Source organism: Lygodium microphyllum, chromosome 15 (genome assembly GCF_053477565.2).
Source record: "Lygodium microphyllum isolate KBCC chromosome 15, Lygodium_microphyllum_v1.1.10, whole genome shotgun sequence".
NCBI lineage: Eukaryota > Viridiplantae > Streptophyta > Polypodiopsida > Schizaeales > Lygodiaceae > Lygodium > Lygodium microphyllum.
The window spans coordinates 63,245,041-63,317,129 of record NC_141149.1 but is presented as its reverse complement, the minus strand read 5'-3'; positions in this window follow the sequence as shown (position 1 = coordinate 63,317,129).

Below are 72,089 nucleotides of genomic sequence, written 5' to 3'. Positions count from 1 at the left end.
GGTCATTCCGGTAGTCCGTTCTCGATGATGTGGACTATGTCATCCACCCAATATGGTGTGAGGTCTGCTCTAGATAAATCTTATTCATTGGACATTCTAAAAAGATGTGGATTTGGTAGGTCATCACACTGATTCCCTATCCACCAATAGCTTCTCCTGTGGGTATGCAAAACATATGATCTACCATATAATGTTGTTTTCCCTTGCCTATGACCGCAGAGAAGTCAAATTCCAAAAGTAAAAGTAACCATCAAGCAATGCATCTTGATGCACAAGATTTGTTTACAAGATAAAGAAATTCTTGATGATCCTCAAAGAAAGTAAAGGGTGTCACTAGAAGATAATGTCTAAACTTCTTTACGGTGAATACCATGGCTAACCCTTTCCTCTAGTTCATTTCTATCTCAGTAAGTTGTTTGCTAGCAAAGCTCACTAGATAGTCTAGGTTACGTTCACCAGGTTGGCACAATATTGTCCCCATGGCAAATTTTGATGCATCAATGTGCACGTGAAAGGTAATGGACCAATCTAGGGCTCTTAAGATAGAAGTTGAACTTAGAGCCTATTTAAGCCTTTCATAGGCCTATTGAAAACAAACCGCCAATAGTATCCTATGTGGCCTAAGAAACATTGAGAGACTGTATTACAGACACCATTCAAAGACTATTCACAACTTTTCAAAGTGCTCTTCCTAGTTTTTGTGGATGCACAGGTTGTTGACAAAGACTTCCAACCATTTTCTAATGAACATGTCCTTGAAGACAGCACACATGAGGTGTTGGAAGGTGAAAGGAGCGTAGTTCAATCCAAATGGCATGATTATGCATGCAAACACCCCCCATTCATTGGAAAATGTTGTCTTGTGCCTATCATCAGGATGGACTTGCACTTGGTTATAGCCTGAGAAGCCATTCAAAAAATTGTAGTCTTCCTTTCCTGCCACTCTCTCTAGCATGTGCTCAATATATGGTAATGAGTAGTTGTCTCTCACTATAGCTACATTGACCTTCTTATAGTTTATGCACACTCAAATATTCTCATTCTTTTTCATGATTATGACTATGGGTGATACCTAGTCTATGAGCTCTATTTTGTAAATGAATCCTACCTTCAATAGCTTATCAACCTCTTCCTTTACTACGTGTGCATGCTTAGGATTCATCGCGTATGGTTGTTGCTTGACTGGTACTACTTCAGAGGTCATGGGAATATTGTGAGTCACTATACTTGGATCTATTCCCTTTAGCTCGTCTAAGGACCTTACAAACACATTGGCAAATTCCCTTAAGAGATTTATAAGATCATTCTCTTCCTCCTCAGTTAGGTCATTTGCTATGTACATGGATTGAGGCTTGTCCTCCTCTCTCACCAAGTTGACCTCCTTAACCTTGGTTGGTCCTCCAATGGGTTCATGTGGGAGCTCTTGCTCAACCGCCAAGACCCATGGACCGCTTATTGTTTCAAGCGTTCCAAGCCGAGCACTAATGGCTACCTCTCACATAGCCGATGTGCCATCCATATCAACGGGTGTAGTGAGCTTACCTCCATGCTGTTCGAGTTACCTCCTCTCCTGCACGCTCCGGTAGCTCCACGATCCAAGTGCAAGCTTCAAGCAAGCTCCATCCTCAAGCCCCACGCTCCAGGCTCCACCACCGCAAGCAAGAGAAGAGAAGAGAAGAGAAGAGAGGAGAAGATGGAGAGCTTCTCCACCCCATGGTCCCTCACCCTCACACACTCACTCCCTCACACTCTCACACTCCCTCTCTCAAGCACAAGCTCAAGCAAGCAAGCAAGAAGAAGAAGAAGAAGAAGAAGAAGAAGAAGAAGAAGAAGAAGAAGAAGAAGAGGAGGAGGAAGAGAGCTACTTTTGGCCACACACAAGAATGAGCTTCTCATTCACTTTTCAACTTTATATACAAAACCCTAAATCCCTTTTGGGCGGTCATCCCCTTTTCCCCTTTTTTACATGGCCGGTCGTAGCCTAGGCCATTTTTCCCATTGTCCTTCTATCTTCCTAGCTTCCTTTCCACCGCCCGTCTACATTTACAAATGTTGGAGCTCTCGCTCAACTGCCAAGACCCATGGACCGCTTATTGTTTCAAGCGTTCCAAGCGAGCTCTAATGGCTATCTCTCACCTAGCCAATGCGGTGTCAATCCTATGAGTGTAGTGAGATTACCTTGATGCCGATACGAGTTGCCTCCTCTCTCACACACACCGGTAGCTCCACGATCCTTGATGCGAGCTCAAGCATCCTCAAGCCTCCTCCATCTCCAAGCTCCATCCTCCATAGCCGCACGCGCAAGAAAAGACAAGAGAAGAGAAGAAGATAAGAGGAGATGGTGAAGAGCTTCACCCTCTTAATCCCTCACTCTCACACACTCACTCCCTCTCACTCTCACACTCCCTCTCTCAAGAGCACACACAAGCAAGAAGAGGAGGAGAAGAGAAGAAGAAGAAGACTCTTGTTGCCACACACCAAAGAATGAGCTCTCATTCACTTTTTGAACTTTATGTATACAAACCCTAAAATCCCATGGGCACCCATCCCTTTTTTACATGACCGGCCCTTGTGGCAAGGTCTTTTTTTTCCATGTCCCTCTTCTAGTCTTATGCCTCTAGCCTACACCCGTCTAGTATTTTACAATTGGCACAGGAGGGAGCCTGGCGCTTTTTTACAAGAGTTTTTCAAGTTTTTTGAGGTGCCCTTCATTTAAAATTGTGCTTTTTGCCCTGGCTTGGTTTTGGAGGTCACCTGCATGTCTTTGCTCTTTTTCCATGTTTTTTCTTCTTTTTTCTTCCTTTTTCTGCCATCTCGACCTGGGGCCATCTCGATTTGGGGTTAACATTACCCCCCTCCGAGACGGGTGTCAGTCCCATGGCACTTCTGTGTTGTTGTAGGTTGGCAGGAAATTGGCCAAGTGGTGCAATGGTGAGGGCCACTTGGAGACTTAGGTGCTTGTAGGAGCTGTGACATTGTTTTTTGGAGGAGTCAAATGGGCATTGCGTGGTTGAAGGGGCCTCCGAAGTCGGTGGGTTGTTGCTTTCTGATATGTGGAAGGAGAAGGTGCGGTGCTGTTCCTAAGGGGAGTGCTTACCTCAGCGTGTTAGTGCATTGTGCTCGTACTAGTGGAATGGGGAGGTGGGTCTAACCGCAGGCAAGCCTGGGCGATGTCTCACACTTGAGGATCCCATTTATGCCAAGGGGGTGCGGTGCAAGTGACTAAGGGTGATAGGTCTAACCATAGGTGAGGGTTACCTCCCTAAGTATGTCCTTCCCTTGATGTGCCCTAAGCGTGAAGTGGGGGAGCAAAAGGGCTAGGGGGTTGGGAGTGGAGCCAGCCGACTGAAGCCACCGGACACGCCTAACTTAAGAACCCCTAGGTGCAGTGATCGTGCTTTATGTAGTGGTAAGTGCTTCTACAAGTGGGTGATGTTGACCAGTCAGTTTTTTTTATTTTGGTAGTGGAGTGAATGACAGCCAAGCCTAATCCTCTTCATCTGAATGAGGGGGGGAAGGAGGGCGAATGGATTTGCGTAAAAATTGGTGGCTTTGCATGTACCCTTTCAGGTCCATGCGAACGTGGAGAGAGGTGATGGAGAGAAAGGGGTGATTACACCTAGTAAATTGGTTTTCACTCATGTCCTCTAGGAGAGCTAGGCAAAAGGAGGGGAGGAGGCTAGCCCTCATCATAAGACGAGCCATGGCGCAGCTATCAATGGCATTAGGGTCGAAGAAGAGGGGAGGCAGGCCGCACTCTTGTGGAGTCGGGTCCTGCTTAAGTAATAGCTTAAGTAATCTAAGGTAGTTACATGTAGTTACAAAAGCCGGGTCGGGACATGAGGAGAAATCTGCGAGGAAGCGCATCATAGAGTTATCTAGGCTTTCTAGGTTAAAGAGGAGGGCATGTTCAAAGGATATTACATTGGAGTTATAGATAATGGAAAAGTCATAACGCCCGTGGAGGGTGGCATCAAAATCCACACCTACCCTTCGAGGGTATGCCATGTACGTGGGGTTGTTCCTTTCGAAGGGTAGCGTGTTACAAAACGCCATCCAGGCGAGCATACTAATGTCGCATACTCGCCTCCTCCACATGGGTTGGCTTTTATAGGCCGGTACCATGTGTGGAACTTCAAAAACTTTGTTTTGCCAGTAGTTGGCCGCTTCAGTTCCCCAAGAGGTGGGGGTGTTCTCTCTCTCTTCTAGCCACTTTTGCCCTAGTCGGCCACCGATCGCGATCATCTCCTCCATCACCTTTAGCAGCAAGACCCTCTGCAAGCTGTTGGGCAGGAGGAAGCTAAAGGTGAATGGATCCTTTTCTCTTTTTGGTCCCTCACAAACCACTAGCTCTGCGTGGAATCCAGCTGGGATGTCATCAGGGCAAGGTGGGAGGGGTACGAATGGTTGCAGTACTGGCTTGGCCCTTAACTGCTTCCTGGCTTCTTCGACTAGCTTCCTGCGTCTCTCTTTAAGTGCGGCTTGTCTCTCCACAGATGGGTCCTCCTGTTTGTTGCTCTTGAGACTGCGGCGAGGGGGGTTGTGGGATCACATCCTCTCTGAATCTGCCCATGTCAAATTCAAGTTCTGCTTCCTTCCCTTGTCGGTCTCCCTTTGGTGCTCTCTCTTCAAATCCTATGGCATCCACTTCCTAGGGGGTTAGGCTGACTAGCAGTAGGTATTTCCTTTGCTCTTCCAGGTTTAGTCTAACCTCCACAGGGTGGGGTGGCATTTGCAGTCCTGCATGCAGGACTCTGCCTACAATGTTAAGCTTCTTTTATGCCACCTCCAATGATTCTCCCTCCTCTGGGCAGGTGGTGTCCATGATTGTGTTGAGGAAGGCCTTCTGTTGGGCACCGAAGGCCACCTGGGCGGCTTCTTCCTTGCTCTCTACGAAGATATTCTCTTTTTCCACCAGAGTGAGGCATTGTGCCAGTGTCTTCACCCTTCTTTCATTCTGCGTAGCCCACTCCTCTGCCCTCTTGTTCATCTCTTCTAGGCTCTCTCATTGCCTTAGGACCAGGGTCGTGAGCCTTTGTTCTTGGTCTTCGCATTCTCTGACCAGTTTTTCTTGTTCTTCTTTTTTGGAGTTCAATTGATTGGTCAGGGACTCGATCTCGTTCTGCTGTTACTACTCCATGTTCTGTTTTCTTTCCTCGTCCCTAGCATTGAGCTCAGCTATAAGCGCTTTGACTCTAGTGGTTTTTGCAATGAGTTCCTCATATTGCATGATCAGGAGCTTGTGTTCTCTCTGCATTTTCACAAGTTCCTGTGTTTCATTGTCTAGTAGCTGCCTCCAGTGCTCTTCCTCCCTATCATCCCTAGCCTTCACTTCTTGCTTGAGATATGAGATCTCCCTTTGCTGCATGGCTATCATTCTAGTTTTGTCGAGTTGGAAGGCAGCTACCGACTCCTTTTCAGCTCTGCCAACTCAGCCACAACTATCTTTCATTCCTCCTTAGCTTTCTCCAATTGGGAGAGTAGCTCAGCGACGTACTTGTCGTAGTTAGCTAATGGCGTCATTGTTGTGTGGGTTGGTGATGTCGAGGCTTCCACCTTCTACCATTTGGGGTCTTGCCTTGATTTTGCATCCGTGGCTGGACTCTTTCACCCTGTGGTAGTAGTTTCAGTGCTTTGTCCCTGGCCCATTTCCTTGTTGATGAAGTATTGTATTCATGCCACGAAATTTGAAACATTGGCACTAGTTGGGATGCTGGGGGTGATGGTGGTTGGTTCGGTGGGAGGCACCATGAGGGGAGGAATCGAGTGAATTGGGGCTTTGCCCTTGCCCTCTATGACAGTGGGTGGCATGATTTCTGGTGCATGTGTGCTAGAACCCGGTTCTCCTTCTCTTTGCGGGCTCTAATTCCCCAATTCATCTTCCTTGCTTTGTTGTTCGATAGACCGGCGTGTAGCCTCAGCCAAGTCTTCTTTCTCCTTTATTCTTAGCTCCTCTTCCTCCTCCGCAACTCTTCTTTTCCTTTCCTTTTCAGCCTTTTTGTATTCTTCCTCTAGTTTCTCTTTTTCCTCCTGCTCTTCTCTTCTTCTCCTTTTAGCCTCTTGCTTTGACACCTTTTTAGCCCGCCTAACTTGCTCTGTTGTTTCTTCTTCTTCCTGCTTCCTCTTCCTTTCTCTCTCCTCGGCCTCCCTGAGGGATTGTCTTTTCGCTTTCTCCAAGTCTTCCTTCTCCTTTCTGCAGCCTTCATCCTGTTTCTTTTTCTTTTGCGCTGCCTTCTTCTTGGCCTCCTTGACCTACTTTTCGCTTTTCTGTTCTTCCCCTTCTTCCTCGATCTCAGTCCTATCACTGGACCTCTCTTGGTGTTGATGAGGGGGTGACCTGTCAGGTGTTTCCCCCTCCCCCTCTTCTGCCTCCTGCATCTCTTTCACAGCCTCCTGGATGAGTGCCGTTAGGATGATCCCGTAAGCGATGAATGAGGCTTTGGAGGAGGCCTTCTTTCTTTCTGCGGCTTGAGCACAGTAGCAGAAGGAGAAATGAAAGAAAACTTTGTAGGAAGATGAGTGATGATAAGGTGCCACTTGTCTCACAAGGATAAACTCTTATCCTTAGTTTTTTGTGACAATGAATATTTGTGTGAGTAGCCATTCCCACATCATAAACAAGAGTCACAATGTATTCATATCCGAGCATATATGGTTAGAAGCATGCAATTATACTCACCCATGGTATGAGGGTACTCTGCTTGAGCCCACCTAGAGGCTTAGAATGAATGTATCTACATGCATGTGTGTCTCAATAGGGTCTATTTGAGACGAGGTTGCACAAGAATTGGCTTGTGTGGGTTCTCTACCCAAGATTGAGATTTCCAAAAGAACTTGCAAGTGCATGGTGTGTACACATGATTGTTGCACATTGGGTTTGTCATACCTTTCTTGAACATCTAGGATTGTTCAAAAAGGATGGGTTAGGTTCACCCGAGCAAGTGGTGCTCAAAAGAACATTGTACATGCACATGAAACATGCATATGGTGGACTAGATGTGTCTAGTCATGTAAACACTCCAATATAGCATTGATGGGGAGTGTTGAGAGAAGGTAGTGATTGTGGTCATGCAATGCTACATGGGATGGGAGATAAGGTAAAGTAAACACCTCACTTAAGAGGGGGTGTTGAGAATGTAAGCCTCGGTGTTTCTGGGTGTGTATATGTGAAAGCACTCTTATGTGCTTAAGATTGTATGGTGCATGAATATGGATGAGAGATGTGGACTAAAAGCATGCCACATAGGGCACACATGTAAAGTGTGGGTTGTATAGTGTCACATGGGGACACACATGGAAAGTGTGAGGGACCATTGATGGAGCATCTCCTCCTTTATATATGCAAGCAATTTATGCAATGAATTGTAAGAGAACATTTGTTGAGTGTGCATATTGTGCACCTTTTGTCTGTAGCCATGGAGTCCATTGTCTATTACAATCCACCATAATTATGCGTCAATCATTTTGTATACACCATGATCAACCCCAAATTGGGATTATTGACAGCATTGAGATTAAAAAATAGCGACGGGAGTGGTATTCTTGCGAAGTAGGATCATTACTTTAATACTACTCTAAGGAGCCTAAGGTAATTACAAGTTGTGAGAAAAGTGAGGTTTGGACAAGAACTAAACTCATTAAGGAAATGGTCAATCGAGGCATATAAGTCATGCTCAGAAAAGATGAGCTTTTCCTTGGGCTTAGTGGCATTGACATTATAGAATTTTGGAAAGACATATCAACCATGGATGTCTGGATTGAAATCCACTCCTACCCTTCTAGGATATGGCATGTAAGTGGGGTTATTGCTCTCGAAGGGTAGGGTGTTGCAAAACAACATCCAAGCGTCTATGTTGCCATCCTAGATTCTCCTTCTCCACCTGGATTGGCACTGGTAGCCTTTCATAGTTCTGGGCACTTCCATGATCTTGTTCTCCCAGTAGTCAGGATCCTCTGTTCCCCATAAAGTGGAACTCTTCTCTCTTTCAACAACCCACCTATCTCCCAAACTTCTTCCTACATTAATCACCTCTTTCACCACCTTGATTGATAGCACTCTGCTCAATGTGGTGGGGAATTGGAAAGTAAAATCGAAGGGTTCACAATCACTCTCTTTTTGCTCCCATACTATGAGCTCTATATTCCAATCTACTGGGAAATAGTCTTCTTGTGGAGGGATGGGCACTTTTTGGGCCACTATTGGTTGAGCTCTCAGACTCCTCCATGTGTGGTCCAGTATGTTCATTCTCTTCTTCTTGATTTCTTTTTTTCTTTCAGTAGTGGGGTCTACCTCTTGCTGTATTTCTGGTCGTGTAGAGGGAGGCTGTGGGACTAGATCCTCGTCTTGCTGCCCCATTTCAAAGCTTGATCCTTTTGAGAATGGAAGTTTGCTACTCTTCTCTTGACCTGCCATTGTGGGTCCTTGTCATAACACCATAGCTCACCATTAGTTTTCTTATGATAATGAGTAGAGAGTGATTATGTGCTTATAGAAAATGAACATCTTAAGTACAGAAAGAGAATATTTCCTCAATAATTTGCACAATCCAATGAGAATCCATGGGAATTTTCTCAAAGTATGTTTTTCCACCTTACACCCTCTCCCTTTGGAAATGAGAAGAATCCTTCCTGGGATTAGAGGGTGAAGGATTAAGGGTAGTCAACATGCATTCACAGTGTGTTACTTTTGCATAAGCCAAGTGTAGAATTGTGGGTTGTATTCCAAATGGGAATGGCAATCCGTGTCAAAAGGTCGAATTGCTGACGTGAGTTATGTATGTCAGGGCATTTGTTAGAAGGTCACTAGAGGCGATTTGGCTAGCAATATGTAATTCCTCCTTAGTCAGGACACGGTCTAGGTAGGGGTGGGAAAGTTTGTGGCCGTCTAAAGTCATCTAAAGTCTGACTGTGAGTGAGGGCTAAGACTTTGAATGAGGTAGGAGCTGGGTATGTTGGATCATATTATGAGTGTTTGATTAGCCATCTTTGCTTGGCATCGGTCATGATGCGGCAGCCCTCTACCTCCCATTGAATTCAAAGAGCATACCATTTTTGCAAGAAAGAGGAGTCATTGTCAGTAAGAAGCTGTTTCAACTCTTGAATTTCTTGGTCTATGGTAGGGGCCATGCTCTTGTCGTATGATGTGATGAGTCGTCATTTATGTGCTTGCTCACAAAAAATCTCGATGAAAATTAGCTCTTTAGCTGCTTGGGGAGACTTAATGAATATGAATTCTAATTCTTTCCAAGAGCAAGGTAGCATGCGTACCTTTGTTGTTGCTAAAGGCTCTTCTAAGGCCTAGGTCTACTCGGTCATAGCTTTTAGTAAGTGTTGTAAATGTAGCATCCAAACATCGAAGGTAAGTAACCAAGTCATGCCCCGTATTTTCAGCTAAGTTTGAGGCCGATGTAAGAATTGATCGTTGCTCTCATAAGAGGGTTTTAGGCCTATGTGAGGTTGAGGTTTAACTAGACTAGATAGGTTTGTAGTTGAGGTTTGCAATTTTGGCCTCTCCTGAGAGAGCGGTTCAGTCACTTGCACACCAGGCATGGCTTGTGATGTAGATGTTGTGCCGTAGATGCTTGTGAGGCCTTAGGGGCACTAGCAATGCTACTAAGTTGAGGCGGTTTGGAGGCATCAAGTTGTAGTCTTGGTTGATAGACTTGTTGAGGCTCTACAAGCTTAGTGAGTTTGGGCCCTATGGGCTCTGCAGTTTAAGGCATTCAAGATTTTGATTTCTCATCTATCATGCGTGCTTATGTGGACAAGGTTGAGGGCTGCGCTTGAGTAGTGCACTTGGTAGTCTTAGCTTTAGGCACCTATATCCAGGTGTTTCCCTCATAAAAGCCTTGCACTTGCAACAAGGCATATAGTTTCTTTTCTGCCTCCTAGGTTAAGTATGAATTTCTAGCCTTGCAAGGTCGTATTTGGTTGCTTTTAGGTGGCGGTCCTTGATGTTTAGGTACCTATTTGAACTTGGATTCATGGGCTTTGGCTTTCATCTCAGTGATTTGTTGGCGTTGAGGCTTGGCGGGTTATAATAACAAGTCACAACCCCCTACCTTAGACTTAGCTATGGATTTCTCTATAGGCGGCTTTACGGGCTTTGATGGAGCCGCGTTGCCCTTGCTGAAAGTTGTCACTATGAGTACATTGCCGATGGCAAGGTGAATGCACTATGATTCATAGTCGACATTGTAATGGGCCTATTTTTTAAACGTGCATCCTAATAATGATTCCTTATCAGCATCTTTTGTATTCGGCAATACATAAAAGATCGTGGGTATGCTCTCAGACTCAATAGAGGTTGCAACTGTGCACTTTCCCAAAGTGCATATGATTGGCCCCCAAAAGGGCTGAGTTTAGTGCTCATGGGCTATAGTTGTGGTCGACCGATTTGAGTCCAATGATTGTGAGTTAAGTTATTAAAATCAGCTCCCTCATCGATCAATGCATTGAAAGTATGTGTTCACTGGGCAATGATTATTATGCAGAGGTAATCAGGTTCCACTGCTTCTTCATCCTCATCTTTAATTTCTGTACTTGTGGCAACTCAGAATGCCACAGGGCACTCTCGCATGGGAGGCTCATGTAGTGGATGTGTGGGAGGGTAGTACTTCTTTATGCGCCTACCATTGAAGAAGCCTATGCCCTCTCCATCTAGGGTCTTGAGCTCCACATTGTCGGTTCGGCTAATGGTGCGAACTCAAAAGGGCCCTAATCCCCTAAACTTCATCTTCTACTTGTGGCCTTTCACTAAGTATAATAGCACAAGGTTGCCCTTATCAAAGTCTCGCTGCTTGACATGCTTGTCAAACCAGCTCTTATGTCATGTCTTTTCTCAAATCAGTGCACATGGTAGCTAGAAGTCGAGTCTCTGATAGGCGTTCTAGCTCAACTAGGCATTTTTCCCATGCCTCCTTCCAATCCCATGTCTCTTAAACGACTACTCTTAGGCTAAGGACAAAGAATTCCACTAGTAAAATAGCTTTAGTTTTGTAGGTCAACCTACAGGGAGTCTATCCTATAGCCATTTTATAGACTGTTTGATAGGACCGTAAGGCTGCCATTAGCTTATTCTCCTAGTTTTTGTGTGAAGTAGAGACTACTTTGGTCAGGACATTCACTAAGATCTTATTTGTAGATTCTGCCTAGCCGTTTGCTTGAGGGTAGTAAGGCACGGATTTTTGATGGACGATCAGAAAGGTATACATGAGGTGAGCAATCGCTTCATTGATGAAATGCGTGCCTTGATCACTAACTAGTTCAATGGGGCAATGGAATCGTGAGATCACCTGCTCCCAAAGGAACTTAGCTGTGGTTCTAGCATTGTTCTTTCTAGTGGCTCGTGCTTCTGCCCACTTTGTGAGGTAGTCTGTGGAAATTATGATGTACTTGGCCTACGAGTATTGTGCTACGGGAGTAATTGGCCCAATGAAGTCAATTCCCCATTTTTTGAAAGGTTGTCTTGCAATGATTGGGGTTAGCTCCATCTTGTCCTTGCGAATAGGTAACTTGGTTTATTGGTACTCATCACAGTGCTTTACAAATAATGCTGCATCTAAAAAAGGTATAGGTCGCCATAGTTGAGATTGCAGCACCGTGCAGTCTGTTGTGTCTCTACTGAAGTGTCCTCCAACAATTCCATTGTGTGCTTCTCCTAGTACATCATGCATTTCATTCTCGCACACACACCTACATAGCAAGCTGTCCTGCCCTAGCCTATATAGAGTTGACCTACTATCAACTGATAGGTTGTATCTTGAGGATGAGTTGCATAAGTCGGGCCTTCTCAATGAGTCTTTCGGGTAGTTTGTGTTCAAGCACTTGGACTATGTCATCTGCCCAATATGGCATCAAGTTAGCTCTAAACAAATCCTTCTCACTAGATAGGTTAAAGAGATGCGCATCTGGCAAATCTTTGGCTATACCTTGTCCAACAACTTCTCTTGTGGGTATGTGAGACATGTGGTGAGCCATGTAATGTTGTTTTCCCTTGCGCACAACCACAAGGAAGTCAAATTCTAAACACAAAAGTAACCATCCAACAATGCATCATGTAGCGAAAGGTTTATTAACAAGATAGAGCAAGGCTTCATTGTCAACAAAGAAAGTAAAAGGCATAGCCAAAAGATAATGCCAAAATTTCTTTACAGCAAACACTATGGCTAAACCTTCTCTCTTAGTCATGGAATAGTTCATTTCGGTATCCGTGAGTTGTCTGCTAGCAAAACTCACTGGATAGTCTAAATTGTGTTCACTAGGCTAGCAAAACACAACTCCCACAGCAAACTTTGAGGCGTCAATGTGAACATGGAAGGTTATGGTCCAATTTGGGGCTTGTAGTATTGGCACAATTATTAGAGCCTTTTTCAACTCTTCATATGCATGTTGGCATTCCTCGGTACATTTGAATATTATCAACAGTTTGTAGAGTGGTCTAGCAATCAGCACATAGTTCACCACAATTTGCCGATAGTATCATGTATGCCCTAGGAAGAAGTGAACTCCCTTGTAATCGATTGGTGGTGGAAGGTCAACAATAACCCCAAATTTTGAGAAGTTAGTGGCAATGCTGTTTTTGGACACCACATGCCCTAGGATGCATCCATGCTTCACCCAAAACTAGAATTTAAGGGGGTTCAAGGAGAGACGATACAGTTTGTATTGTTCAAAGATTGCACGGAGTTTGCCTAGGTGTTCTTTCTAGCTTGAGGGAACACATAGGTCATTAAAAAACACTTCTATCTCCCACCAAAGAATGTCCTTGAAGATGGCACACATGAGCCATTGAAATATGGCTGGTGCGTTTGTCAGCCCAAAGGGCATGACTATGTAGGCAAAGACGCCCCACTTGGTAGCAAATGTGGTCTTATGCCTATCATGGGGATGGAATTGCACCTGATTGTAACCTAAGAAACCATTTAGGAAACTGTAGGCTTCTTTGCTAGCCACTTTCTTGAGCATATGCTCAATGTACAGTAGTGGGTAGTTGTCTCGCTTCGTAGCAGCATTGACTTTCTTATAATTAATGCACACTCTAATTTTTTTCGTTCTTCATGAGGACAATTGCAATGGGTGAAACCTAGTCCTCCATGTGCTCAATTTCATAGATGAATCCTACTCTTAACAATTTGTTTATCTCCTCCTTGACTGCATGAGCATGATTGGGATTCATTGGATACGGTTGTTGCTTGATTAGTGTTGCATCAGATATCATGGGAATGTTATGAGCCACTACACTCGGATCCACTCCTTTCAGCTCATCGAGTGACCTAGCAAAGACATCTATGTACTCTCATAGGAGAGCAATGAGTCTTGTTTCTTCCTACTCACTCAAGTCATTAGCTATAAAGACAAGTCAGGGCGTCTCCCCTTCCTTAGCCAAATTTACCTCTTTCACTTTGGCAAGTCCTTCTATCAGCTTGCTCACTTGCCCTTGTTGTTTGGCTCCTAGCAAGATCACTACCCTATCGCCTTTCTTGAACTTTGTGAATCTTTTCGGTAGGTCTTGTGGTTTTTCCTATTCTCTAGCTCTTTTGACTCCCTAGACTTTGGAAAGTTGTAGGTGCATTAGTCAACCCAAATTGTAAGAATGTATGCAAAGACCCCCCCTTAGTGGCAAATATAGTCTTTGGTCAGTCATTTGGGTGGACTTGTACTTGATTATACCCTGAAAATATGTCTAAGAAGCTAAAATCATCATTCCCTATCACTCACTCAATCATATGATTTGTATAGGGTAGAGGATAACGGTCTCACAAAGTTGCAGCATTTAGTTTCTTGTAGTTGATGCATACTTAGATTTTGTCATTCTTCTTAGATACCACAACAATTGGTGAGATCCAGTTAGTATGCTCAATTTTATATATGAATCCTCATTTTTGTAGTTTCTCAATCTCTTCCTTGACATGATGGGCATAGGAGGATTCATGGGGTTTGGTTGTTGCTTCATGGGTTTGGCACCAGGCTTGAGTGGAATCATCTGTGAGGACTTGCAATTGTATACCCTTAAGGTCAAAGGAGTTCCACCTAAATATTTCTTCATGTTCCTTTATCAATTCTACAAGCCATGATTCATCCTCTTCACTGAGGTCTTTAGCAATATATACCATCTTCGGGGATTCCCCTAGCTTGGTGATATTTACTTCCTTGACCTTTGCTTGTCCCTCAATAGGATAATTGGATGTGCCATCATGTGTAGCCCCAAGAAATATGACTACTCGATTGCTTTCTTAAACTTAGTGAAGTAAGCTGGTATATCACATGGTTTCTTCTAACTCCAAGATTCTAACTCAACATTGCATGCATCATGTCTCAAGTATTGTCTCCTCACATGGATTGAAAGTTTAGTTTTGGACTCTAGAGATTGAGATAATTGGAAAATTTGTGGGTTAGAATCATATTCTTCTTTTGTATTCAAGTCAAAGCTTGTTGTAGTGTCCTCCCAGACATTGTCTTGGTCATTCTTGTCTAAGAATAACCCTGAGTCATGTCATAAATCATCGGTTTGATACTCAATTTGTTGACGATCAAGGACTTTGAGATATTCAAGCCAATCCAATTCTGACATGACTTTGACAAGTCCAACATCAATGAGTAGACTCAAATTGTGAGGGTTTTGGATTCAAGTATATTTTCTCATTGGTGTGGCCATCAATCTCATAGTCCACTGAATTTGAATCAAAATTTTATAATAATAAATTGACAGATAGTGCTCAGAGTCACCCATCTCCTCAGCATCCATGCCGTGCTATTGCATCAGCAAGGTGAAGAGGTTATTATCCATTTCCATGTGGGGATGTTCAAGAGTTCTTCAAAGCCAATTATACTAGTATTTGTTTAATTGCAAAAACATGGCCTCTGCTGGCTCAAGATTTTATGCAACTCAAGCCTACCCATTGGGGTTGGATAACCTTGGAATGTAGTGGGTGCTGAGTTAGGGGGGGCCATCGTCAAAAGAGACATTGAAATGGAAAGTTTAAGGATGAGAGAAATGGCATCCAATGCATCTTTCTGACTCATGTGTTCAAGGGCAGATTAATACTCTAACTCCTCAGTGAATGGAAAATCTAAGGTTGCAAAAATGTGCATCTAATCTTGCTCATCCTTAGGGGAGGGAATATATCTAACTAATGGTTGAGTGGTTTGAGAGTTGCTAGATTCACCTTTTAATAATGCCAAGATAGCATCTAGGTCAACATAAGTTGTTTTCTAGGATTCCATCTAGATGTGCATTGCCTCCTTTCAATTCCCTAAGAAGTGTAGATCATTGCCCTAGTCTTCAATGAGACATGCATTGCATATCCGAGATCAGTTAAGTAGTAAGTCATCGTAATCAAATCTTGCAACTGGACATCTCCAATACCAACAATATCCAAGGCCAAGTCATTACCCAATCTGAAAAATCTTGTTATACTGCGATGGAAGTGGAACCACTCTCAATGAGGGGTCACATGAAATGAAGCCCTTGTACCAAGTAGCCCACATTGAGAATACATAGACAAGGTATCAAACAATTGCAAAGCATCAAGAGAAGAAGTTGCAAGTATTTAGTCATCATTAGAATAGTTTGCACAACATTAATCTCTTCAATCTTGATACTAGACTTGCTAGGGACAATGTTGTGATCATCATTCTTTTCTTGCACTTTATCATTTTTCTTTTCTTTACACTTGTTGTCATGCATTTTATGGTAATGTGGCCGAATTTGGCCTTGTTTCTCACAATAGTGACAAGTCAATGTGTACTTACGTCCATAAGACTTACTACGAGATTATCCATGTGACTGAGAACAAGACTTCTGAGAATCTCTCCCACGATGATCATTACCACTCCTACCATTATTGCCTCTGACTATCAAAGCATGAGAGGTGTGGGAAGCATCGACATTGTTTCTATGAACCTCTTCATTCAAGAGCACACCCTCTACATCTTGCAATTTTAGCCCATCAATAGGCATATTTGCATACATAGTAGTACGGAATGTATCCCATGACTCATGTGTTGAGATGGCAAGCTCAACACATGCGGACATTGATGATGGACCACCTAGCTAGATGAGTCCGCACGTCTACACTTAGCACGTTGATGGTCATTATGATACTCACATGGCCATTGACTTATCACTTATTATATTTAGTTTGTTACACCTACCTACAACTAGCAAAGATATAACGCCTTAGTGTAGTCGGTTATGCATTGTTTGACTTAGAAGGTCACTTTCCTTTATGTTGTATCTTATCTATACTTTGTGTGTATTGTATAGTAGGTGAAGAAGAAGAAAAAATCAACAAGAAAACGTTTTGGCCTCCATCTCTCTTCTTGTGTGTTCTTGAGTGAGCTTCCCCTTGTGTATACAATGTGTGTTTGGTGCAGCACCTCAAGCAAGTCCCCCCACCATGCGATTCTTGACATGGTATCAGAGACGCACCACAGAGAGAGGCTGATTTTGAAGGTTGAAGTGAAGGAGAAGAAGCAAGGTTCGAGCAAGCAAGCAACGGGTAAGAAGCTCTCCCATTCTTCCACTCTCTCTCTTGGATAGTGCCTGTGGAGGCAGTGGAAGCAGGATAGAGCAAAAATCTCAGATTGCTGCGAGATTTGTTGTGCGAGCAGAGCACTGCATAATCGGTAGATAAGCCCTTCAGGTTTTTCCCGCAATTACTTTGGGCATCTGAGGCCGTTTCAGGCCCCGTTTTAGAGCTGCAAGATTGCGGATAATAGTTTCAGGGTACACTGTGATTTCGGCTGTTTTGACCGGAAGTGGGTGCATAGGTTACAGATTTCTAATCTGTAATTTTTGAGGTGTTTGCAGGAAGAAAACATAAGGTTTATTTGCATAAACAGGTTATAGATTACATGTACTATTGAGCAATTACAATGAAAAAGGTTGCTTGGTGTATTGTTGTGCATGTGTTGTGAAAGGTTGTAGAAGACTAGCTTGCTGTGTTGTATACTTGTTTGTGATAATGACAGAGAATAGTGGAAATCCCATTATTCAGAAGCTTGATAAGAACAACTACCCTTCATGGAAGTTCCATGTGATGAACTTCGTCATTGGAAAGGGCCTTTATGAGCTTGTTTCAGGTGAAGAAAAGGAGCCAGAGCTGGGTATCCCTCCGACTACATATGAATTAAAAGCATGGAAAGAATGGAATGCGAAAGACAAAAATGTGATGTACTGGTTATCTGCAGTCATTGATAATACAATGTTGGGGCATATCAAGAATGCAGAAACTTCACATGCAGCTTGGACAATTTTTAAAAATATGTTTTCAGTAAATATAAAGATACGAAAGATTCAACTCAAGCAAGAGTTGAATGCCTTGAAGAAAGGAAAAATGTCTGTCAATGAGTAAGTGTTAAAGGTGAGGAGCATTGCAGATGCTTTAGCAGTGATTGATGCAATGCCTGATGATGATGATTTGGTTTCATCCACTTTGAGTGGCCTTAACAGTGAGAAGGCATGAAAATCATTTGTTACTTCAATATATGTATGGAAGCCATTTCCAGATTTTGATGAGTTGATCTCTCTCATGATTACTAAAGAGATCAATATGCAGGGTGACTCATCTGAAAAAAATGGTGAATAGGTTTAAGCATTTTACTCAAGTTCAGGAAGAGAACGTGGTAGATCCTCTTTAAGAGGCCGTGGTATGGGACATGCTGGCGATAACCAGCAAAACAGGTCCAATCAGCAATTTGGTGAAATGTGCACATTTCAGGAGGTTGAGGAAACTTTACAGGTAGGGGGAGCTCTAGAGAAAGAGGAGGATGGCAGAATAGAGGTTCTGAAAATTCTGCTATTATTTGCCATTATTGTGGCAAAACAGGCCATATTACAACCCATTGCTATGCAAAGAAGGATGATACTCGCAACGGTGAATTGCAGTAAGGAAATTATGCATCATCTTCACGACAGAATAAAGACAAAAATGAGCGTCTGTTTGTTATGCAGTATATGATGAATGCAGTTACAAGAAAGGGGACACATGATGATGTATGGTATGTTGATTCAGGTGCATCTAATCATATGACCAGTCATGTTGAATGGTTTGGAGAGATGTAGGACCTAAAAAATCCAGGTTATGTGCAGATGGGTGATGATTCATGCCACCTAATTTCACACATTGGAAAGGTTCCCTTGTCCTTGTATGATGGCCAGACAAAGAGTCTGACAGATGTATTACATGTGCCATCAATCACAAAGAATCTAATGTCTGCTAGCCAAATAATAGAGTAGGGGTTGCAGGTCCAATTCAATGCAAAAGGTTGTTTTGTAGAAGACTTTAATGATAAGTGCAGGTTGGTTGCAAAAAGGAAGTAGAGTTGGCCGAATGTTCACTTTAGATGTTGGAATTCCTACAATGGATGCTGCTATGTAGGCTAAAGAAAAAGTAGTTGCAGATATTAAAATATGGCATAAATGTATTGGACATGCAAATGTGCAAAGGCTGAAATTAATGCAGTCCAGAGGATTGGTTACATGGTTGCCTTCTTTTAGAGTTGCAGAATTGCATAAAGTTTGTGAAGCATGCCAGTTTGGTAAGCAGGCAAGACAACCCTTCTCGCATGACAAAGAAGTGAGTAGAAAAATACTTGATGTAGTGCATATCGATGTTTGGGGGCCTACACAGAATGTATCTCTTGGTGGCAGCAAATACTTTGTCACATTTATTGATGAATGTTCAAGGAAGTTATGGGTATACTTCATGAAGGAAAAGAGTGATGTGTTTGGGCACTTCAAATCTTTTAAGGTTTGAAATAGAAACATGCTTAAAAGTGAAGTGCATGAGATCAAATGGAGGGGGATAGTATCTCTCTAATGAGTTTATTGGCTTCTTGAGGACTCATGGGATAAAGAGACAATTTACTTGCAGGTATACCCCACAGCAAAATGGGGTTGCATAAAGAAAAAATAGGCATATTGCAAAAGTCGCACGGGCATTAATGGCTGAAAAGAATATTCCCAAAAAATTTTGGTCGAGGCTATCCATATACTGCTGTCTACGTTATGAACAGAACTCCCAAAGCTGTAGTTCATGGGATGACTCCTGAAAAGTGCTTTACTGGAAAGAAGCCCGATATATCGCACTTGAAGGTATTTGTATGTGTTGCATATGTTCATGAGCCAGATGAGCTACGCAAGAAGCTTGATCCAAAGTGAAAAAAATGTATTTTTATTGGGTACTCTTTAGAGTAGAAAGGGTATCACTGTTATAACCCTATCACAGGTGAGTTCAGAGTGAGCAGGGATGTTATCTTCAATGAGATGAGCACTTGGTATGCACCTATTGGTGATGTATTAGATTATAATAATGATCAAGACAGCTATGTGCAGAAAGAAATACAAGAATCACAGAGTCTTAGTGGACCAAAAACATCATCTAATACTATACCTATAGTGAGCCCTTAGTCTGGGAGACTAAGAACTAGCCCCACATCTTCAGGTGAATCTATAAGTGTTGAAGGGAATGACAAAGGAAAGAAGAAAGCACTGGATGGTAATGATGCATCTACCAATCATTTGGGATTTGACGGAGATTCCAGTGGTTCAGAGAGTTTGGATGATGAGCTTGGTATTCCTTCAGTGTGGACACCAAGTGTACAGAGAGCTCAGAGTAATGTAAAGGCTTCATTTAGTGATCCGGTGGTACGTAGATCTAGCAGGGTTAGATACCCTATTAAAAGATTTGGTTTTGAAGGTTATGCAGCTCACCATTATGCTTATATGGTGAAACTAGCTAAGGATGTTGAGCCCACTTATTTTGAGGATGCTGTTGGTCATGCTCATTGGGATGCAACAATGGATGAGGAGATGGCTGCATTAGAAGCCAATAAGACTTGGGATTTGGTACCCTTACCTAAGGGTAAGAAAGCTATTGGCTGTAAGTGGGTTTACAAAGTCAAGAATAATGCAGATGGTTCAGTTAATAGGTATAAAGCTAGGCTGGTTGCAAAAGGCTATGCTCAAACATATGGCATATATTATGAAAATACATTTAGTCAAGTTGCTAGGATGGCAACTGTTAGATGTGTGATTGCCGTGGCAGTAGCCAAAGGTTGGAGTTTGCAGCAAATGGATGTTAAGAATGTCTCCTTGCATGGTGAATTGCAAGAAGAAGTGTATATGGAGCAGCCAACAGTTTATGAGGATTTAGAGCATCCCACGTATGTGTGCAGGTTAAAGAAGGCACTCTATGGGCTGAAGCAAGCACCTAGAGCATGGTCTGACAAGATTGGAGAGAATCTTGTCAATATTAGATTTTGTATTTCTGATGCTGATCACTCACTTTATGTGAGAAAGGGAGATGTAGGTTTGGTCATCATAGTCATCTATGTGGATGACTTGATTATTACAGGTGACAGTAACAATGGGATTGCCGAAGTTAAGGACTTCTCGAAGAAGAAGTTTGAGATGAAAGATTTGGGTGAGCTGAGATACTTTCTTGGTATTGAGGTGATTAGATGTGATGATGGTATATGGTTGTCCCAAACGCATTATGGCTTGGATATGTTATCCAAGTATGGTATGATAGCATGTAAGCCTCTTTCAGTACCATTGGAGCAAAATGTGAAGTTGAGTGCTGACGTTGGGGATGAGATAGAAGACCCTACTATGTTCAAGAGGATAGTAGGGAGTTTGATTTACATGACTATCACAAGGCCAGACTTGAGCTATGTTGTTGGCCTTGTCAGTCAGTTTATACAGATGCCTAGAAAGCCTCATTTGGATATAGGTATATTGAGGTATGTGAAGTCCACTTTACATTATGGAATTTTTTATGAGGAAGGTAAGGACGTATAGGTCTTTGGATACACAGATGCAGATTGGGATGGTAGCATGTCAGACAGAAGATCTACAAGTGGATTCATGTTTTCCCTTGGTAGTGCAGCAGTTACATGGAGTAGCAAAAAGCAACCTAGAGTTGCTTTATCGAGTACAGAGGCTGAGTGTAGACGTGCTGCTATGGCACCATGTGAGGTGATATGGCTGCAAAAGTTATTAGGTGATTTGGACAAGTAGGGAGATGGTCCAGTTGTCATTCATTGTGACAACATGAGCAGCATACAGCTAGCTAGGAAGCTAGTGTTCCATGCTAGGACAAAACACATTGAGGTGCACTACCATTTTGTGAGAGAAGGTACTTACATGAGAGATTGACTTGGTATATGTTAGCACATCGGATCAGATATCTGACATTTTTACGAAGACATTGGGTGTAGAGAAGCTTCGAAAGTTCCGAAGCTTACTTGGAGTTACAGAGATAGAATTGAGCTTGAGGGGGAGTGTTGAGATGGCAAGCTCAACACGTGTGGACATTGACGATGGACCGCCTGGCTAGATGAGTCCACATGTCTACACTTAGCACGTTGGTGGTCATTATGATACTCACATGGCCATTGACTTATCACTTATTATATTTAGTTTGTTACACCTACCTACAACTAGCAAAGATATAACACCTTAGTGTAGTCGGTTATGCATTGTTTGACTTAGAAGGTCACTTTCCTTTATGTTGTATCTTATCTATACTTTGTGTGTATTGTATAGTAGGTGAAGAAGAAGAAAAAATCAGCAAGAAAACGTTTTGGCCTCCATCTCTCTTCTTGTGTGTTCTTGAGTGAGCTTCCTCTTATGTATACAATGTGTGTTTGGTGCAGCACCTCAAGCAAGTCCCCCCACCTTGCGATTCTTGACATCATGCAATGTAACTACCAAGAAAAAGGGAGGAAGATTGTCCTTAAAGTCAATTCCCTGTGAAGACAAGTGGCTAAAAATAGAATGAAACTCATTTCAATGGAGAGACATGAAAGTCCCCTCCTTCATACAAAGGTCCATGAGTTGCTTCAGCCAATACATTTGAGAGATAGGGCTGTACTTATCGTAAGCATTACGAATCTTATCCAATAACTACAAGGTGTTCTATCCATCAGAGACAATATTATATTAGACCTACTTAAAGAGTGATAAAATGATTGTAGATTTACATAACTCATCCAGCTCAGCCCAATCCTCTACATCAAAGCATTTGGGCTTTACACCCTCATGTCTCAATGGCTTAATCTACAATATCTACACTAGAACCTACTAGAATTGTGCTTTCCAATAGGTGTAATTTATGCCATCCAACTTCTCAATGTTAAAGATAGCACTATCATTCAACCCACTAGCATAATGCAAGGGATGAAAGCACAATCCAAGATAAATAGGTTGCTGTAAATGATAGCAAACTAGTCCCAAAATCATAACCAAATAAAGGGTTGAGTAAGAGAAACTACCAAAATGGTGAGCTATCCACAAACTATAATCAACCAAGTATCAAATCCAAGTGATTGTCCTTAGATAGAATTTATTAAACTAAAATGATAGGCTATTGTAATAAATTGTAGTAATATACCAACAACCACATGTGAATAACTAAGAAAGAAAGGCTAGGAACAACCAGCACTAAAAGCTATCACAATTGTAGTGTGTCTGTAAACATACATGCGATAAGCATAGCCATTATACACATAGGAGATCTTAGGATAAAGAGAAGAGAACTATTAAATGCATAACCCACTAAGAAAAGATCAATACATAACCCAGAAGCATATAAATATCACTGAGAACACACTGACAAACATAAGTGACAGGTCCAAAGTAAGTGATCAAATGTATCCATTGTAGGGTAATTGTATCCAATACATCTCAAGAGAGCATGTACATAAAGTATCCCACGATTTGAGTGAAAGTAAGTTCAAGCTCAATTGTATAAATCCAAAGCTCTATGTAACATCCAAAGTAGTGCAAATAACTCCCACTAGAACAAAATCAAATGCCAAATGAATAATACATCAAGTACATGGCATCTGAGTATCCAAGACACATGAAGCATAAGACGAAAGCATAAAAGCTAATAGATTCTTTAAGCTTCTAATTGCCTAAGCCACTAAAGTAACCAAGGTATGCAACCACATCCAAGATCAATGTAAGGGAGCCCAAATCTCAACTCAAAAGCATGCATATCATATTGGGAAGTATACATAACAATTGAAGTAGCATGCACATCTACTAAGTATCTTGTAAAGCATCAATGAGCATTAGGCATAAGCTTTTCATCGATAAATTCTTGCTATCTTGTTATTACAACATTAAAATGACAATGAACTATGAGCTATTTCAAGCTCAAATTAGTCCTAAAAGCATAACCATACCATCCGAGCACCAAAATAGCATCGTTCAAGTGTCAAACATGCATTATGGAATTTACTATTTCCTATTCAAACCAAACTATTCTATTATGTATGAATTAGAGAAAAAAAGCTACATATAATCAACTCTATGAGTATCCAAATCTGTAGCTCTCATTGAACTCTTTGTTTCTAGCTATAGAACACCTAAATATGATATCGTATGCAAAAGTTATGGCCAAAATACGACAGTGTTGTCAAGTTGCCATAGCTATTCACCACTTCTCTAGTATACTCTGTATCCACTCAAAATAGATAAAATGGTTGCTCCTCAGCTCAATAAGCACTCAACAAGGCTCAACTAAGCCTTGGGAAGCTCCTCAATAAGCACGGAGCAAGTGAAAACAAGTTGGAAGAAGGAAAGACTCAATGCATACCTTGAGAGGAAGAAACAATGGTTGCCATGAAACCTTGAGTTAAAGCTTTAAATCTGGGATGAGGCAAATGATGAAGAAGATCCTCGAATGGTTTGCTATGATACTAGTTGAAAGATAGAGCCCGGCATGAAAGCACACAAGCAGAAACAAGAGCAAAGTAAGAGCTACGGCGGACGGAGAGAGAGAGAGAGAGAGAGAGAGAGAGAGAGAGAGAGAGAGAGAGAGAGAGAACTCCAACAGTCATAATGTGTGACCAATCTTCCCTTACTCAAATATCATTGAAAGAATAAAAAATGAAGTGACACCAATGGATACCCAACACCTACCGTATACAAGTACTATCAATGTAATGAATACACGGGTGGTTAGGCATAGGTGCCTTTATGCCCAATAGTGTATTGAGCCAAGACTTTGGAATGGAGTGAGATCAAATAGGATTCATGCCTTCCACTCACACTTTTAATCCTTGTCAAATCATAAGGTTACGTTTTAGTAGAATTCTGAGTGAAATGTTGACTTGGGTTGATGCAAGTGTTGCAATTATAGAAGATTAAATGTTCTCATAGATGTATTGCAAGTGACTTGCATCTAAAACAAGAGAAACCTCTTGTTTCATAGGTTGTGGACTGATTGTTGGCTTAGTTGTGACCTCATTTATTATTGTGTCCCCACTAACATGGATGCATTAAGTATCTGAGACATGCTAGGGAGGTTGATCACCTCATCGTCTTGTTCTTTGTGCAACTCATCTTGTATTGCTTTCATCCATTCTTTGAACTTGTCAATTGCAGTTAGTTACTGCACTGGGTTGGGTTAATCATTGTCATTGCAATAATCTCTTTTGTAGTTTATGGTGCTATCATGCCACTTTCTATGCTAAATATTGGAGTGGTTTGTGGGATCGAAGAGAGTCCTTCACTCTTAAGTTTGAGTCCAACTCTCTTTCTCCTTTTCTTAGCACTCTTTTTACCAATCATTGAACAGTTCATTGTCATAGGACCTGGGATGCTAACTCCCCCATTTGCTTTGTACACGAGTGATAGCATGTACTAGAATGGAAATGATATGTTCATCATTAATCATATCTACTGCAAATAGGCTTAAGGGTATTGAAGGCACAATGGCCTTGCTAGTTCTTGCCTTGTGCTGTGGATAGCCACAATTACATATGTGTGATTCCACATTTTGTGTAGTGTTGATCCATTTCATTTTCCTTAGCGTGCTCCAAATTCTATGGGCATCGTGAAGATATGTGTCCTAGTTTCCCACAAATCCAACAAGGGATAGGGCTCCTAGGGGATGGTACTCCTCACCCATAGCCTCATCCTAACATAATGATCAAAATGGAACTGTAATCCATAAGGATTAGGCACTTATCTTCCTCATAGTAAAAGAAGAGTTCATGTATTCATCCTCTTTAGTGGGTTCCTCAATGAAGTGGATAGAGGCATCCCTAGGTAGATGTGTGATGATGGGGGGTTTAGGTGTTCCTAAATGGTTTATTTCCTCTCTATGCATGGGCACTCAATGTTTAGGAGGGCCATCAATGCCAAGTATTGACCAAGTGGGGGTTGTCTAGGATGATTGGCACCTTGGTTATAGTGTTGATAGGGGAAAAATTTGAACCAGGAAGCTTTGTGGGGCTTTGTAATATGTAGCTTCATGACTAAGATGTCCACCATTTGTGCACATCCTTGGTGGTTTGGAGAATTCCAAAGGGAGATGGTCTTCACCACAATGTATACACTACATGTTTTGGCAATACGACTTTGAGACTTTTAGAGACTCTACCATCTTGAGTAACTCTTGATGTTGCTTATTGATATCAACAATTAATTCTAGCATCTCTTTACTCTCTGTCTGAGTTTTTCCTATATAGCTTTCTTGGTGGGATTCCATTGTTCGTTTTGTCCCTACCATGTTCTTTATGAAGGTTATCCACATAGATAGCCTCGTCGAGGATATCCTTGATGATGGAGCGATTTAGCTCACAATTTTTGGCTAAGGTCTTATAAATCTTTTCATTGTGGATGCCCTTGATAAAGGCTTTTGTGATTGCCTTGGGTGTGGGTCTCTCTGTAAGGGGTATGTGTTTAAACAAGCTCCTGACCTTAGAGAGGCAGTCTCTCATGCTCTCTTCTTCTTATTGTTCGACATTGATTAGTCGTCACACAATGAGGTCGTCCCCATAACTAGCTTCAACAAAATGCTTGATGAACATGTCTTTTAGCAATATAAAGGAGGCCTTCTCAATCACATCTAGGCCTTGAACTAGGTACACCATTTTTCACCTAGGTAAAGCCCAAATGCTTGTGCCTAGTTAGCATCTTCCACAAGGTTACTTGCCACACAAATTTGTTAAATTGTTCTATGAAATTGTAAGGGTCATAATTGACTCTCTATTTATCTAATTGTTTCACCATTATTGATTGGTCTCTATGGGTCAGTGTGCTTCCTATCCTAGTCAGAATGGTTTGAGCAATGTGTGTTTTGACTTGGAGCATGTCTAACGGGTCAAAAAGTCATCTTTGCACAAGATTAGAGAGGGAATCTTGTGATGAGCTAGTTGCTCCTTACATTGAACAACATCCTATGGATGCTATCCATTTTTGCTTGCATTGTGGCAAGTTGCAGCTTGATGTCATTGTTGAGGTCAACCACGCAGTTGATGGTAAGCGCTCCTTGTCCTTTTAGCTCTACTCGCTTCCTTTGTAATGCTTCAGGAGTTATGCTTGAAACATCAAGCTTGTAGCTTGCTAAAAGCTATCGATTGTGGCTTGGAAATCATTAAAATTACCTCCTGAGTATCCATAGTGCTTACTGAGGTCCCTATGGTCTCTAAGTTAACTAGGTTGATAATGTTATTTATGAGGTCATGTACATGTGTATTTTCTAGGTCAAGAGTGCGACTAGGACTTGGATCCCTACTATTAGGCAGAGTATGAAGCTCATGACCACTTCTTAAGCACATGCAAGTCTTATGCTGATCTTAGTCCATAAGTCAGAAAGGTGTCGTGGCGATCACTTTGATCGTATGTGTGAGATGTATGAGTTCTCTTTTGTGCATTGTTTGGTTTTGTTGTTTCCATTTTATTTTATTTGTTGGTGTGGTTTATCTTTTTTATTGGTTTCATTATTTTGAAATAAAATTTTAAAATAAAACTTTCTTATGGAATACACCTTGATTATGATGTGCAATGTGTAAGAGTGTATGTGTTGTGCAATGAATGATTGTGGGCTAATGTGGTGCCATGCATGGAATTGTAACGTGATTAGGATGCAATGAGTTTACAATGTTCAGGAATCCATATGCATGCACATGGGGCATAGGTAGGCACACTCACACAAGCATAAATGCTCACAAGAATACATGAATGTACACACATAACTAGTATACAATGATGCTCACTCATATTCACTTTGTGCTAATGAATGCACCTAAGTGCATGTATGAGTGCAATGAACTAGGTGAATGTGTAATTGTATGTGCTCAGACTTCAGTTATGCAAGGTGAATGCATAATGTTCGTGGTGGGTAATTAATGAATTATGCAAGTGTACATATGTGTGTGGCATGATATCTTTATGTGTAGAATAAGAACTCTAAAAGTTATGAATGCTAGGGTGAATGTTGGCTATCTGCATAGTAGTGTTCACAAGCACACACGAGTTTCCACAAGCATGCATAGATGCATACTAGTGTACATGGTGGCCAACACATGGTTACTAGTGTTTACTTGTACTCAAGGGTGTATTTTAGGTGTATGTTAGTGTGCAATGTGTCTTTTTGTATTACTCTTGGGTGCCTTGATGCATGGTGAAATGTGGATGGTTTATGAATGTGCAAGTGTATGTTGCGAGATGCACTATGTGTATGCAGTCGGATGCACTATAGGTGCAAATGGGCTCACTATGTGCAAGAGGATGCACTAGGATGTAGATGGATGCACAATGTGTGGTGAAGATGTAGTATGTGTAGGCGGATGCACTATGGATGTAGGTGGATGCAAAGTGTGTGGTGTATAAAGATGGATACACTATGTGCTATATGGATGTGGTGTGTGTTCTCAATGTGTGCCTATAGGTGGAGGCACAATTTAGGCAAATGCACACCATAGGGGAGTGGATGCACTGTAGGTATATGGATGACTAATGAGTCTGTCGGTGCATAATGGGTTTGTGTGTTTCTTAGGTATGTGTTGATGGTTGCACAGTACATAGTGGGAACGCTATAAAGTGGATAAAAAGTGGGTGCTTAGTGTGGATGCACTACGTGTTGCTATAGGTGCACTAAATAGTTTGGGTGGATGCACGCATGTAGACAAATGCATGTGTGCCACACCAATGAATCATCAAAGCACCCTACTCTTTGCACTTCTTGCTATCCTTCCTTTTAGTAGGTTGGATCTAGGTAGTGGAGAAGGAGAGGGGGTTATTGATATGTATAAGTATGAGAGCTGCTTAGGTGTGTTAATGTAGTTGTGGGAGTAGAGTATGTGTCATCACTATGTATGTGCAGGGTGTGTGCAAGTGGATGCACTATGCAAATGGGTTGGATACACAATGCTATGTATATGTGCTACTATGCGGAGTGAGTGCATTGTGTGTGCAATGGGATGCACTATGTGGTGTAGGTGGATACACTATGCATGTAGATCGATGCATGGTACACTATGAAAATAAGGAAGTGAGTGCATAGTGTGTGTGTGTGTGTGCCCGTAAGGATGCACACACACCCATGTGTCTCCAAGGTTCCTTCCTCCTGCCTCACTTCCTATTGTCCTCCCTTCCTAGTAGGTTGGATTTGGGTTGTGAAGAGGGAGAAGGCTCCTACAGATGCATAGTGTGTGTGAGGCAATGGGCCCCTTAAGAGAATAGATAGATACATAGTGTATTAGTGGGTGGATGCAGTGTGTGGGTAGATGCACACAATGGATAAATGCATACTACAGTGAACCTATGGTGTGTGTCACACAAATGCCTCACTAGTTACCCTCTCCCTGCCTCACTCCCCTATGATCCTTCCAATTGGCTGGATATTGATTTTTAGAGGAGAAAGGTCTCTAGATGCACTTGGTTGCCCATGTTCTTTTTATTAGAGCATAGTGTATATAAAACAATTGTTTGGATGTGCGTGGTAATATATATGCATCACAATGGGATGAATCCATTACAATGTGTGGGGTGTGTCATGGTATGTGTGTCTGTGCAGCTAGTGTACACAAGTTATTTAATGTGTTATGTGCAATCATCAACCTAGGAATCAAAACACACCAGTGTAATGCATGTATGTCCACATGTACCTATGTGTAGCATTGGTGCATCAAAGATTCAGCCTATCTTGCTACTCCTACCAATCCTCCATCCCAGTAGGTTGGATGGTTGTGTATGAGAAGGTGGGTTCTATGCTTACATGGCTACACTTGCGTGCATGTGGATTCACACAAATAGTGCTACACCAAAAAGAGAAAATACTTCTCTTCTAATTTACACAAAAATATTGAAAATTTTTCTTTTAGTACAGAGAATTCTACTAGCAATAACTACACCACACAAGGTAGATTCAAACGACCACACATGCTGCATCTAATGAATACCATGTGCAATGCACAAGCTATTAGGGGCCTTCCTTTCTTCCTGTTGTGCACTCCCTTTCCCTACCAGGAGGGGATTGAGCCACATGTGTTTGTTGGGGGTGCTCTTTGCTAGCATGTGGACTTAATAAAATTAATGCTCTGCATAAGAGGTTTTGGTGAATATTTGTAGTAGTGTGGTAGCCATGGTGGTGGTGACAAGGTAGCTCTTCTCATTCTTGAAGGTAGCTCCTCCCTCTCTATGGCAGTGAAGAGGAAGAAGGTGATGGCGGTGTTAGAGACGAAGGTGATGCATGTGATAGTAGTGATGGAGGGGAATGAAGAGAGGTGAAGGCAATAGGGTAAGAGAAAAAGCATAAATGGACTAGATAAAGTAGATTAATATTCTTGCCAATGTAGATGGTAATTCCGAAGAAGCTTAAGCTGGTGAAGATTACTCTGATGGAGATGAGAAGAGAAAGGATATGAAGATAGACACAAAGCTTTTAGAAAAAAGTAAGGGATACAAATTGACATGGATGGAGGTGACTCTTCTATCCATGATTCAATAGTTGAAGGCATGAATGATGAGGTTTATGCTGCCCAGAATATTCAACAATCAAGAGGAGAAATCATGCTGCCCACGAAAATCAGGAGGTGGAACTCTAATGAAGATTATTGACAATTATGGGGTGATGATACAGCCTATGAATCAATAGATGCAATGTGCAAATTTGAAGGAGATGATGACGGATTTCTTGCTGATCTGGAGGGTCATGAGGAGATCATGGTGCAAATAGGCCACAATTGGGAGTAGAGAGTGAGAGACGATGGTTGGCTACCCATGATTGGCAGAAAGGGAGTAACAATACTCAACAAATTTAGGGTGTAATTTTGCCACAGCTATTGATGCTTTTTATGATATTCTTGCTGCCCTCAATCACCAAGAAAATAGGGCACAATATGCTATAGATGAGGAAGACTTGTACGCTACTCAAGTTGCCCACAATGATCAAGAAACATGTCATAATTTGGTAGGAGATGATGATGACACGACTGCAGCGAACATGGTGCAAATTTGAAGAAGATGGCTGCTCCTAGGATAATCACGATAGTAGTAGGAGAGTACAAGAATTACTATCCATGCTTGGCAATAGGAAAAAAAGCATGACACGATTAGCAGGAGGCATACAGGCAAAAGATGGTGATGATTATGATGAGGAGATACACAATGCTTCTTATGCTGAACGGGAAGTGGAGTTGCTAAAAGCAAAAGTTTGCTTTTTCCTATTTTGATTTTCTCTACCTTTGTTGAATATTCTTACCCCAAATGCAATAGCAATCCTACAAAAGTAAGTAACCCAAGCTCCTCAATCTCCACTACATGCAAGGCACTTCTATCTCAATGCACGATGATAATTTACTACTATTGCTATCACTTAAAGTTTAAAATCAGACATCCTTACTACCATTCTATCATAATTTTAATCATATTCTATGAAACCAAAATTTCAATCATAAAATCCAAATAGAAAAAATCTAAATACATGGTTAAACCAGTAAACACCAATCTAATTACTTGGAAGCATTTTGGGGTTGGCATGGGCATCCCCTCCTATTCCGCAACCATGAAGCATGCAAGCGACTTTGCGATCAATGTATCCTCAGTCTCGGCAACACAACCAAAATGTTGGGCAACATGCACTCAACATATTTGGGATGTTTGGATGCACTCTTATTATTTTAGGAGCCTTGACCACTTAATTGAAGATTACCTCTCGCATAGCCTCTTGCACACGATCACAAGATCCGCTTGTAGTGAATGCATAATACATAGCTTTACCAATCAAGAACACTCCTTGGACACTCCATGATCCAAGATGCACCTCTTAGGTTCTCGAACCCTCTACAACCTTTGAATGCATGAGAGAATGGTGAGGTATGAGAGAATGCAAGAAAAGATGGAGGCTTCACCCTCATTCTCACTCTCTTACTCTCAACTCACCTCTCTCTATCTCTCTCTCTCTCTCTCTCTCTCTCTCTCATTGAAAAAGTAAGAAGGCACAAACCAAAAGATGTCACACACATGAATAGCCTTTTCTATTAGTTTTAAATCTTTTTATCATCATTTGGGCCAAAAATCAATCTTCTCCCCTTGTATGTACTTAAATTCACATTCCTATGCTGAGCGCTACCAATTTTGATTACAACTTGCACGAGAGGGAGCTCGGGGGGTGGAGTGGGGGGGGGGGGGGGGGGTTCACTATATGTGAATCCTCTATATCATGTGTATTCAAAGGATATTAGAAAATACCCTTTCCTTACATGATGTAAGGTAATCAAATGACCCTTTTTTCTTTAAAAAACTTACAAATTATAGTTAAAAAATCCATTGCATAAACATAACCTTGTAAGTTTTACTAAATAAAATAGCCCTTCTATTGATCACATGAGGTATGCATACATTTTTTTCGATGAATCCCCCTTCCCTCCCTTCTGCCCTCCCCCCTTTCCCCAAGCTCATTTACAACAACAATGTTTTTTTCTCAAGTCATAATATTTTTCAAAAAATTTAGGCTTTCATGTTGTTCTCTTTCTTTAGGTCTTTATATCTTCTAATTGGTTGCTCTATTGATGCAAAAGATGGAACCTGAGTATATTTTTTAAAGCACACGGCCTTATCTTCCAACTCACAGAATATTGGCATATTTTGTTTAGATATCTCCACATAGAAAAGGGTATTCACATGTAAGCTAAAATAAGTAGGCATTAGAGTCTATTCACATGTGAAAGCTCCAAATTAACCTGGTACCCCTTCTCAAAACATTATTGTACATCTCATTTTTTGGTGAATAATTTGGCTTTAATTTTGGTGAAGATTTTCCTCAAAGGGATTTAACTATCAAACAAAAATCATTACTTTGATTTTGTTGAGGACTTTGCTCAAAGGGTCTTGACTACCAACAAAAATCATTTTATTAGGTGCATTTAAGGCATATTCTAAAAGCAACCATGTAGCATTTTTAATTTGTGAAATGACTCCTCTTTCTCATGAACTTCCAAAACTTTTTTGAAAATGAACTTTCAAAATCCCTCTTATTAATGTATATTCATACAATATGCATAAAAATTTGTCTTGAAGAACTCGTATGCTTCACTACTAATATTGAACTCAATGAGACACATTGCATTCAAAAGTACCACATTAGAGGTGTGTGAACGTGTACATAATTGCTATTGCATATCTATGTAACCATATAAAATAGTTCTAGGGGAGGTGCATCTCAAAAATCTAAGTATACCATGCATAATCCACATAAAGGTTATTGTAAAATTGAAAGAAACTTACAAAATCATATTTACAAAAGGAGTTTCTTGATACAATTTGGAAACATATTATAAGTTTCTCAAGGAAAAGGGCTCACTTGATTGCCTTATAACATGTGAATAAAGGGGATCTTTTAAAGCCCTTTGAATGCTAGTGACATGGATGGTTTCCTATAGATGTACCCCTTGAGACCTAGTGCTATCACAAGAAGTAGCATAGGGTAATTAGCCCCAATATGACCCCGAGTAGCACGACGCTCATGAGGGAGTACAATATGAATGAAGCCCCTTGTTTGAGAGAGTTCAAGTAATCATTATTGCTATTATTGCCATTGTTGTTGATGACATTGATGCTATTGTCACTAATGCCATTGATGTTGTTATTGTTGTTGTTATTATCACTATTCAGAGTTTGAGCTTTCACTTGACATGCATCAAGGAGATGCAATATCAAAACAAAGCTAACGACAAGGACTACTGCAAAGGAGGCCATTATGAGAAATGTTTGTACGACTTTAGGGAGTGTAGAATTTTGTTGGAAAACCACCTGCAAGATGGTGAGTCCAACAAAAATCACTAATCCAAGCACAAATTTGGTGCTTTTGATATGAGGTGGGGAACATTTGAGGATGTCACATAACCACCTCTTGCAATCGCCAATCACTCTTGTAAGGCTAGTTTGTTCACCAACATCTGGAAGAACATTGGAAGTTGATGCAGGTTTAAGTCCCTCCTCAATACTAGGCAAGCTTTGTAAAGATTTGTCTCCCTTCTGTATTAGAAACTGTGAGGTGAGAGAAACTACATAATTGTAGGAATTCAAATACATAGGGAGCATTTAACTTCATCAATGTACAAGTCTCTCAAGTGACGAGTTCAAATCATGTGATGAATATATTAGTGATGCGATTAAATGTACAATATGAGAACGTAGAATAAAAAATATCAAAGTATTGATGGAAATTATATAAATAAGATTGAAATCAACACAAAGAAGGAACACACACACACACATGTACATTTATCCGAAATATCATTGGCAAGACTAGTGTGGCAATCGCTAGTGATTCAGCCAGTTAAACATATAGTATGAGAACATAGAATCAAAAAAATCAAGGTATTGATGGAAATTGTGTGTAAGTATGTTCAACCGAGAGAGAGAGAGAGATATATATATATATATCCCCTATTTACCCTTCAAGAAAAAACCTTTTTTATTTCTTAAATATCAAATTCCTTCTCTTTATACTACATAGACTTTCGAGCCTTGTGGTTGATTTAAGATTCCCAAAGTAAATCTCAAAATAACATATTAAAATATAAAATTAAAATACATATTAAAATCAACACTAATAAGAAGAAAAAAAGCACAGGCACACACACACACACACACAATCTCTCTATGTCTACAACACACGCAAACACATGCTAATAATTCAGCAAGCTAAACTTATAGTATGAGAACATAGAATCACAAAACTCAAGGTATCGATGGAAATTGTGTTGGTCCTGCCGTGTGCTGCGCCGAACGTAAGAGAAACGCTGTCGAGAGAGAGAGAGAGAGAGAGAGAGAGAGAGAGAGAGAGAGAGAGAGAACCTGAATCTTAGACGGTAGGACTGACATTGCAGCTTGAATCTTAGCCAGTACACACACACACACACACACACTCTCTCTCTCTCTCTCTCTCTCTCTCTCTCTCTCTCTCTCTCTCTCTCGTGGGCAATTAAGGGGGGCCAGCTGTTCTTACAACTTAGAGAAACTCTGCTTTTCTTTTATACGAAAAACATTCAGCTTCTTCAGCCAACCATACATCCATCCTCAGGACGGGCCATACACCAAGGGTCCCATTCTTTGAAGAAGCTGAATGTTTTTGTTCACGGAAGCATCAACGAAGCAAAAACATTTTTTGTCTATGACTTGTCCTTTAAAGATAATAAATTTATTAATCATTTGGAAAAATGAGCAAAGGAAGCTTGACTTGACTAATGGACATGCCAGCTTGCTAGTTGGCATTCCCAACTCTACTTTTGTGCAAAATTATGGGTGAAATCGTAAAAAGTTGGAAAAGAAATAATTGTAGCAAAGTTCTCTATAATGAGCACTAACTTCACATTATAAAGCAAGAAAATCGCTTACTTGTATTGCCCTATATACAAGCTTCTTGTGTCCTTGAATAATAAGGCCTAGAATTTAACACAACTTCCTTATGTGTTATACAATGATATTCCTTGTGCCAAATTTAAAGTCCATTTCTTAGATGGAGCTTTTTGAAGTTTAACAATGGTGAATACTATGCCCTAGAACTTAACCAAACTTTATTATTGTACACAATGATATTCATTGTGCCAAACTTAAAGTGCATGGTTATGATGGAGCCTCCATGAAAGCCTTCTAGTTCACAAATTAAGCCTTCTAGTTCACAAATTACCATGTATAAGAACTTGCATTAGGTGATACTTGGGGCTTGATGCATTTCATTAGGTGACACAAAATATTATTTTTTAAAGTAATAACTTGATGTTCTAACTCAATTTTCTATGTAAATAATAGAAGTTTTAACACATAATTGATGGATCATGTCAAAAGACATAGAATATTGTATCTTTGCTATGCTACAAATTTTGACACCAACTTGATGCATTGCATCAAACTACATAAAATTCGACTTGCCTTGTACATCATATAGGTTATGGCACTAACTTGATGCTATTAAGTTGTATATAAAGCAATATGTTTTTATAGTAGTTTAATGTAGTGCATCAAGTTGCCATGTATTCGTGCATTGGTGCTATGTTATTGACACATGTGATTTTAGACATCAAGTGGTTGTGTGTTTTATGCATTACTTGATGCCATCAAGTTAAATTGTAAAACGTACAAACTTTGATACCAACTTGATGCATTGCATAGAGCTATATAAAATTCTATATGTTTTTCATATTGGTTTGATGCAATGCATCAAGTTGCCTTGTACATCATACATGTTTTGTGTTACACCCTCTTGAAAGACCAAGATGAAAAACCCGAAAAATCAGAAATGGAAGATAGTCCCAAGGCGAGAGGAAAATGGAGGAGAAAGGCACACATAGAAAAAATCCGAAGACATGAAATGCAGGAAAAAGTATCGAATGTAAAAGGAAGCACACAATAATAAGTGCATCATGATATGCTAGCAAGAAAAGCGCCAGGCACATTGCAATTCATTTTGTAAAAGAGTGCCGATCTTTCTCCCTTGCAAATTTTTCGGGATAAAAAATGGGTCTGACACTGGCTATAGGCACTAGCCGGGCCTCTAACACTAACAAAGACAATCCCACACGGCCTCGCAGCTAGGAGCATCCAAGGGACACACTGCCCTAATTGCTAATGTAGATATTACGTTTGAAGTGGAACGTAATCCAATGATTGCCCTTCCTTACTCCTCAGAGGGAGATCCCACACATCTTGGTGTAGTACACCAACATGATACAAACATAAAGGAGACACCCCTCCAGCTAAATGCTGTGGCCCCACTACAACTCTCCTACACCAAGAGGATTGGCCCCTCGATGCATCGCTAACACAAATAACATAGATGTAACAAGCTCCACTCTTATTTTAAATGATCTAGGAGATAGAAATTTCCTCACTTGACAATCTCCCAAGGAACCCAAGTGCCTAAACCTACAGCTTAGGTGCCTTACAACTCAACGTGGGTTCTGTATATCAAAAACCAATCGCAATGCATCCAGGAGTTACCATGTGATATGTATAATGAACTTGTGGATGACACACCTCGTGCTTAAGCATTTTATGATTAAAAACCAGCAACGTGAGGTGCAAAGGCAATCCTTTAATGATTTCCAAGCTACTCGTAATTGCGGTGCTGTGACTAGCACTGAGTTTCCTCGTGCTACTAGTCTCTCTTAAATTTAAATAGTGATAAGCCTGTATGCTATGCATAATCAAATGAATCAGAATTTAAGACATTTTTAGTGACCATTCACTTTTACGACCCCTCTTTTCTCCTACTGTTTAGGTTTTGCATTCGTTGGATATGTGTAACATTCATTTTTGTGTAATTTTTTCATGTAAAAATTGATTAAAAAACATACTCTAACATAGAAACAAGGCTGAACTGAGGCTTATCCCTCATGCTCCAGCCTTGTTATACGTTCACAAACATAAAATATATTTTTTTCTAAATTTTTAGGTGCAAAAACTAAAATTACCCTATTTTTCTATATTTATTTTCCCAAAAATTATGATATCTCAGAATTATTGGTTTTTCTTGATCAAGTATGCTCAACATTATTTCCATATTCATTTTCATCTCATATAAAAAAAAAACCCCAACAAAACCCCCAAATTTCATTATTTCCATGAAAACCACAACTTGCGGGTTTTGCGTGTTTAGGGAAAATTTATTATACTACTGAATTTTTTGACTTTAATATTTTTGAGAAAAAATACCATAAGGAGCCAAAACCAATCATTCTCAAGCAATTTCTTCAACCATTTATCATGAAATGAAAGGAAAGATCACATACGTATAAAAACCGCGGTTTTGAGGCTCGTGTTTCATGGTTGGGAGGCAACTGATGCTCTTTCTTGGCCGCTGACGCACTCTCTCAGCCTGATCTACAATCTCTACTACTCCAACATCGTCATTTGATTATCATCTTCATCACACCCCATCCCCTTCTCTTATGAATTGACCCATATATGAACGAATAGTAAGGAGAGAGAGGAGAGAGAAATACTAGATTTTCAGAATTTCATTACCTTCATCATTTTTCATAAGATTACAGCCAAAATATTGCTCTTCTTCCATAGTTCAGAGATCCATCGTCATCTCTCATGATTGTTGAGGCATGAAAAGATACAAAAATCCCCAAATTTTGGGACGCAAATCAAAAAACACCCCCCACATGCTCGATATGAATTTTGCATGTTTTTTCAAAGTTTCATTTGAGTTTCATTTCATTTTCCATGTTCACACTGCAAACCAAGTGGTTTTGGCCCGTTTGGAGGGGCAAGCAGACCCGAAATTGTGATCAGATGGCAAAATACAAGGCCTTGATCATGGGGCTGAATGTAGCCTAATGTGGTGCTATTCGCCGATTATTGGTGAAAGATGACTTGGAGTTAGTAATCAATCAGCTGAGTGGGACCTACATGTGAAAATATCAGAGAGGCAAGCATTGGAATGTGTGCACAAGAGGGAGAAGAGGGCTCAAAGTACAAGAACAAAATCTTGTTTACTAAGTTGCTTGCAAGTACAACTTGGGTACACTCTCTAACACTTTGATAGTGACCCATAGGTTGTTTATAGCCTTTGCCTAGCTAGGGTTAGGGTTTCCCCTGTCCTTTAGGCTATTCACACCCATCTTCCCTCATACACCCTTGCTTACACTGGGTTCCTATGCCTATCTTCTAACACCCCCCCTCAATGCCGGTGGCATTGGATTACAAAGCATGTAAGATGTCCCCCCCTCAAACAAATGGGGCATCTTTATAGATCAGGCCACAAGAGGGTTTATAGGTAGATGGTTTAGAGACTCAAAATAGTCGATCATGACATGGATTGAAGACATAGTTGGCCACTAGTTCTTTGGGTACTTCAGGAATGCTGGGGCATTTGCTAATGATATGCCTTGTCTTCTTGCATTTGTTACAGTTCATTTTTTCAGGATACTTCTTCCAATAGTTGTTTACAATATGTCCTTTTTTCTTACAAAAAGAACATTTAGTGAGAACTGTATGTACCAAAACTTGATCACGGGAAGTTGAAGATGCCTAAATGGTGTTGCCTTCTTTGTGGTTCCTCTTTTCTTCATCAAAACAGGATTGTATGGTACTTGCCAAGGTAGGATTTGGAATGTTGGTAAGAGTGGTTATAAGGGTAGGAAACACCTTTTTCATAGCTTTTAGGAGAATAGCAATAGCATCCTCTTCATAGATTGGAGCTTGTAGTACTGAGGCAAGCTATGCCATGAGACCCTTCATGTGAGAAATGAAATTTCCCAAGTCTTCTCTTGATTTATATTCCAAGCTAAAGAATTCAATTTTAAGGAAGATTTTAGTATTTTTACTAGTGGCTTTATAGAGCTTTTCAAGCTCATCCCATTTTTCTTAGTTGATCAACATGATGAATCAAAGACTCATCTAAGTGTAACATGATTTCTTGGACATGTTGGTCATCCTCTACATCAACTAGATTTGTAGAGTTTACAACTCTAGTGCCTTGAATGAGAGGCCAATACCCTCTCTCCATCATCTCGTACTTGATAAGTATCTGCCATGGGTGGAAATCTTTGCCATCAAATTTATGAATTTGAGGGCAGACATCAGCATATGTTGTGGCTATTGGGAAGGTCTTACCACTTGCTAAGACAAGGGCAGTGTCTAGTCCCTTACAAACTTGCCAATGAATGTGGAAGCAAATCAAGGACACCCTTACAAAAAATTGATATTCAAGATTGCAATGAAGAGAAAGGTTGAAAGTCATACATATGTAGTACTTCAAAATATGACTTTGGTGGTCCTTTCTTATGTGAAATCTTCTTCTGATATTTAATGGTCTTTTTAGGCTTCAACAATGTAAACCTAGACTGGACTTCTGGCTCCTCCTTGTGGTATGGTTTAGTAGATGAACCTTGTGTTGCACAAGGACGGTCTATGATTTCAACGCTTGTTGTTGATGACTTCGAGGGGAGTACAATGACACCCACTCTCTAATTTCATTGACCAAGATATTTGAAACAAACTAAACATGATATGCAGCAAGTAACACAAGTTTAGGATAGGATGGTTTTTGTGTTTATAGTTGTCCACATAGCCTTACAAAATGAAGTAGAGCACTTAATGGTTTTAATTTTCTGATGAAAAACTCAGATTGAGTAAATACTAGCATCAAAATGATTGAGCAATGTGCTTTAGTACTTACAAGCACTCCTCTCTAGTTTATGCTACTAGAGATGGTAGATGTTGGTCTTGATGAGCTTGGTGATGTCCTACCAAGTGAAAGAACCTCTGAAATGGAGTTCCTAGATTAGTAATTGACTTTGGAAGGGATAAATAAGTGAGTAAAATCACTTTTAGTGATAGCAAAAGATGAAAAAAAACAAGAAGGTCAAGCTTTCAAGCTTGTGGCTATGGCTGCCATGAAACCCATAGTTAGGGTTTAACTCTATGGGAGGAGCAGAATAAGAGTTTCAGGAAACCCTCGGGTGGAGATAGCCCACTTGGGGGGCTATCAAATCCCCATGGTCACCACCATCATTGCACCTGCTATAGGCCGTGCCACCATACAAACTATCAGACTGTTCAAAACTGCGCCGTTCTGAGAAAACCCGTAATGTCGTGTTCTTGGCTGCCCAATGTCGAGATTTGAATTTCCACACAGTTGTGGCCTGAGGTGGAAAGAAGGTTTCCAAAGATAGTAGGAGCTGAAATGCCCTCCTATGCATGCAGCAAGTCCACCAAGGTCAGGGGGTCCAAAACAAGCTATGGAGGTGAAGAAGATAGGATGAAAATTGGAGTTCTTCTAGTGCACTTAATTGAGATAGAGTTGTCGGACGCTGAGTAGAATAAAGATGGCTCTGATACCATGAGACAATATGAGAGAGGCAAGCATTGGAATGTGTGCACAAGAGGGAGAAGAGGGCTCAAAGTATAAGAACAAAATCTTGTTTGCTAAGTTGCTTACAAGTACAATTTGGGTACACTCTCTCACACTTTGACAGTGACCCATGGGCTGTTTATATAGCCTTTGCTTGGCTAGGGTTATGGTTTCCCATGTCCTTCAGGCTATTGACACCCATTTGCCCTCATACACCCTTGCTTATGGTGGGTTCCTATGCCTATCTTCTGACAAGAGGGAGAGAGGGAGTGTGAGAGAGGAAAAGAGTATGTGTGAGATGTCAAGAATCGCGTGGTGGAGGGGGTTGCTCAAGATGCTGCGCCGAACACACACAGAATGCACAAGGAGAAGCTCACTCAAGAGACAAGAAGAGAGATGGAGGCCAAAACGTTTTCTTGCTGATTTCTTCTTCTTCTTCCACACACTTTACAATGTACACAAAGTATAGATAAGATACAACATAAAAGGAAAGTGGCCTACTAAGTCAAACAATGCATAACCGACTACACTAGTCGACTGGCGCTATAACTATGCCAGCTGTAAATAGGTGTAACAACCTGAATATAATAAGTAATGAGTCAGTGGCCATGTGAGAGTCATAATGACCACCGACGTGCTAAGTGTAGACGTGTGGACCCATCTAACCAGGCGGTCCATCATCCATGTCCACATGTGTTGAGCTTGCCATCTCAACACTCCCCCTCAAGCTCAACTGTATCTCTGCAACTCCAAGTAAGCTTCGAAACTTTTGAAGCTTCTCTGTACCCAATGCCTTCGTGAAGATATCAGCTATCTGATCCTGTGTGCTGACATACACCAAGTCAATCTCACCTGCTAGTACCTTCTCTCTCACAAAGTGGTAGTGTACCTCAATATGTTTTGTCCTGGTATGGAACACAGGGTTCCTAGCCAACTGTATACTGCTCATGTTGTCACAATAAATGACAACTGGACCTTCCACCTGCACATCCAAATCAGCCAGTAACTTTTGCAGCCATACTACCTCACATGCTGCAACAGCAACACCTCTATACTCAGCCTCTGTACTCGACAAAGCAACTGTAGATTGCTTTTTGCTGCTCCAAGCAACTGCTGCACTACCAAGAGAGAACATGTATCCGCTGGTAGATCTTCTATCAGACATACTACCAGCCCAATCTGCATCTGTGTATCCAAACACCTGTACATCTGTACCTGCCTCATAGAAAAGTCCATAATGTAATGTGGACTTCACATATCTCAATATGCGTCTGACTCCATCCAAATGTGGCTTTCTAGGTACTTGCATAAACTGACTCACAAGACCAACAGCATATCTCAAGTCTGGCCTTGTAATGGTCATGTAGATCAAACTCCCCACTATCCTTCTGAACATAGTAGGGTCTTCTATCTCATCCCCAACATCAGCACTCAGCTTTACATTCTGCTCCAACGGGACTGAAAGTGGTTTGCATGCAGTCATACCATACTTGGACAACATATCCAAGCCATATTGTCTTTGGGACAGCCATATACCATCATCACATCTGATCACCTCAATGCCAAGGAAGTACCTTAGCTCACCTAAATCCTTCATCTCAAACTTCATCTTCAAACAGCCCTTGACTTCAGCAATCCCACTATCACTATCACCTGTAATAATCAAGTCATCCACATAGATGACTATGATGACCAAACCTGCATCTCCTTTTCTCACATAAAGTGAGTGATCAGCATCAGAAACATAAAAACCAATATTGACAAGATACTCTCTAATCTTGTCAGACCATGCTCTTGGTGCTTGCTTGAGCCCATAGAGTGCCTTCTTCAACCTGCACACATACGTGGGATGCTCTAAATCTTCATAACCTGCTGGCTGATCCATATACACTTCTTCCTGCAAATCACCATGCAAGAAGGCATTCTTTACATCCATTTGCTGCAACCTCCAACCTTTGGCTGCTGCCAAAGAAATCACACATCTGACAGTTGCCATCCTAGCAACTGGACTGAAGGTTTCATCATAATCTATGCCATATGTTTGGGCATAGCCTTTTGCAACCAGCCTAGCTTTGTACCTGCTAATAGAACCATCTGCATTGTGCTTAATCTTATAAACCCACTTACATCCAATAGCTTTCTTTCCCTTTGGCAATGATACTAGATCCCAAGTCTTATTGGCCTCTAATGCAGCCATCTCCTCATCCATTGCTGCATCCCAATGAGCATGACCAACAGCCTCCTCAAAACATGTGGGCTCAACATCCTCAACTAGTTTCACCATATAAGCATAATGGTGAGCTGCATAACCCTCAAAACCAAATCTTTTAACAGGGTATCTCACCCTGCTAGACTTGCGTACCACTGGATCACTCAATGGAGTCTTTGCATTAACACGTGCTCTCTGCACACCTGGAGTCCTCACTGAAGGAATGCCAAGCTCATCATCCAAGCTCTCTGAGCCACTGGAGTCTCCATCAAGAACTGCATCAATGCCTTCTGACACCTTATTCTTTCCTTTGTCTTTACCTGTAGTGCTACTAGATGCACCCGAATGTTGAGATGGCAAGCTCAACACATGTGGACATGGATGATGGACCGCCTGGTTAGATGGGTCCACACGTCTACACTTAGCACGTCGGTGGTCATTATGACTCTCACATGGCCACTGACTCATTACTTATTATATTCAGGTTGTTACACCTATTTACAGCTGGCATAGTTATAGCGCCAGTCGACTAGTGTAGTCGGTTATGCATTGTTTGACTTAGTAGGCCACTTTCCTTCTATGTTGTATCTTATCTATACTTTGTGTACATTGTAAAGTGTGTGGAAGAAGAAGAAGAAATCAGCAAGAAAACGTTTTGGCCTCCATCTCTCTTCTTGTCTCTTGAGTGAGCTTCTCCTTGTGCATTCTGTGTGTGTTCGGCGCAGCATCTTGAGCAACCCCCTCCACCACGCGATTCTTGACACCGAAGATGTAGAGATACTCCTTAGTCTCCCAGACCAAGGACTACTAGATGATGTCTCTGGTCCACTAAGAGTCCGTGATTCTTGCTTTTCAGCCTGCACATGAGTGTCATGATCATCATCAACATCCAATGCATCACCACTAGATGCATACCAGCTGCTCATTTCATCAAAGATGACATCCCTGCTCACTCTGAACTTACATGTGATAGGGTTGTAACAGCGATACCCTTTCTGCTCTAAAGAGTATCCAATAAAGATACACTTTTCAGCCTTTGGATCCAGCTTCTTCCGCAACTCATCTGGCACATGAACATACGCAATGCAGCCAAACACTTTCAAGTGTGAAACATCAGGCTTCTTACCTGTAAAACATTCTTCGGGGGTCATACCATGAACTGCAGCTGTGGGAGTTCTGTTCATAATATAAACAGCAGTATGAACAGCCTCAGACCAAAAATGCTTAGGCATATTCTTTTCAGCCATCAAGGCGCGTGCAACTTCTGCAATATGCCTGTTTTTCCTTTCTGCAACCCCATTTTGCTGTGGGGTATACCTGCATGTGAACTGTCTCTTTATCCCATGAGACCTCAGAAAATCACTGAACTCATTTGAGAGGTACTCTCCCCCTCCATCTGACCTCAGGCACTTTACTTTCAAGCCTGTTTCTCTTTCAACTGCAGCCTTGAAAGTTCTAAAGTGCTCAAAAGCTTCACTCTTTTCCTTCATAAAATATACCCACAGCTTTCTAGAGCAATCATCAATGAATGTGACAAAGTATGAACTGCCTCCAAGAGATACATTTTGTGTAGGCCCCCAAATGTCTGTATGCACAACATCAAGGATATTTCTGCTTACATCTTTGTCATGTGAAAAGGGTTGTCTTGCCTGCTTACCAAACTGACATGCTTCACATACCTTCTGAAATTCTGCAACTTTAAAAGTAGGCAAACCTGTAACCAACCCTTTGGACTGCATTAATTTCAGCCTTTGTACATTTGCATGTCCAATGCGTTTGTGCCAAATTTCAATGTCTGCAACAACACCTTTTCCTTTGGCATACATAGCCGCATTCATAGTAGGAATTCCAGCATCTAGAGTGAACATACGTCCAACTCTACTTCCCTTTGCTACCAACCTGCACTTGTCATTGAAGTCTTCTACAAAGCAGCCCTTTGCATTAAATCTGACTTGCAGCCCTTGCTCTACCATTTGACCGACTGACACCAAGTTCTTTGTAATAGATGGCACATGTAATACATCTGAAAGACTCTTTGTCTTACCATCATGCAAGGACAAGGGAACTTTTCCAATGTGTGAAATTGGGTGGCATGAGTCATCACCCGTCTGCACATAACCTGCATTCTGCAAATCCTGCATCTCTCCAAACCATTCTGCATGGCTGGTCATATGATTGGATGCACCTGAATCAACATACCAAACATCTTCATGTGTTCCCTTTCCTGTAACAGCATTCAGCATATGCTGCATAACGAACAAACGTTCATTTTTGTCTTCATTCTGTCGTGAAGACGATGCATAGTTTCCTTGCTGCAACTTACCACTACGGATATCATCTCTCTTAGCATAACATTGGGCTGCAATATGACCTGTTTTGCCACAGTAGTGGCACACAATACCAGAGTTGTTAGAACCTCTGTTCTGCCATCCACCTCTTCCTCTAAAGCTCCCCCTGCCTCTAAAGTTACCACGACCTCCTGAAACCTGCATATCGCCAAATTGCTGATTCAATCTGTTTTGCTGGTTGTCACTACCACGTCCTGTACCACGGCCTCTTGAAGAGAACCTGCCACGTCCCCTTCCAGAACTGGAGTAGAAAGCTTGGACCTGTTCACCACTTCTTTCAGATGTCTCACTCTGCATGTTGATCTCTTCAGTGATCATAAGGGAGACCAATTCATCGAAATCTGGAAATGGCTTTCTGACATATACGGAAGTTACAAAAGACTTCCAAGCCTTTTCATTGTTAAGTCCACCCAAGGTAGACGACACCAAATCATCATCATCGGGCATTGCATCAATCGCTGCCAATGCATCTGCAATGCTTCTTACTTTCAGTGCATACTCATTGATAGACATCTTCCCTTTCTTCAATGTATTCAACTCTTGCTTGAGTTGAATCTTTCGTGCCTTTGTATTTACAGAAAACATACTTTCAAGTATGGTCCAAGCTGCATATGCATTCTCTGCATTTCTAATGTGTCCCAGCATGTTATTGTCAATTACTGCAGACAACCAATACATGACCTTCTTGTCTTTTGCATTCCATTCCTTTCGTGCCTTTGTCTCTTCTACAGTTGGAGGATCACTCACCTCCGGCTCCTTTTCTTCACCTGAAACGAACTCGTAGAGGCCTTTTCCAATAAGGAAGTTCGTGACACAAAACTTCCATGATGGGTAGTTGTTCTTGTCGAGCTTCTCAATGATGGGGCTTCCACTGTTCTCTGCCATTATCACAAAACTAATACCAAACAGCAAGCAAATCTTCTGCAACCCTTGACCTGTAGTGCACAGCAATACACCAGACAGCCTTTTTTACTGTCTGCTCAACAATACATGCAATCTGCAACCTTTTTGTAGATAAACCTTGTGTTTACTCACTGGTAAACACCTTTGAACTTACAGATCTGAAATCTGTAACCTGCGCACCCACGTTCGGTCAATACAGTCGAAGTCACAGTGTATCCCGAAACTGCTGTCCGCAACCTTGCGGCTCTAAAACGGGCCCTGAAACGGCCTCAAATGCCCAAAATCTCTGCGGAAAAGCCCTAAAGGGCTGATCTGCAGAATACACAGCGCTCTTCGCGCACACCAAATCTCACTGCAATCTGAGATTTTTGCTCTGCCTTGCTTCCGGTGCCTCCACAGGCACTACCCAAGAGAAAGAGTGGAAGGATGGGAGAGCTTCTTACCCGTGGCTTGCTTGCTCGAACCTTGCTTCTTCTCCTTTGCTTCAACCTTTGAAATCAGCCTCTCTCAGTGGTGCGGCTCTGATACCATGTCAAGAATCGCGTGGTGGAGGGGGTTGCTCAAGATGCTGCGCCGAACACACACAGAATGCACAAGGAGAAGCTCACTCAAGAGACAAGAAGAGAGATGGAGGCCAAAACGTTTTCTTGCTGATTTCTTCTTCTTCTTCCACACACTTTACAATGTACACAAAGTATAGATAAGATACAACATAAAAGGAAAGTGGCCTACTAAGTCAAACAATGCATAACCGACTACACTAGTCGACTGGCGCTATAACTATGCCAGCTGTAAATAGGTGTAACAACCTGAATATAATAAGTAATGAGTCAGTGGCCATGTGAGAGTCATAATGACCACCGACGTGCTAAGTGTAGACGTGTGGACCCATCTAACCAGGCGGTCCATCATCCATGTCCACATGTGTTGAGCTTGCCATCTCAACACTCCCCCTCAAGCTCAACTGTATCTCTGCAACTCCAAGTAAGCTTCGAAACTTTTGAAGCTTCTCTGTACCCAATGCCTTCGTGAAGATATCAGCTATCTGATCCTGTGTGCTGACATACACCAAGTCAATCTCACCTGCTAGTACCTTCTCTCTCACAAAGTGGTAGTGTACCTCAATATGTTTTGTCCTGGTATGGAACACAGGGTTCCTAGCCAACTGTATACTGCTCATGTTGTCACAATAAATGACAACTGGACCTTCCACCTGCACATCCAAATCAGCCAGTAACTTTTGCAGCCATACTACCTCACATGCTGCAACAGCAACACCTCTATACTCAGCCTCTGTACTCGACAAAGCAACTGTAGATTGCTTTTTGCTGCTCCAAGCAACTGCTGCACTACCAAGAGAGAACATGTATCCGCTGGTAGATCTTCTATCAGACATACTACCAGCCCAATCTGCATCTGTGTATCCAAACACCTGTACATCTGTACCTGCCTCATAGAAAAGTCCATAATGTAATGTGGACTTCACATATCTCAATATGCGTCTGACTCCATCCAAATGTGGCTTTCTAGGTACTTGCATAAACTGACTCACAAGACCAACAGCATATCTCAAGTCTGGCCTTGTAATGGTCATGTAGATCAAACTCCCCACTATCCTTCTGAACATAGTAGGGTCTTCTATCTCATCCCCAACATCAGCACTCAGCTTTACATTCTGCTCCAACGGGACTGAAAGTGGTTTGCATGCAGTCATACCATACTTGGACAACATATCCAAGCCATATTGTCTTTGGGACAGCCATATACCATCATCACATCTGATCACCTCAATGCCAAGGAAGTACCTTAGCTCACCTAAATCCTTCATCTCAAACTTCATCTTCAAACAGCCCTTGACTTCAGCAATCCCACTATCACTATCACCTGTAATAATCAAGTCATCCACATAGATGACTATGATGACCAAACCTGCATCTCCTTTTCTCACATAAAGTGAGTGATCAGCATCAGAAACATAAAAACCAATATTGACAAGATACTCTCTAATCTTGTCAGACCATGCTCTTGGTGCTTGCTTGAGCCCATAGAGTGCCTTCTTCAACCTGCACACATACGTGGGATGCTCTAAATCTTCATAACCTGCTGGCTGATCCATATACACTTCTTCCTGCAAATCACCATGCAAGAAGGCATTCTTTACATCCATTTGCTGCAACCTCCAACCTTTGGCTGCTGCCAAAGAAATCACACATCTGACAGTTGCCATCCTAGCAACTGGACTGAAGGTTTCATCATAATCTATGCCATATGTTTGGGCATAGCCTTTTGCAACCAGCCTAGCTTTGTACCTGCTAATAGAACCATCTGCATTGTGCTTAATCTTATAAACCCACTTACATCCAATAGCTTTCTTTCCCTTTGGCAATGATACTAGATCCCAAGTCTTATTGGCCTCTAATGCAGCCATCTCCTCATCCATTGCTGCATCCCAATGAGCATGACCAACAGCCTCCTCAAAACATGTGGGCTCAACATCCTCAACTAGTTTCACCATATAAGCATAATGGTGAGCTGCATAACCCTCAAAACCAAATCTTTTAACAGGGTATCTCACCCTGCTAGACTTGCGTACCACTGGATCACTCAATGGAGTCTTTGCATTAACACGTGCTCTCTGCACACCTGGAGTCCTCACTGAAGGAATGCCAAGCTCATCATCCAAGCTCTCTGAGCCACTGGAGTCTCCATCAAGAACTGCATCAATGCCTTCTGACACCTTATTCTTTCCTTTGTCTTTACCTGTAGTGCTACTAGATGCACCCGAATGTTGAGATGGCAAGCTCAACACATGTGGACATGGATGATGGACCGCCTGGTTAGATGGGTCCACACGTCTACACTTAGCACGTCGGTGGTCATTATGACTCTCACATGGCCACTGACTCATTACTTATTATATTCAGGTTGTTACACCTATTTACAGCTGGCATAGTTATAGCGCCAGTCGACTAGTGTAGTCGGTTATGCATTGTTTGACTTAGTAGGCCACTTTCCTTCTATGTTGTATCTTATCTATACTTTGTGTACATTGTAAAGTGTGTGGAAGAAGAAGAAGAAATCAGCAAGAAAACGTTTTGGCCTCCATCTCTCTTCTTGTCTCTTGAGTGAGCTTCTCCTTGTGCATTCTGTGTGTGTTCGGCGCAGCATCTTGAGCAACCCCCTCCACCACGCGATTCTTGACACCGAAGATGTAGAGATACTCCTTAGTCTCCCAGACCAAGGACTACTAGATGATGTCTCTGGTCCACTAAGAGTCCGTGATTCTTGCTTTTCAGCCTGCACATGAGTGTCATGATCATCATCAACATCCAATGCATCACCACTAGATGCATACCAGCTGCTCATTTCATCAAAGATGACATCCCTGCTCACTCTGAACTTACATGTGATAGGGTTGTAACAGCGATACCCTTTCTGCTCTAAAGAGTATCCAATAAAGATACACTTTTCAGCCTTTGGATCCAGCTTCTTCCGCAACTCATCTGGCACATGAACATACGCAATGCAGCCAAACACTTTCAAGTGTGAAACATCAGGCTTCTTACCTGTAAAACATTCTTCGGGGGTCATACCATGAACTGCAGCTGTGGGAGTTCTGTTCATAATATAAACAGCAGTATGAACAGCCTCAGACCAAAAATGCTTAGGCATATTCTTTTCAGCCATCAAGGCGCGTGCAACTTCTGCAATATGCCTGTTTTTCCTTTCTGCAACCCCATTTTGCTGTGGGGTATACCTGCATGTGAACTGTCTCTTTATCCCATGAGACCTCAGAAAATCACTGAACTCATTTGAGAGGTACTCTCCCCCTCCATCTGACCTCAGGCACTTTACTTTCAAGCCTGTTTCTCTTTCAACTGCAGCCTTGAAAGTTCTAAAGTGCTCAAAAGCTTCACTCTTTTCCTTCATAAAATATACCCACAGCTTTCTAGAGCAATCATCAATGAATGTGACAAAGTATGAACTGCCTCCAAGAGATACATTTTGTGTAGGCCCCCAAATGTCTGTATGCACAACATCAAGGATATTTCTGCTTACATCTTTGTCATGTGAAAAGGGTTGTCTTGCCTGCTTACCAAACTGACATGCTTCACATACCTTCTGAAATTCTGCAACTTTAAAAGTAGGCAAACCTGTAACCAACCCTTTGGACTGCATTAATTTCAGCCTTTGTACATTTGCATGTCCAATGCGTTTGTGCCAAATTTCAATGTCTGCAACAACACCTTTTCCTTTGGCATACATAGCCGCATTCATAGTAGGAATTCCAGCATCTAGAGTGAACATACGTCCAACTCTACTTCCCTTTGCTACCAACCTGCACTTGTCATTAAAGTCTTCTACAAAGCAGCCCTTTGCATTAAATCTGACTTGCAGCCCTTGCTCTACCATTTGACCGACTGACACCAAGTTCTTTGTAATAGATGGCACATGTAATACATCTGAAAGACTCTTTGTCTTACCATCATGCAAGGACAAGGGAACTTTTCCAATGTGTGAAATTGGGTGGCATGAGTCATCACCCGTCTGCACATAACCTGCATTCTGCAAATCCTGCATCTCTCCAAACCATTCTGCATGGCTGGTCATATGATTGGATGCACCTGAATCAACATACCAAACATCTTCATGTGTTCCCTTTCCTGTAACAGCATTCAGCATATGCTGCATAACGAACAAACGTTCATTTTTGTCTTCATTCTGTCGTGAAGACGATGCATAGTTTCCTTGCTGCAACTTACCACTACGGATATCATCTCTCTTAGCATAACATTGGGCTGCAATATGACCTGTTTTGCCACAGTAGTGGCACACAATACCAGAGTTGTTAGAACCTCTGTTCTGCCATCCACCTCTTCCTCTAAAGCTCCCCCTGCCTCTAAAGTTACCACGACCTCCTGAAACCTGCATATCGCCAAATTGCTGATTCAATCTGTTTTGCTGGTTGTCACTACCACGTCCTGTACCACGGCCTCTTGAAGAGAACCTGCCACGTCCCCTTCCAGAACTGGAGTAGAAAGCTTGGACCTGTTCACCACTTCTTTCAGATGTCTCACTCTGCATGTTGATCTCTTCAGTGATCATAAGGGAGACCAATTCATCGAAATCTGGAAATGGCTTTCTGACATATACGGAAGTTACAAAAGACTTCCAAGCCTTTTCATTGTTAAGTCCACCCAAGGTAGACGACACCAAATCATCATCATCGGGCATTGCATCAATCGCTGCCAATGCATCTGCAATGCTTCTTACTTTCAGTGCATACTCATTGATAGACATCTTCCCTTTCTTCAATGTATTCAACTCTTGCTTGAGTTGAATCTTTCGTGCCTTTGTATTTACAGAAAACATACTTTCAAGTATGGTCCAAGCTGCATATGCATTCTCTGCATTTCTAATGTGTCCCAGCATGTTATTGTCAATTACTGCAGACAACCAATACATGACCTTCTTGTCTTTTGCATTCCATTCCTTTCGTGCCTTTGTCTCTTCTACAGTTGGAGGATCACTCACCTCCGGCTCCTTTTCTTCACCTGAAACGAACTCGTAGAGGCCTTTTCCAATAAGGAAGTTCGTGACACAAAACTTCCATGATGGGTAGTTGTTCTTGTCGAGCTTCTCAATGATGGGGCTTCCACTGTTCTCTGCCATTATCACAAAACTAATACCAAACAGCAAGCAAATCTTCTGCAACCCTTGACCTGTAGTGCACAGCAATACACCAGACAGCCTTTTTTACTGTCTGCTCAACAATACATGCAATCTGCAACCTTTTTGTAGATAAACCTTGTGTTTACTCACTGGTAAACACCTTTGAACTTACAGATCTGAAATCTGTAACCTGCGCACCCACGTTCGGTCAATACAGTCGAAGTCACAGTGTATCCCGAAACTGCTGTCCGCAACCTTGCGGCTCTAAAACGGGCCCTGAAACGGCCTCAAATGCCCAAAATCTCTGCGGAAAAGCCCTAAAGGGCTGATCTGCAGAATACACAGCGCTCTTCGCGCACACCAAATCTCACTGCAATCTGAGATTTTTGCTCTGCCTTGCTTCCGGTGCCTCCACAGGCACTACCCAAGAGAAAGAGTGGAAGGATGGGAGAGCTTCTTACCCGTGGCTTGCTTGCTCGAACCTTGCTTCTTCTCCTTTGCTTCAACCTTTGAAATCAGCCTCTCTCAGTGGTGCGGCTCTGATACCATGTCAAGAATCGCGTGGTGGAGGGGGTTGCTCAAGATGCTGCGCCGAACACACACAGAATGCACAAGGAGAAGCTCACTCAAGAGACAAGAAGAGAGATGGAGGCCAAAACGTTTTCTTGCTGATTTCTTCTTCTTCTTCCACACACTTTACAATGTACACAAAGTATAGATAAGATACAACATAAAAGGAAAGTGGCCTACTAAGTCAAACAATGCATAACCGACTACACTAGTCGACTGGCGCTATAACTATGCCAGCTGTAAATAGGTGTAACAACCTGAATATAATAAGTAATGAGTCAGTGGCCATGTGAGAGTCATAATGACCACCGACGTGCTAAGTGTAGACGTGTGGACCCATCTAACCAGGCGGTCCATCATCCATGTCCACATGTGTTGAGCTTGCCATCTCAACATGAGAGAGTGAGGGACCATGGAGAAGCTCTTATTCTCCTCTCTTCATCATTTATATAGCCTTTGCTTGGCTAGGGTTAGGGTTTCCCATGTCCTTCAGGCTATTCACACCCATCTGCCCTCATACACCCTTGCTTATGGTGGGTTCCTATGTCTATCTTCTGACAAGAGGGAGAGAGGGAGTGTGAGAGAGGAAAAGAGTATGTGTGAGAGAGTGAGGGACCATGGAGAAGCTCTTATTCTCCTCTCTTCATCATCTTCTTCTCTCTTCCCCCTTCTTGCGTGTATGGCTATAGAGGTCGAAGCTCAGAAATTGGAGATGGAGTTTGCTTGAGGGCACATCTTGAATCATGGAGCTATTGTTGAGATATCGAGCTCCACTCGTGATATGCCGGGGTGACTGTTGTGCATTTATGTCACTGACTTGTTAGTTGCAAATGTGGTTGGTACACCGCCCAAGAATAATAGCTAGATGATAGCTATCCTTATCTACTCTAGTTCGTGGCTCAGTTAGTATGCCACCTTAGTTAGCTGAGTTTGGTTTGAGACCCATATATAGGGTTCTTCTATTTCTCTGTATGCATGTTCTTTTTGGCTTACACAACTAAGAAGAGGAAAACTGTTTTCAGCCTCCACCTTTGTGTGTATTCCCCCATTGTGTAAGTGAGAAAGCTACAAGTGAGACTCTTTCCTTCTCTCCCACAATCTTGACATGGTATCAGAGCGTGGTTCGTGGTAAGGAGCTCAAGAAAGCAAACCAAGTTCGTGGTGTTCTGGTAAGAGGACCAGTGTTGCTTTCATTTTTTGAGTTTGGGAGCAAGTCTCTGTAGGTAGCACAGCCGGAAAATGCAAGAGTGCATTGTCTCAAACTGAGACGCCCTTCGCTTTAGCCCTTGATTGCCCTGTTTTTTTAATTTGAGGCCATTTTGGGGCCTGTTTTGGAGGCGAAAGTTTTCCACACGCACTCAGGAAAAGGCCCAGTTTTTTGTTGTGCGACTACTGTTCTATAGGTCGGTGAAAAGTTACTATAGAAATTGCATTGTATGCCTATGCGTAGAGACATTGGGAGTTACAGAATCATCCTTGTTGCCTGTTGATGCAAAATCGTCACTAGGAAGTGACAATATGGTCAAATACCACTTCCGCCAGTTTTGCAGATTTGCCCTTGTGAGGCTGAAGCTGTACTTTTTGCAGTGACAGAATTTTTTGCAATGTTTAGTAATGGCGTCTGATTCTCTTTCACAGATTGTCACTGAAAAGCTTGACAAGAACAACTTCCAAGCATGAAAGTTTAGAATGACAAATTTCCTTATGGGAAAAGGATATTGGAATTCATTGCAGGAAATGAAGAAGAACCAGTTCTTCCTGATGCTCCCACTCAACAGCAAATGCAGGCATTTAAAGGATGGCATGAGAGAGCCAGAAAAGTTATGTACTGGCTGTCTATCAGTATTTCAGACTCTATGATTGTGCATATTTAGGATGCAAGTACGCCAAAGGAGGCATGGGATACTTTGTCAAAAATGTATAGCACAAATACGAGAAAGTATGAGCATCAATGACTACCACATGAAGGTGAAGAAGATTGCAGATGCACTTGCTTCCATTGGGTCGCCAGTGGAAGATGATGATTTAGTTTCTGTGACCTTGAATGGTCTAGGAAAGGATTATGCACAGTTTCGAACATCCATTTCCGTCCGTGAAAGATTTTCTGATTTTGAGGAGTTGATTGCTCTTCTAATTTCTGAGGAGCAGAGAAATGGTGGTGCATCTTCTTCAGGAGGAACTTCAAAAGAAGCTGTCTTCTATTCAAATGCTGGAAGAGGTAGAGGCACAGGTAGAGGAGGCCGATCTGGGGGCTTTGGTAGAAATCAGAATATGCAACAAACTCAAAAAAACCAGTCTTATGGAGGAGGATGTGGTAACTCTAGAGGCAGGGGGAGCCAAAGAGGTCGTGGTGGATGGCAAAGAGGCCAAAATGCAAACAGCAATGTTGAATGCTACTACTGTGGTAAAATGGGTCATATGGCTAAAGACTGCTATAAAAAGTAGAATGACATCATGAATGGAAAATTGCAACAAGGGAATTATGCATCTTCTAGTAGACAGGGTGATGACAGAAATGAGCATTTGTTTATGGTGCAGCACATGAACAATTCTGTGACAAGTGCAGAAGAAAGCAACGAAGTGTGGTATGTTGACTCAGGTGCGTCAAACCACATGATAGGTCATGCAGAATGGATGCAGGATGCAGGAAAATGGAAAAATTAGGATTTGTGGAGACTGGTGATGATACTGCACATCCTATTGTGCAGATTGGAAAAATTCATTTGTCTATGCAAGATGGGAAAAAGAAATACTTGTCAGATGTATTTCATGTCCCGAATATCACCAAGAATCTGGTTTCTGTTGGTCAAATAGTTGAGCAAGGCTTGCAGGTCAGATTTAATCCTCATGGATGCTTTGTTGAGGATATGAAAAATAAAGGTCGCTTGATAGCGAAAGGAAAGAAGAAGGGCAGAATGTTTACGTTGGATGTAGACATGCCTGAATTGAGTGCAGCAATGTTTGCACATGGGACTGGTGTAGTTGCAGATATTGATATCTGGCATAAACGCATTGGTCATGTTAATGTACAACGACTTAATTCCATGCAGGCCCAAAATATTGTTGCAAGATTGCCTAAATTCAAGGTTGCAGAAATGCATAAGGTATGTGAAGCCTGTCAATTTGGAAAATAGGCAAGGAAACCATTTCCTAGACATGTTCAAGAGAGTAAGAAGCCATTGGAATTAATCCACTCTGATGTGTGGACTACTAAAGCTGCATCTATTGGAGGCTGTCATTATTTTATCACTTTTATTGATGACTATAGCAAAAAAGTTTGGGTGTATTTTATGAAAAAGAAAAGTGAAGTGTTTGGGCATTTCAAAACTCTTAAAGCTATAGTTGAAAAAGAAACAGGCCTGCAAATAAAATGCCTAAGGTTAGATGGAGGGGGAGAGTACCTCTCAAATTAGTTTGCAAGGTTCCTGCAGGAGCATGGCATAAAGCAGCAATATTCATGCAGTCATACCCCACAACAAAATGGAATTGCAGAAAGGAAAAACATGCATATTGGAGAGGTATCTCGTGCCATGCTCAACGAAAAAGACTTGCCAGATTTTTACTGGGCTGAAGCAGTTGCTACAACAGTCTACATAATGAACAGGACTCCCACTGCAGCAATACATGGCATGACTCTAGAGGAGAGGTATACTGGTAGGAAATCGGATATTTCTCATTTAAAATTTTTTGGTTGCATTGCTTATGTTCATGTGCCAGAGGAGTTGAGATCCAAGTTGGATCCAAAAGCTGAGAAGTGCATCTTTATTGGTTACTCTCTGCAGAGTAGAAAGGGTATAGATGCTATAACCCTTCTACTCGTAAGTTTACAGTGAGCAAAGATGTTGTTTTTGATGAGATGAGTAGCTGGTATAAACTAGTAAATGTGATTGATAATGTAGATGCACAAAATGGTAATGTTGCACAGAATTCACAGCAGCAGTCACAAGATATTAGTGGACCTGGAGTGTCCTCTAGCAGTAGTTCACATTCTTCGCCATGGACAGGTAGATTGAGATCAGAAGAATCTCCTCAAAGCAATGCAGATAGTGGTATGTAGGTATCACGAAAAGGAAAAGAGAAGGTAGATCAGCCCATGTTTGATGTGAATGCAGGTCACTCTTATGTGGATGGTGAATCCAGTGGCTCAAAACAGAGCATTGATGATGAGTTGGGTATTCCTTCTATTGTTACACCTGGAGTAAGGAAGACCAGGGATGTTTTGAGAGCACCTGGAAGTGAGCCTACTTTGCGCAGGTCTACCAGAGTTAGGTATCCTGTGGATAGGTTGAAATATGATGGATTTTCAGCCATTCACTATGCCTATATAGTCAAAGTGATACAGGAACCAGAACCCACTTCTTTTGAGCAAGCCATGGGAAAAGAAAAATGGGAGAAAGCCATGGATGAAGAAATGGATGCCTTGGAAGCAAATGCTACATGGGAATTGGTACCTTTGCCTAAAGATAAGAATGCAATTGGTTGTAAGTGGGTTTATAAGGTGAAGCAGAATGCAGACGGTTCTGTGAACAGATACAAGGCAAGATTAGTAGTCAAGGGGTATGCACAAACATATGGCATTGACTATGAAGAAACATTCAGTCCGGTTGCAAGGATGGCAACCGTAAGAGCAGTCATTGCTATGGCTGCATCAAAGGGATGGTCTTTACATCAGATGGATGTAAAGAATGCCTTCTTGCATGGTGATTTGCAAGAAGAGGTCTATATGGAGCAGCCACCAGGTTATGTGCATGCTGTTCATCCTGAGTTTGTTTGCAGGTTGAAGAAAGCATTGTATGGCTTGAAGCAAGCACCTAGAGCATGGTATGACAAGATATGACAATATCTTGTCACTATTGGCTTTCAGATTTCCAAGTCAGACTTCTCACTTGATGTGAGAAAAACAGAGAAAGGTATTATGCTACTTGTCATTTATGTTGATGATTTGATTATGACAGGTGACAGTGATGAAGATATCCTTCATGTGAAAATGCTATTGAAGCAGAAGTTTGAGATGAAGGATTTGGGAGAGCTGCGTTATTTCTTGGGCATTGAGGTGATTAGATCACCAAGTGGAATACAGCTCTTGCAGAGGCAGTATGGATTGGACATGCTGTCCAAATATGGGATGACAGGCTGTAAGCCTATTTCAGTTCCTTTGGAGCAGAATATGAAGCTGAGCGCAGATGCATGTGAGCTTCTAGAAGACCCTACTATGTACAGACGCATAATAGGAAGCTTGATTTATATGACTATTACCAGACCAGATTTGAGCTATGCTGTTGGATTGGTAAGTCAGTTTATGCAAGCTCCAAGGAAACCGCATTTGGATGCGGCTAGACACATACTCAGGTATGTGAAGTACACATTGTAGTATGGACTATTTTATGAGACTGGGGTTCAGATACAGTTGCATGGATACACTGATGCTGATTAGGCTGGTAGTATTTTTGATAGACAATCTACGATATGTGTTCTCTTTTGGGAGTGACGCAGTCACTTGGAGCAGCAAGAAACAACCTACAGTTGCCTTGTCGAGCACAGAGGCGGAGTACAGGGGTGCAGCAATGGCTGCATGTGAGGTAGCTTGGTTGCATAAGCTACTTTATGATATGCATCAGCCTACAGATGGGCCAGTTGCCATTTATTGTGACAACATGAGCAGTATACACTTGGCAAATAACCCCGTCTATCATGCTAGAACAAAGCACATTGAGGTGCATTATCACTATGTGTAGGAGAGGGTTTTACTAGGTCTTATTGATCTAGTTTATGTTAGCACAGAGGATCAGGTAGCTGACATATTCACGAAGGCATTGGGCGCAGAGAAGCTGCGCAAGTTCAGAGACCTGCTTGGTGTGCAGGAATTGGGATTGAGCTCGAGGGGGAGTGTTGAGATATCGAGCTCCACTCGTGATATGCTAGGGTGACCGTTGTGCATTTATGTCACTGACTTGTTAGCTGTAGATGTGGTTGGTACACCACCCAAGAATAATAGCTAGATGACAGCTATCCTTATCTACTCTAGTTCGTGGCTCAGTTAGTATGCCACCTTAGTTAGTTGAGTTTGGTTTGAGACCCATATATAGGGTTCTTCTATTTCTCTGTACGTGTGTTCTTTTTGGCTTACACAACTAAGAAGAGGAAAATTGTTTTCAGCCTCCACCTTCGTGTGTATTCCCCCATTGTGTAAGTGAGAAAGCTACAAGTGAGACTCCTTCCTTCTCTCCCATAATCTTGACAGCTATTAGTGGATTCGTGGAAGGAGGTACTCAATCGCATTCGAAGGTAAGCTCACTACATTGGTGTGTGGAAGAGTATGCATGGCTATTTGAGAGGTAGCCATAGCTCTCAACTTGAAATTCTTGAAGCAATAACTAGTCCATGGGCCTTGGTGGTTTTCTCGCAAGAGCAATAACATTTTAGTTCCATTTGTTGGAAAAATAGATTCAAGCTTGAGTGCTTGCACACTCCAAATCGAGTGATAAGGTAAGAGTTCATCTCCGAAACGACACTTGATTTTAGGCAGGAAGCAAGGGAGTGGAGGCCATTTGATCTCTTTTGTGGATTAGTTTAGGTATATGAAGCTTTATGTGCATTGATTAGAGTAAGAGAAGTGTATTTTGATTAAATTTGAGGCATTAAGGTTTGGGAAACAAGGAAAAAGGAAGGAAAAGATAACTCTCTGTATATCCAGGAAATAGGGAGTCAAGGGAACAGGGGAAGAAAGCAAATAGATTTTTATGTCTAGGAAGGAAAATAAAGTGTGAGGGGAGAAAGAGAGAACACAAAAGGTGAAAAATGAGAAGAGAGAACTTATTTGCACTCAGTGAGATTGAGAGAAAGCTTTTCAGAGAGAGACAAGGAGTGACATGTCTATAAGCAGTAGCACCTACGATCTTTGACATTGACGCATTAATCCATTCTAGGTATGCTCTAAGTACTTATTGCTTATTGTTGCATTGATCTGGAACCCAGGTGCATTGAATATTGATTATCAAGACATTAAAGTGGATATTTGTGCCATTCAGTGTGTTATAGTGTGCCACTCGAACGGCAACCGCATGCCTCAAACGGGCACATGCTCCAGACATTCGAGCCACTTAAGTTGACCCACTCAGATGTTTGACTCGGATAAGAGTCCAACCACTCAGACTCGGACCAAATTTGGGCCTCAGATGATCGAATCTTGGCCTTGAATGGTCACTCGAATGCTCAAATAGGCATCCCTCGTCTGAGTTTGAGTCTTGCCACTCGGATAGCCATTTACCTTGGAAATCCACTTAGATAGCTGCGTTCAGGACTCAGATAAGTTGTCCAAAACCCTATTTTTTACTATTTTTTTCCACTTTGATATTTGTTAGGGTCTGCTACTAAGCTGACCATCAATGAGCTTGAAATCCAGAATTGTTTACATTCAAAAACCTTGACCTAGCAGTCTGGGAGTGACTGAAAGAGTTGACCATTGGCCGCTACCTTGGATAGAGACCTAAGTTGGCCCACTTGTCTGATGCTCGTTAGACCACCTGTCATGACCCATGGAGGACCCAATTTCAATTGTTAGGAGTAAGTAGAATAAGCAGCAATGGCAGGAAACTGATTGGATGGAGTTGACTTCATCAAAGGTTACACTTTGCATTATAGATAATTAAGCACATGTGAAAGATGAAAAGTTTGATTTCGCACAGTGCACATGAAGTCGCATGGCTAGCATATAAATTTTGTACATTTGCAAACTGTTAGATTAACAAGGAACACACTAAAGGGGATTAAGCTAAAAATGAACCCACCAGTAGGAGTACAACCCAAGACAAAACTATCAAACTGTTGGGAGAAGGAAATACTAGCTAAGATTAGGGATACATATTTAGTCGACCTAGTTGACCTCATAGAAACACTAGTGGGTCAGGAGAGGCAACCACTATGGCAAGCACCAACTTGAATGAGAACTATCTCAACCTTGACCTTGACCTTAATGTGGCAGAGTATTCAGATGACATTTGGCGACTTGTTACATAGTACGACCAATAGATAAGGATAGAGCACCATGGAAGACCAATAATTGATATCATACTCGACCTTGAGGAGAAGAGGAGATAAGCAAGGATAGCATTGCAATGCATTGTGAATTATAGCCAATATCAAAGGGCTCAATGATTTTGTCGGGAGAGAGAGGGCTCAATGAGTTTCACAGGATCCCAGACATCTCAAGTAAGAACAAAATGGGAGGCAATGCCAATAGGGAGAGAGGCCTAGAACTCGACCTCATAGTGAACAAGATACTCATGAAAAGATTACTAGACAATACCAACATTGAGCAAAGTGGGGCAACCTTGGTGGCATCATTGTAGCCAGTTGGCCCAAACACTAGGAGCCAAACAAAAATACCGATAGTTGCAAAACAACTTGATAAATACCAAGCAAGCATGATCCCCACAGCTTTGTCAAGAAATTTGAGAAGGTGTGCAAGGCTAACAACGTCACGGATCTCGCTCAATGAGCAAAAGAATTTGGTATTTGCTTGGGAGACAAGGGATAGACTTGGTTTACCAGTCTAGACAATGCTGAATGCAATAGCTTCACTTAGTTGAAGGATCTCTTCATCAAGAGATTCTCGAAGGTAGGATACTCCGATAACCTCATTGCTAACCTAATGGATGTTAGCCAAAAAGACAAAGAGGACATACAAGACTATGTCACGCATGTGAGGAGTCTCTACAAGAGGATACTTAGCAGCTGGGTGACCCAATGAGAGAGCATTCTCTACCGTATTAATTAATGGGATCTACAATGAAGAACTCTATAAGGCCCTAGCGAGCAACTCGAACATGCAAAAGGATGTGCTTGCAAGAGTCTTTGAGAAGGCCATACAAGTCGATGACTTGCTTAGGAAGAGAAGCTTTTGGGATACACAGAAGGAGAGCAATGCATTTAGAAACAAAGAGAAAAATGTAGCTACTAGCGAGCGAGTAGCCCCCAATGAACAAGATAAAGGAAAGAGTGTCAATGAGACCCAAGCTATAGATGATCTAAAATCAAAGCTGACTAGGCTACATGAGTCAATATGAAGGCCAGTATGACCTCACGTGTAGTGTGTGTACTATGGAGGGAACCACTTGCCATTTGAATGTCCCAATCCCAGATCAAGGCCTTGTGCTAAATGTGAAAGTTTTGGGCATGACACCATGCACTGCAAGTGTTGCCAAGATGGTTGCCTTATTAGAAATCTTACACTCAGCCATACTATCCAAAAGTTAGGCACTCATACTTCGCAAGGGGAGCCCCTTTGGCTCTACTCGCACCTAATGACTCCAAGCCAACCACTCTAAGGATAGACATCAACCCAACAGGAATCCTTAGATTGCCAGGACCTATCGTGATCCACCCACCAAGCGATGCTCCAGTACACTTTTTGGAGGAGCCACTAGAGGAAGATTCTTACTTCATCCTTATGTTTCTTCTGACGAAGAGGGTAATCCCATATTGATGGACTATTAGACCTATGTCGTTCATGGCCTTAGACAAAGGGAGAGATAGAGACATAGGAGGAGCTCAGAACTAGGAGCCCATAGCATGTTGGATGTGTGGCCATCCAGGGCATATCTCATCTCATTGCCATGAAAAGAAGCAAGCAAATAGAGAGAAAACTGACTTGAGGTGCCCCAATGCGCACACACCTATTTGCCAATTGCCCTAGGCAAAAACCCTCCATTAGCTCAACAATCGTACCATCTGTGTTGCTTGGACTCTTTTGTGTTGAGTCACTTGACAATGATGCAATACTTATCCCCATAAATATCATGACAAGAGCTCAAACAAAGTAGGTTGGTGTCTCATTACCTAGACCTAGCAACCTGGATACATCCTCTATAGGGAAGAAGATCCATTGAAGGAGGAAGTAGAGGATTGAGGCAAAAATGATGCTCAAGATAGAGAGTGAGACCATGTTAACAAAAAGGAAACAGGTCACTGATGCTGAAGTAGAAACATCTACTCCTAGGATGACAGAGAAGGGAAGCGCTAGGGTTGGAGAGTACCTTGATCCCAATTAGTAGCTAATGGATGTGGGTAAGGTTAAGGAGTGGATAAAGGAAGCATTGAGAAGTTGAATCCATCATTGAGGATGAGATCAATCAACTCTCAACCACAATCCCACTAGTCTCTCCCACATACCTAAGAGAAGAGACAACACCACCACATGAATAACTGCATAGATAGAGTGAGGATGCCACAAATAGGAAAATGGCTTAAGAGCATTGGTAGGGAGCCCATGAAGCTGAGGAGGGAAATACGAATGGTAAATTACTAACCACACTAATAACAACTCCAATGACATTGTCATTGGGAGAATTGCTTAGGCAAAACTCCGCAATATGGCAAAAATTCAAGCGATGGGTAGAACAAAGCAATGAACATAAATCACAAGACTTTCCAAATCACAATGCCATGACACACATACCAAGTCTAAAATTGAATCCAATGTCTAAGTCCCCACAAGTGAATTCCTTTTGGGAAGGCACTGATATGTATGCAGTCTTACTACCTGTTGTTGCCCTAGGAGATACTATGCGAAAGGGGGGGTTGTAGACACAGGAGTAGGGGTAAGTGTACTTAGTCACACAGTCCTGCAAGCTTGGAAAAACCCACCAGTGGAAATCGCATGGTTCAATGTCACTATAACAAATGGGATGAATGTTAGATATTTAAAAGTCTTGAAGGATTGGCCTCTAAAGATAGCAGGAATCTAGTCCTCTGTGAACTTCATAGTGTACTTAGTCACACAGTCCTGCAAGCTTGGAAAAACCCACCAATGGAAATCTCATGGTTCAATGTCACTCTAACAAATGGGATGAATGTTAGACATTTAAAAGTCTTGAAGGATTGGCCTCTAAAGATAGCGGGAATCTAGTCCTCTGTGAACTTCATAGTCATGAAGGGAGTGGATTATGATATATTGCTAGGTAGACCTTGGATGAGGAAAGCCAGAGTAAGAGAGGAATGGGGTACTAGCCTAATATTCTTAGACAATAGATCAGAAGTAGTCTGAGTAGAGATGGACACTTGGAAAACCTCATCAATGGACCTAGTTGCTATCTCTACCATGCAATAGGGTGATTCAAGGGCTACAAGCAATTATGGACCTATAACAAGGTATATTTCTTGTCCAGAGGATGAGCATGATTGGAGGTGCTGGCAACTATTGATCTCCCATTCTCGGAGGATGATGATGAATATAGACAAGCTATGGATTTAGCTAGTAAAGCCAGCAACTCCATCACTTCTAACCTACCCACAGTGCCTTTGTGCATGATGGCTAGGAGTCCCATCAGCCAACCAACATCAATCACCTATTGTATCCCAGTAAAGAAATTGAAACTCTAAAAAATACTCAAGTACCTATCAAGTGAGCTAGATGGCAACCCAGCTACCAATTTAAAGCCCCTCAAGGATCTTATGGAAAGCAAAGAGTGGCAATGGAATAAGGCAAACGACTTAAACCTATCATAGAACTGGACTCTCGTGATAAGTGTGGCAATGCTCGAGAATAGGAACCCTACAAGTGACACTTTGTCCTAGTATGAGGATTTTGATGATGTATATGAAGATTGCTCCATTAGTGTGAGAAGAGCAAAGGGAAAGTAGAGACCATAGAATATGACATGGATGGAAGAGTGATTGAACGAATTAGAGCAAACACTAAACCTTGAGAGGTCAATACGTTGAGAGTGAGAAAAGGAGATACCAAGGTAGATTGCAATCAAGTTTGGCTAGAATGCCTAGAGTGGGTAGATTATGAGCGAGTGAGATTAGTTTAGCCTTGCACCACACCATTATTTGGAGTGAAGTCAACTTTAGAGTTGCAACCACCAGGGCATATTGCCTCTTCTAGTAAGGATGGCGAGTATAACTCTGCATTGGAGGTGAGCTCTGATAGTGACCTTGAAATGCCCCAACCGACCACCTATAACCAAACATACCAAATGGGACCTTCAAGTCCACCTACGATGTAGGAGGTTAAAGGAGGATAAAAAGAAATTATCAAAATCTTCATAAGAAGATGAATAGAAGAAGAAACCCCAAGAATTTCCCAAGCACTTTATTAGGTATACAAAGGGTGATCGAATAGTGGTGTTAGTAGGAGCCAAACAAAGAGGGCAAGCAAGTGAACTGTTAACCCCAACACAAAGAAAGCAAAATGAAATTAAAAAAAGACGCAGGGCAAAGGTGGAAAAAAGATAGCTTGATTGAAGAAAGAAGAGGAGAAAAGGCCAAAAGCTCAAGGGCAACCTTAAAAAGTCCAAGGCAAATGCAAAAGAGAAAATGTGTAGTTTAAAATACAAAGGCGCACCCTGAAATCTTGTAAAAGAGTGCCAAGCGGTGGAAAATCCGGAAAGCTAAAACTGAAGAGAAGGACAAAGGCCAAGGCAAAGAGAAATGGAAGACAAGGCACACAAGGAAAAGCGAAAGTCAAAACTTTTGTAGAAAAGCGCAAGCGCATCATGATTTAATTCAAGGAGCGCCGGGCTCTCACCCTTGCAATTTGTAAATGTAGACGGGAGGTGAAAAGGAAGCTAGGAAGATAGAAGGACAATGGGAAAAAGGGCCTAGGCTACGGCTGGCCATGTAAAAAAGGGGAAAAGGGGATGATCGCCCAAAAGGGATTTAGGGTTTTGTATATAAAGTTGAAAAGTGAATGAGAAGCTCATTCTTGTGTGTTGCCAAAAGTAGCTCTCCTCTTCTTCTTGTTCTTCTTGTTCTTGCTTGCTTGAGCTTGTGCTTGAGAGAGGGAGTGTGAGAGTGTGAGGGAGTGAGTGTGTGAGGGTGGGGGACCGTGGGGTGGAGAAGCTCTCCATCTTCTCCTCTTCTCCTCTCCTCTCTTCTCTTCTCTTCTCTTGCTTGCGGTGGTGGAGCCTGGAGCGTGGGGCTTGAGGATGGAGCTTGCTTGAAGCTTGCACTTGGATCATGGAGCTACCGGAGCACGCGGGAGAGGAGGTAACTCGAATGGCATGGAGGTAAGATCACTACACACATAGATATGGATGGCGTGTCGGCTATGTGAGAGGTAGCCATTAGTGCTCGGCTTGGAATGCTTGAAACAATAAGTGGTCCGTGGGTCTTGGCGGTTGAGCAAGAGCTCCTGCATTTTGGTTCCGTTGCCGGGACAAACGGAATCAAGCCTTGAGCGCTTGTGCGCTTTGAATCGAGCATCAGAGTAAGGGCTTTCCCGAACCGGTGCTTGAGATAGGTAGGAAGGGAGGGGGTTGAAGATGGTATTTGATCTCCTTGGCAAGTAGGTTTTTGCTTTTTTGAGATTTATGTTGTGAGATGGAGTAGGGTAGGTATTTACTTTGTGAATTGGATGCATTAGAGTAGGAAAAAACAAAGAAAAACAAAGAAAATAAGCATTAGGGTTTACTGTTGCAAAATAGGGTAAAACAGGGCAAAAATCGTGCAAAAAATGGTAAAAAGCTCGCTTGTGATGCCTAAGATCGGCAAGTGAGTGATTGGGGGCATCAACACCATACCCGAGAAGGGGTATAAGAGCCAAAAGGTCAAAGGAGAGCTCATTTGTGACCATTTCAGTGAGAGAGAGAGAGAGGGAGAGAGAGAGCCATCGCACGATTCGCTTCGATCTCACCATCGATGAACCTACTGCTCTATTTAGGTATATGAATCCCTTCCCCAATCCCCATAGATAGGATTTAGAGATTTATGCTTGCTACGATTGGGTAAATTGCATGAATCGAGCAAGATCGACATCTCGCTGTCGTCGTCGCGCCGCGTTCGGCCCATTTGACCGGTCGCTTCTTCTGGGCCGAGTCCCAGAATCGACCCTGGGCCCTCTTCCGCTCGGCCCACTTGGCCTGAAACCCTAATCGGACCTTGGCCCTGACCCACTCGGCCCGTCCGAGTCGACCAATTGGACCATCGACCAATTCGGTCCTCTACCGCGTGTCAAATTCGGCCATCGGCCCAAGTGCCTCAGCTCGTCCGAGTGACCTCGTTCGAATCAACCACTCGGCCCGTCTGAGTCTACCCTGTCAGAGTCACAAATTCGGCCCTCAGTCCATGTGCCTTGGCCCGTCCAAGTGACCCACTCGAACCCTGCAATTTGGACTAGCTAGGCCAAGTGTAAATTGCTATCAACTTCTCAAAAATTTGACTTGACCCAGCAGCGCAAACTGTCGAAAGTCCTTCTGACGCTCAGAACTTGATTTTGGCACATGGAATAGGCAAAATCGTAGGGAGCAGCTGCTTAGTGGCTTGAAGTAGGCAACACTGAGACCCAGAGACCTAGACGCAAAACGCAGAGCAGCTAAAATCAGATTGGTAAAAAACAAACGAGGCGACATATTAGAAAAACCCTGAACCTCGAAATTGACCCCAAAGGCTACATAGAGCTAAAGGCACATCACAGACCCATCACCGGGCTGAAACTTAGAACATTAGTTCAAAATTTGGCTAAACGGTCCTCCAAATTGCGCATGGTGTTTACCGTAACGGCTCCCCCAAATTAGACCTTAGTGTAGTGATGGCTCTACACGAATGTGGATCCTCACTGACAAAAGAGCAACCAAAAGCCCATACCCGAACCAAGAGAAACAGAGACCCTAGAACCTTAGTGGCCCAATCTAGCCAACAAGGGCAAGGAGGCCACACTGCAAAAACACATATGTATTGCATTCGGACTACATCTAGTCAAAGCGGAAGGCAACAACATCAGTCTACGATAGTGAGAACGACTAGACATGGTAGTCCTAACGATGGATGTACCTTGAGTAGCACTGCACAAATGACCCAAGACCTCAATAGAGAATCCACTTCTAACTGTGCAGTTAGGGACTCAAAGGCATGTATCAGAAGGCTTGAAGCTGTGAACCAAGACCCAGAAGATGAAGACATGGTGCCACCTGCTTATCTTAGGGTCAAGCTCACCACGAAAAGAGAGCACACTATCGATGCTCTAATTGATTAAGGAGCAGATTTTAATGTCTTGACCTATGAGGCATGGACCCTACTAGGCCAACCAGAGCTGACACCAACTACTACAACTCTTAGCCCTTATGGGGGACCTCCACAAGCACCCATAGGGAAGTGCAATATCCTTGCAACAATTGAAACTGAAAGATGGTCCATCTTATTTCATGTTACTCCAAATAGTGCTAAATATGGTAAGGAAACCCTCCTAGGAAGACCCTTTAAAAGGGTGACCAAATGTGAGGTTGACTATGTAGCACAGAGGATACACCTGACACTACCAGGTGTGAGGATAGTCACAGCCTTTAGCAAGGGTGACCTCATCAAACCTCGAGGGAAGGGCAAGGAGCATTCTGACATACCAAGCAAGCCTAGTAATGAGAGGAAGGAGTTGTTGAAAGAGTTGATACAAGCACAGGTTGAACGGAGAGAACCAGTGAGTGAGGCCATACTTGAAACTAAAAGGTTAGGAGATAAGGCCAAGGATAGGGTTTGGACTTACAAATATCGTGAAGACTACGAAAGAAGCCCAAGCCACATAGACGAAGGCATCAATGGGAAGCTAGCACAACACCACGATGGATATCCAAGGTGTTGCTTCGTGCTCAAGGGTACTATGCAGGCAACCAATGGATTTGGGTATCAAAACCCCCAGCTAAACCACCTCTGCCAGAAGCCCAAATTATGTCAAAAGCAAAGAGGCGTAGGAGGAAACCTAACCGAAAATCCAAGTCTCGAACCAAAAATATTGGAGCGATTGAGCCCCTCACGATTGAAATCAAGAAACGAAACATGACCTATCAAAAATTTGATCCTCAGCCTAATGTGCTTAGCAAGAGGATATCAGAGGCAACTGTTAAGAGTGCACAAGGTCCACTAGTGCCCAAGGAGCCTTTGAATCCCCAAGAGGATGATGAGCACCATAGGCACAACATCGCTCAGGATAAGGTTGATTGCTCAACAAAGCTAATGACAGAATCTTCTAACAATCACGAGCAAATTCTGCAGTCAGTGCCAAGCCCACGTAGGAATCCCAAATCTCCTACATTCTCTTCACCTAAATGGACACGGGAAGCACGGCAGTAGCAGCCTCATGCCGCTGCTCAACCTGCACAAGTGAATGTGCAAAGAACAACAAAAGACACAACCACTTTTGATCTGCCTAGAGACCTGACACAGCAATCCACTGAGAGTAGCCAGCCCACTGGACTAGCCGCTACTACTTCAAATTAGGGATCATAGTAGTCACGGCCCTTGGCCATGACAGTGCCCTTTGTGGAAAGTGTCCCTAGTAGTTTACCTATAGAGGAGGTATCGCAACCAACTCCATTAACAACTCCATCACTTCCAAAGCGCCTAAAGCCTAAGCTAGAGAAGTTAACCACATGGGAATTAGTCCCATGAGGACACACTAGAGAAAGAAAATGCTAAGGCCCAACCAAGCACATCAATGGTTGACCTAGTCCAAGGTCCTGAGTCATTGAGAGATGCGACTTCACTGACCAAGAAAAAGAGGAGAAAATAGCGAAAACAACAAAAGTTGCAGGTGGTTGTGGACCCCAAGAACATTGAGACAAAGAACACTGGAGAGCTGATGAATAAAGCATCGATTCCACCCACCAATGAACCCATTGAGGCCTCTCCTAATAGCGGTGAAACCTCAGATACATTCGTGTGCTCTGAAAAATCAAAGCAGTCATTACCATCAATGGCTGCTTGTGACACTCAACCCACCGACAATAGAACTTGCAGTGACCAATCAAGAGTGGATATAACGCTGTCACAACAGGGTGACAAACCTATACCGGTCACATCCAAGGAGAACCATGATGTAATAACAAAGCCTCAAGAAAAACATGGAAGCCCCAAGAGCATAAGAAATCCTAGCATTGGCCAAACTTGCGCATAGCCGACGGGCCATCCATATCTACGGGTGTAGTGAGCTTACCTCCATGCCGTTCGAGTTACCTCCTCTCCCGCACGCTCCGGTAGCTCCACGATCCAAGTGAAAGCTTCAAACAAGCTCCATCCTCAAGCCCCATGCTCTAGGCTGCACCACCGCGAGCAAGAGAAGAGAAGAGAAGAGAAGAGAAGAGAAGAGAAGAGAAGAGAAGAGAAGAGAAGAGAAGAGAAGAGAAGAGAAGAGAAGAGGAGAGGAGAAGAGAGGAGAAGATGGAGAGCTTCTCCACCCCACGGTCCCTTACCCTCACACACTCACTCCCTCAAACTCTCACACTCCCTTTCTCAAGCACAATCTCAAGCAAGCAAGAAGAAGAAGAAGAAGAAGAAGAAGAGGAGAGCTACTTTTGGCCACACACAAGAATGAGCTTCTCATTCACTTTTCAACTTTATATACAAAACCCTAAATCCCTTTTGGGCAGTCATCCCCTTTTCCCCTTTTTCCCATTGTCCTTCTATCTTCCTAGCTTCCTTTTCACCGCCCATCTCCCGGCGCTCCTTAAGTTAAACCATGATGTGCTTGCATTTTTTTACAAAAGTTTTGACTTGCGCTTTTCCTTGTGCGCCTTGTCTTCCATTTCTCTTTGCCTTGGCCTTTTTCCTTGTCTTCTGTTTTAACTTTCTGGATTTTCCACCGTCTGGCACTCTTTTACAAGATTTCAAGGTGCGCCTTTGTATTTTAAAATGCACATTTTCCATTTTTCATTTGCCTTGGACTTTTTAAGGTTGCCCTTGCGCTTTTGGCCTTTTCTCCTCTTCTTTCTTCAGTCGGGCTACCTTTTTTCCGCCTTTTCCCTTCATCTTTTTTTTTATTTCATTTTGCTTTCTTCGTGTTGTGGTTAACATTTTCCCCCTCCTAGACGAGTGGCAGTCCCATGGCACTCACTATCGTAGGTAGCAGGCGTTTAGCATGCACCAAAGATGTGGGTGGCAAGGACGTCTGTGGTTGCTATGGCTGAGTGTTAGTAGTGGTGGGGAGTAAGGTCGTTGGGGGCATGTTGGTGGGTTAAGTAGTAGGTGGGAGGGCAATGGGAGTTGGTGGTAGGGCTGTTCTTTGGGGGGGGTTGCACTGATGGAGTACAATGGCAGGCTTACAAGGTGATACGGATAGGAAAGCGTTGATGAAGAGCGAATGACATTCTCCTTGGAGTTTTCAATACATGCAAGTGAAAACCTATCATAGGTGATTTCTCCCTAGGGGAAGTGCTAGTCTTCTTTATTGTGCACAAGACATAGTTCAATTAGTTTGGGAGACAGGTCAAACTCTAAGCAAGTTGAGAGTATTGTCCTTCACTTGAGGACCCAAACTGTGTATATACTTTGGTGTAGATATTTTGTGAGTGCTCGTGCATACTTAGGTATTACGTAGGTAGAAGACCGTGGGCGGGTTTCTCATAACGACGTGTGGATGAAGCAAAGTCGTCCATGGTAGGAAGAAGTACACGTGAGGGTGTATGTGACATCCGGTGCATTGTGATTGCACGACGTAAGAGAATAGGATGCAGAGATACTGCACTATCGATAGCTGGTATACATTGGGCCTGTGCGATGAGGACAATGTACTGCTCATGGCCACTCGTACAGTGCTTACGACAATTGATTGCAATGGTATTAAGGTAGAGTGCAAGAGAAAATTGTGTGAATGGGTCAGGGTGACAGGTCTAACCATAGGCAAGACAAGCTCCCTAGGTCTGTCCTGCCTTTGATGTGCCCTGAACTATTGTGGGTGATGCTAGGGCGCTAGGGGACTAGGGACGGAGCCAGCCAACCAAGGTCACTGGACGCTCCTAGTTTGAGGACCCCTAGGTGCGGTGCTGTGATCGTGGGTGCTTCTTATCTTTTCGTTCTTTTGTTTTGTTTTGTTTTCTTTTCTCTCTTTTTTTTCTTTTGCCTTGCCTGAGTACAACCATTGCAATATGTTGAGGCTATCAGCCTTTCAATGGGTTGGGAAATGTCAAGCTTCAAAGGCTCAGAAATGGATATGACAGTGATGATTGTGCCCTAGCCTCATTGTTAAAGGAGCCGTTGTTGCGATATCGGTGTGATTGAGGTGACACCCGTCGTGAGCTCATTGTAGAGCTTGACCCAAGAAGAGAGTGTAGCCCATGACTATGCTTTGGTTCGCGTGGTGTGGCCACTTGCAAGGGTGATTTTTTGCGTTCAGCAGCGTGGCTTTGTTGCGGTTCTTTGTACGGTTGGTGGTCTTGCATTGACCTGGGTGTTGAACGCAGTTGCACGAAGACCTGTGTCATCCTACATCTTGTCACTTCATGAGAGTATATGCTTGCTTGAGTTAAGTACATCGAGCAGTTGCAATCATGTTAAGACATAATTTTTGAAATGCTATGATGTTAATTGGGATGCCTATTCCATAGCTTGTTAAAGACGTGGCATACATTAATGATATGTAAAGGAAGTGTGTACAAGTGGGGAGCTTGCCCCTTTACTTATCAAAAGACAATAAGTTATGGCATGATGATGTTGTCAAGTTGCTTATATATCATAGGGGCTTAGTTAATTTGCACAAGGTGGGGTGAGTTCGGGTGGTCAGGCGGCTGGGGCTCTGCTGGTGCAGGGTTCCCGCGAGGTTGGGCAGGGAACATGTTGGTCGAGACATGAATAGTGTAGTCTCGGGCTGCCACCGTTTCCAAAGTGTCTTTGAACAATTCATTGAATTCCTCCCTGTCCCGAGTTGCCCTTTCTGCCCGTGAGCACTTGGTGCCCGAGCATACGTTGGGGGTTTGTGCAACTGGTTTTGCCACATCTTGTGTGCTTCTTTGAACTTTGACTTTCTTGGCTCGGGGATTCTTTGGCCTTCGTTCAGGGCGGTGTCGCTTAGGCCCTCGTTTCTTTGCATACCTTTTAAAGGTGGGCACGTAGCACACTGCTGGAGGGGCATGCGCTACATGTTTGCGTCGTCCGGCCGCAAAGAGCATCTTTGCAAGCTAGCTGCCATAGGTTCTCCATGTTTTTCTTGAAGGGGGACTTGCAAGATGCAAACCAAGGGTTAGGCCTTGATACGGAATAAAACCGTTCGCATGGGAGGGATTATAGTGTGGGTTATCAAATGCATATGACTAGAAGAGGAGGGGTGGGACGTACAGTGCTCGTTGTAGAGGGATGGCCCCAGTGATGATGTTCGTTTAGCCTCCGACCATTGGCAGATCTTGGCTCACACCAAGTTACGTCGGCTGGTGGTCATGAATTTGGGTAGGACTCATCCTCGGAAGGATAGACCGAAAAGGGAAAGGTGTATAGAAAGGGGCTGCACCTTGCCTACATCATCAGAGATGTTAGTCAAGGCTTCCCATGGTGGTAATGAGGGGTGCATGCCCT